Here is a 71871-nt window from a genome sequence, read left to right on the forward strand (position 1 = left end):
TAGAGGGTCACGGAGTGGGGGACACTAGGGATCGAGGGATAGAGGGTCACGGAGTGGGGGACACTATGGATCGAGGGATAGATGGTCACGGAGTGGGGGACACTAGGGATCTAGGGATAGAGGGCCACGGAGTGGGGGACACTAGGGATCTAGGGATAGAGGGCCACGGAGTGGGGGACACTAGGGATCTAGGGATAGAGGGCCACGGAGTGAGGGACACTAGGGATAGAGGGGCACGGAGTGGGGGACACTAGGGATAGAGGGCCACGGAGTGGGGGACACTAGGGATCGAGGGACACGGAGTGGGGGACACTAGGGATCGAGGGATAGAGGGCCACGGAGTGGGGGACACTAGGGATAGAGGGACACCGAGTGGGGGACACTAGGGATAGAGGGCCACGGAGTGGGGGACACTAGGGATCTAGGGATAGAGGGCCACGGAGTGAGGGACACTAGGGATAGAGGGACACGGAGTGGGGGACACTAGGGATAGAGGGCCACGGAGTGAGGGACACTAGAGATAGAGGGTCACGGAGTGGGGGACACTAGGGATCGAGGGATAGATGGCCACGGAGTGGGGGACACTAGGGATCGAGGGATAGAGGGCCACGGAGTGGGGGACACTAGGGATCGAGGGATAGAGGGCCACGGAGTGGGGGACACTAGGGGTCGAGGGATAGAGGGCCACGGAGTGGGGGACACTAGGGATCGAGGGATAGAGGGTCACGGAGTGGGGGACACTAGGGATCGAGGGATAGAGGGTCACGGAGTGGGGGACACTATGGATCGAGGGATAGATGGTCACGGAGTGGGGGACACTAGGGATCTAGGGATAGAGGGCCACGGAGTGGGGGACACTAGGGATCTAGGGATAGAGGGCCACGGAGTGGGGGACACTAGGGATCTAGGGATAGAGGGCCACGGAGTGAGGGACACTAGGGATAGAGGGGCACGGAGTGGGGGACACTAGGGATAGAGGGCCACGGAGTGGGGGACACTAGGGATCGAGGGACACGGAGTGGGGGACACTAGGGATCGAGGGATAGAGGGCCACGGAGTGGGGGACACTAGGGATAGAGGGACACCGAGTGGGGGACACTAGGGATAGAGGGCCACGGAGTGGGGGACACTAGGGATCTAGGGATAGAGGGCCACGGAGTGAGGGACACTAGGGATAGAGGGACACGGAGTGGGGGACACTAGGGATAGAGGGCCACGGAGTGAGGGACACTAGGGATCGAGGGACACGGAGTGGGGGACACTAGGGATCGAGGGATAGAGGGCCACGGAGTGGGGGACACTAGGGATCTAGGGATAGAGGGCCACGGAGTGAGGGACCCTAGGGATAGAGGGACACGGAGTGGGGGACACTAGGGATAGAGGGCCACGGAGTGGGGGACACTAGGGATCGAGGGACACTGAGTGGGGGACACTAGGGATCGAGGGATAGAGGGCCACGGAGTGGGGGACACTAGGGATAGAGGGACACCGAGTGGGGGACACTAGGGATAGAGGGCCACGGAGTGGGGGACACTAGGGATCGAGGGACACGGAGTGGGGGACACTAGGGATCGAGGGATAGAGGGCCACGGAGTGGGGGACACTAGGGATCGAGGGATAGAGGGACACGGAGTGGGGGACACTAGGGATCGAGGGATAGAGGGCCACGGAGTGGGGGACATTAGGGATCGAGGGATAGAGGGTCACGGAGTGGGGGACACTAGGGATCGAGGGATAGAGGGCCACGGAGTGGGGGACACTAGGGATAGAGGGCCACGGAGTGGGGGACACTAGGTATCGAGGGATAGAGGGTCACGGAGTGGGGGACACTAGGGATAGAGGGCCACGGAGTGGGGGACACTAGGGATAGAGGGTCATGGAGTGGGGGACACTAGGGATCGAGGGATAGAGGGACACGGAGTGGGGGACACTAGGGATCGAGGGATAGAGGGACACGGAGTGGGGGACACTAGGGATCGAGGGATAGAGGGTCACGGAGTGGAGGACACTAGGGATCGAGGGATAGAGGGCCACGGAGTGGGGGACACTAGGGATCGAGGGATAGAGGGCCACGGAGTGGGGGACACTAGGGATCGAGGGATAGAGGGCCACAGAGTGGGGGACACTAGGGATAGAGGGAGTGCTTGTTATTAGCACACCAGTTTTGTGGAACAAAGCGTCTTTAGTGTGCCTGACATTGTCTGTGTTATTACGCCAACAAGGCTACGCTTGTAATCGGTCTAAATGATTATCCCCATCAGCATAATGAAAAGGTAAATGAATCTTTGTTATTAAAGAAGAGAAAAGTGGTGTAGGAGGAGAGTAGTTATGTAATATCATGAGATGAAACCCTAACCTGAGTCTTGTGGGGGTTTGTAATAAAGGATAATAAAATGTTGATGGGCCGGTGACACACTTATAGGGGAGTCTGTGGGTTGTTAAATAATCATCTTCCTTTCTCCTCACGGATGGATCTTCTGTCAGGTTAGGACCATTTATAAAGTTATGGCACAGAGACAGAGATTTCATGATGTCATTCAAGTTAGACCCCAAACTTTATCGTGATGACCTTCTCTTGTGGCAGAGCCATGAGAGAGTTAGAGATAGAGAGAGAGATAGAGAGAGAGAGTTAGAGATAGAGTTAGAGATAGAGAGAGAGAGAGAGCGATAGAGAGAGTGAAAGAGAGAGAGATAGAGATACTCTTAATGTATTTTACGTGACAGCTTCTATTGTGCGTGTCAAGAACCTGCCTCTTGGTTCATCATTTATAAACCATAAATGCGAACCATAACTATGAATATAATTCAGTCAACCACACACCTTAAGTGGATGATTGGATTACAATGACACAGGAACAGTGAGTACTATAGTTGCTGACACTGTGGAAAATAAATGTAGGTATTGTTGTAAGTAAATACCCAATAAATACTTCAGAACCTAGTACAGTACCAAGACCATAATAAGCAGCCGCTAATTAAAACAAAACAAGATCCTCAAGTCAAGACAGGCTGCGTTCACACAGTGGAATCAGATCGCACCAACAGGCTAAATGTCTGCCAGGCTTTGTCTTTACAACCCCATCTTTAAACACAATTGCCTACAAATGATTTAGACTCTGGTGTATCTCCATCCTGAATAACGCATGATTGGGTTTGATATACAGTCAGCTATCAAACCAACAGCTGTGTAGTGAGCAAGACAACCTGATAAATACAACAGACATTGTCTGCATCCCCAATGGCATCCTATTCCATTTATAGTGCACTACTTTTATCCAGGGCCCATAGAGACCAGGGCCCACTACCTAGGGAATAGGGTGCCCTTTGGGCTGCAAACATTGCCTGTGACAACTCAGCAGATCAAAGCACAGAGCTTTGCAGTGTAAAATGAGATGAAGATCAAATGAAAGAGCTGAAACAGCAAACACAATATTCACTTACGGGCCACGTCCCAGAGGAAGGAAATGTCCTCTGTGAAAAACAAGAGTTCACACTTTAGATGTTCTACCTCTGTCAGAATATTCAAATGACAAATCATTCCAGGGTTTAGTAGTGGATAATGAATTTGTATTTTTTTATAATTTTTTTATTTAACCTTTATTTAACTAGGCAAGTCAGTTAAGAACAAATTGTTATTTACAATGACGGCCTACACTTATGTGGAACTGTTTTAGGAAGACACACACACACACGCACGCACGCACACACAACACTCACACTCACGGGTGTCAATTACTGCTGAGAAACACTATGCCTTAATAGCATAGCCACACTTCAAAAACACAGAGCACCATATCAACTTCTCTCCCCTTCCATTCTGGTATATCTCAGAGGCTACTAGAAACACACCGTTCCATCAAAAAAACACGGTGTTTTTTCCATGCATCCGGAATCAATACGCCCTATTGTGTGGATTGTGGAAACCCCAAACCAGGGCTATCTCAGGGGCTGGTTCACCATCAAGTATGGCCGGCCTGTTCTCCTCGCCCGGCTGTGCAGCAAGAAGCGTTCTGCTTGCATGAGTGAGTGTCCTGGATAATTACTCGTAGTGTGGTCTGTCTGACCGGTCGTACAGCTCCCAGGGCTCAGCTGACAGCCATCCAACTCTCCCTCCCTCCCTCTCTTTCTCCCTCCCTCCCTCTTTCTCTCGTTCTCTTGCTTAACTCTCTCCATCTCTCGCTCTTACTCTCTCTCTCCCTCTTTTTGTTCTGGATTGTATCTCTCTTCCCCCTCCCTCTCTTTCTCCCTCCCTCCCGCTTTCTCTCTTTCTTTTGCGCTTTCTCTTGCTTAACTCTCTCCATCTCTCGCTCTTTCTCTCTCCCTCTTTTTGTTCTGGATTGTATCTCTCTTCCCCCTCTCTTTCTTTCCCTCTCTCCCCCTCTACCTGTCTCTCTCCCCCTCTACCTCTCTCCCTCTCTCTCTCTCTCTCTCTCTCTCTCTCTCTCTCTCTCCGTCAGACCAGGGCCAATAGTCTTCCTCAGTCAAACACACAGACTGGACTGTGCTGCCCCCCACCCTCACCCCCCATGGGAGTTAATTCTCCCCTGTCCTCCCATACCCCTCCCCCTTTCTCCCAGGTTCAGTCCCCATCAACCCCAGTTCAACCCCAGTTCAACCCCTGTTCAACCCCAGTTCCACCCCAGTTCAACCCCAGTTCAACCCCAGTTCAACACCAGTTCAACCCCAGTTCCATGCAGGGTATTTTATTAGAGGCCATCACATTTGAATGTCACTTGATATTTAATCAGGGCCCGCTTGGCGAGACAAAACCAAACACACTTGTGCGAACAGGGGAATAATCAAGCACATGTATTTTTCTGTGTAGGAATGTAGGGGCTTGCAAATAGATGTCATGTAAAAGTAGGAGAAAGCATGAATAAAAGCACTTGGCCCAGCATGGGAAACTCAGAGGAGCTAAAAAAAGAACCCGTCAGGTTTTCTCTTCAATAGGAATTGGGGAAATCACATTCTATTACTCAGAGAGGGATAGAAAAAGAGAAGGGGAGAGTTCTCGTGGAGAGGAGGTCAAGAGACGAAGATAGGAATGCCAGTGGAAACACTTGATTTGAAACACATGCACAAGGCATTGTTACATCGCACACAGCAAATGATCCTTGATTGAACAGGGCCATTTGTGCCCAGAGGAAGTCGGGGCAAGTCTCAGCGTATGCCACTACTTCTACCTCTGTTGTGTCCCCTCTATTTACTTCCCCCCTCACAGGCAAACAGTTGTTTTTGTTCCATTAGGTGGAGAAACTGGTTCCTGCGGTCAAGAGGCAGGAGTTAAACGGGGTTGGATTGTGGTCGAGGTAATTAAGCAAACCCTCAACTGTATTAAAGGGTTGTTTTTGTGTTAGTCCAAGTGCCCCCCCCCCCCCCCACACACACACACAGTTTTTGCTTTGTCATTATGGGGTATTGTGTGTAGATTGATTTAGATTTGTATTTATTTAATCCATTTTAGAGTAAGGCTGTAACGTAACATGTGGAATAAGGGAAGAGGTCTGAATACATTATGAATGCCTGTAGGTTGATGTCAACAGCTGAATTCTCCTTCAGAGGACTTCATGTATCGAGGTTATGATTGGTCCTCTATGATGGGACAAAATTGAAAGAGAGATCGAGAAAAATGGAAAAATAAAGGAAGGGGGAAAATTATTCCATAATAAGCCACCAAAACAAACGAATCCCCTCCGGAACAAAAGCGCTATTCAATTGAAAGGACTCAGGTATTTTCTTACTTGACTTAAGCTGTTTACAGTTCATTCTTTTAGTGCGAGCAGTTGACCTTGTCATTACACAGCGGCCGTTAACATCGTATCACCAGGGGCCCAGTGCCAGTTGGAATCACACATCTGTGTGCCCAGGACGGGAGGTCTGTCTCCCCCTGTTAATGACAGGCCACTCAGCCTTATGGGTCTCTGGCTGCTGGTGTGGTGGTGCACCTGTCACCACCACCACCACCACCACCATCACCACCACCACCACCCCCCCACCATCACCACCACCGGGACAGGGTTGGACTGGGACAGGGTTGGACTGGGACAGGGTTGGACTGGGACAGTGGGACAGTGTCAAGGCTCTCATGTTGTCCCGGCAGGAGGGCATTCCTTCCCTGGCCTCTCGCTCCTCCGTTCTGCCCCAGTAACCTGTGCATCAGTAACCTGTGCATCTGTCTGTCAAGCCGGGATCTTTCACCGACCAAATGAAGACTTGAGGAAAAATGTAGCCCCTAACAGCTGCTTACCGTAACAGAGGAACAGCGGCCGTCAAGAAGGGACTCTTTGTTTTTGCGAACTTGCGACAGAGCAGCGCGGGGCGGCCCGATGTCACATCACTGACCCAGTTGATACTCTGATGTCTCCTGGATTGAGGCAATAAGATAAAGAGTCCCTTGAGAACGGCCAATATGGAAAAGGGCCAGTCCTGCGCCTCTGCGGAATGACTTCTCATTTCCTGGAATACGAGTGTTTCATTCAACGAGACCGACAACAATGCATCACTCCACAGCACGTAGGCCCTGAACTAGGCATTCTCTAGTCGTTCTGTTAGAGGGTTGAACAAGTTAAAAACAGATAAGATACACCGAGTAAGTGTGATGACTGCGTAATGACTTCCTTTCTACACAGCTGAAAGGGATAAAGTGTCGACGCCAACTAAGGGAAAGAGAGGATTGTGGTTTTCACCACCACCAACTACTATAACACTGTAGGCTACAGATTATTCTATACATTACTAGGACTACTACAACCTTTTCTACATAAACTACAATTGCATCTAGGCTTACTACTAATTGAAGTTTACACCCTACAGTGTTAAAAGATAATCAACTCTATATGTTGATTTTGCAAAACATTACTTAAAGCTGGATGGGATATGTACGGTGAAACTTCCACATCCGTATATACTGCAATTTTTATGTACTGCAATTTGTATGTAAAGCAACAAAAAACATTGCAGGATGCAGGATGCTCCTCTCCTCTGTTTCAACATCAAAACAAAAACAATAACAAACGTGCTGTGTGAGCAGTGCTGCTGTTTCCCCTTACGCAGATGTCAGCTTTAACACCTTTTATTTATTTATTTTATTTAACAACAAATTCTTATTTACAATGACGGCCTACACAACGGTAGTCAACTAATACGAGTTAAAAATGTACTCTGAGTTGATTTTGAACACTTTGCACCAGTGAATGCAACAATCAGCAGTGTTGGCCAATGTTCTACTATTTACAGAGTTAAAGAAACTAAAGGGTTGAAAAGCTAAGCTGCAACAGGACAATATAGACACTTTTAAAGTGTTGATTTAACACGTGTGGTTTCTCTGTGTACAACTGTTAGCCTATGTCTCCCTGCTACACTTCTGCCCAGGCAACGTTGTTAACTGATCTCTGCTTTGTTATTATATATTGATAAATATCCATTTGATCAAATTTCAGAGGAATTTGGCTGTCAGTTCTTTCCAAAATGGAAGCTGAACCAAAAGGGTGTTATTCCCAGGATCTAACGTGCGGCACAATAAACATACTGTATTCTCCTCCTCCTCCTCTCTGGCGTGTCGGCACCCTTCCAGGACGTAAATGGGGCCTGTTTCTAAATCACATATTGGATTTCTCCTAAAGCTTGTAATCACATTAAGTAACAGACAAAATAAAGGGGGAAATCAAGGGGGAAAAAATGCTCGGATGAAATTAATTCAAGACATCGGAGTGGCTTAGGAGACCAAAGACGAAGCACGTAATTGCAGTTCAACTTGGGATTTATTGGGAAATCAGTAATGGTATTTGTTTTATTTCATAGCTGTTACTACCTACTAGAGAAGACCCAACGGGGGAAGATTAATGGCAAAAAATAAAGATATCTGTGCCATACAGTCAGTAAATTCTGCATTGAATTGACTCTTTTATTTGTTGTTGTGGAGTAGCAGAGCATGTTAGTGAATGAATGGTCCATACGTCTCATCCTCTAAGCAAGGCACTGAATTGAGTCAAGCTTGTGGGAAGTACTAATGTATTTCAGTAAAGAGAGATACCCCGTACGGACATCTCGGCACAGTTGATCTGAAATGGCCTGGACACAGGACTGTGTTGGAGCTGCGGAGGACAGTGATTTTAGCAGCAGCTCTGAATATCTGTTATCTAAGATAGCACAATAGAACTACAAAACTGTCAGGGAGTCTGTTCTGCAGAGTGCCTCATGGAGAAAGACTCTCATGTTTTATCTCCTGGGTTTTTCCTTTTCCACAGAGGTAGAGGGAGCAAAGAGCGGAAAGAACAGTCCGAGTTACCCTACCTGAGAGGAGAAGAGAGGAGGGAAGAGAGGAGGTGAGGGAGAGAGAAGAGGGAAGAGGTGAGGAGGTGAGGAGGGAGGGAGAGAGGAGAGGGAAGAGAGGACAGGAGGGAAAGAAGAGAGGGAAGAGGTGAGGAGGGAGAGAAAAGAGGGAAGAGGGGAGAGGAGGGAAAGAAGAGAGGAGGTGAGGAGGGAGGGAGAGGGAAGAGAGGAGAGGAGGGAAAGAAGAGAGGAGGGAAAGGAGAGGAAAGAGGTGACGAGGGAGAGAGAAGAGGGAAGAGAGGAGAGGGAAAGAAGAGAGGAAAGAGGTGAGGAGGTGTGGAGGGAGGGAGAGAGGGACGAGAGGAGAGGAGGGAAAGAAGAGAGGAAAGAGGTGAGCAGGGAGAGAGAAGAGGGAAGAGAGACGAGAGTAGGGAAAGGAGAGAGCAAAGAGGTGAGGGAGAGAGAGAGGGAAGAGAGGAGAGGAGGGAAAGAAGAGAGGAAAGAGGTGAGGAGGGAGAGAGAGAGAAGAGAGAGGAGAGAGGGAAAGGAGAGAGCAAAGAGGTGAGGGAGAGAGAGAGGGAAGAGAGGAGAGGAAAGAGGTGAGGAGGGAGAGAGAACAGGAAGAAAAAAGGACATGAGATAGCAGAGGAGTGGAAAGAGGGATTAGTATTTTGTAGACATGACAAGGACACTAGGTTTTTCCTGCAGACCGTATAGGTTTCCTTACAAAGGCAGCATTGTTCCTGTTGTCTGTGGGCCTGCTTGGCTAAAGAGGGATGGCATTGTGTTATCCTGTAATGCTACCTGTGATCTGATCAACGATAGTACTCCATGTTTGGTAAAGTTAGACATAAATATATCACAAATGCTATTAGGCCACCCGCGCCAGTCAATGTTGGCCTGCGTCCTGACGCGAGAACAGCGGGGCCAAAGTAGAAACCACTTCATTTAAGACAGCATTCTGGGAGAAAAGGAGAACGAGGGAATGGGGTTATGAAGGGAGAAAAACACCCGTCGTAAAGTAAGTGATTCATGTCTCAGGAAAGAGTGCTGACAAAATGTCGAGATGTGTGATTCCAGGTGTTCCCTCTTAGAAATCTATATGCAGCTATTAGAATTTGGTTGTTTCTGATAATCTGCTTGTTGTTTTGAATGTGTGGTCAAATAGAAAGGGACCGATGATATTATAAATCTCCCCTCTTGCGTGCACACACACACGCACGCACACACACACACGCACGCACGCACGCGCACACACACCTCAATCTGAAAAGAAGCAGTAGGAAAGCCTCACCTGAAACAGGCTTAGACATGACAGACAGGGCAGAATGTTTTCCTCTTACAGCCTGGAAACAGTCAGGAAGAGATGTTGGTCATGATAGAGCAACAAACACATGATTGAGTGGACATGATCACTTCTGCCATTCAAACTATTAAACCCCCCGGCTGCAACTACGTTCTCCAATGATGTTTCATGGTGAAAATAGTTTGACAAGCTGCACTGTATAGGCATATTCTATAGTCAAAATGACAAAAGATGCTTCTATATACAAATGCACATAAAAACAAAAAATCCCCACGATGCAGAAAGTCAAGGCACAGGATTTCAAGTAGCATTAATGTGCATTTCTGGCATCTTAAAATGTGTTCCTTTTTCACAGACCCCAAAGATAAAAAACAGTATCATCAATGATATTTCACAATTAGAAAACCAGTCTATAAATGAATTTACTATCAGCTGGCTCTCTCCCATTTCGGAGACAACACAACGACTAGAATATTATGACGTTTGTTTATTCACACATTTTTACATTTACAAATCTGCATATTATGTACATTCAGTAGTTGACGTTGTGGAAGACATATCCATTAGAGAGCTACATAGGTGGGACCAGTAGTTTCTCCTGACTGGGAAGAACTCGGGGGGGCTTCAGATATCTTCCTGGTCAGATCCCATAGACCAGGGTATTCAACTGTTACCCTACGATGTCAAGAGCCTGCTGCTTTCCTGTTCTACCTGATAACTTATTGCGCCCACCTGGTGTCCCAGGTCTAAATCAGTCCCTGATTAGAGGGGAATCACCCACCTGGTGTCCCAGGTCTAAATCAGTCCCTGATTAGAGGGGAATCACCCACCTGGTGTCCCAGGTCTAAATCAGTCCCTGATTAGAGGGGAATCACCCACCTGGTGTCCCAGGTCTAAATCAGTCCCTGATTAGAGGGGAATCACCCACCTGGTGTCCCAGGTCTAAATCAGTCCCTGATTAGAGGGGAATCACCCACCTGGTGTCCCAGGTCTAAATCAGTCCCTGATTTGAAGGGAACAATGGAAAAAAAGCAATGGAACTAGCTTCGAGGTCCAGAGTTGAGTTTGAGGGCCATAGACCATGTAACCTGGCTGTGATAAACTCAGGGGCCTTGGGTATCTTCCTGGTCAGGTCCCATTGTCCAGGTAAAACTCCTAGCCCTGCAACATATTGCTCCGGGGTGATGTTTCCCCTGAGTACAGATCTAGGATCAGCTTCCCCTCTTCCAAACCTAACCGTAACCAATACTGAGAGAAATATAAAACTGACCCAAGATCAGTGACTAGGGGCAACTACACCCTACTCCCAACACAACATAAGACATGTCTGAACTGTTCCCTGACTGTAAAGACCCAGAGTCTATTGAAAACCCCCCCGAGGATTGTGGAGGCACACAATGCAGGGTGGTGTTCATTATGCACCAAACTGAAGAAAATGGACTCAAACAGGAATGGACTACTTGGACTTGTCCAATAAGAAACACACATTTTTGGTTTCTGTCAGAAATCATTTTAAAAAGCTTTCCATTGCATGCCCTAATGAACAAGACCCAGGATATTCTGTGAGTTACATACAACAATCTCTCTCTCTGCTCACTGTATATAAACAGACCGTCATACAAAATGGTTTTGTATCAAAAATCAGACAGAGGACATTAAACCACAGGAAATACAACTGAAGTGTGGTTGTGGGAGGAACAACTAGTGACAGAACTAAAAACTAACTCTTGAATTAGTCTACCTGTCAGTTTATATTCTGTGATTTGACCCAAGAGTTTTTCCTGACTACATGACTTGGCCAGGATAAACTTGGGGCCCTAGTTATGGGCTACAATATCAGGGGTGTAATCATTAGTCCAAACAGTGAAAACCAGAGTTTCTATTGGACAAATTCAGCTTGGTCCCTCTCCGTTTTGTTCCTTTTTGCAACAGAATGGGCATAATGAATACACCCCAGCCCATGGTTTTTCCTTGTCAGGCAGGCAGATGGTCAGAAAAACACTTGTCCATATCTATGATGCTGATCAATGGCAAAAGGTGTTATATATATATATATATATATATATACACACATACATACAGTACCAATCAAAAGTTTAGACACACCTACTCATTCAAGAGTTTTTCTTTATTTTTACTATTTTCTACATTGTAGAATAATAGTGAAGACATCAAAACTATGAAATAACACATGAAATCATTTAGTAACCAAAAAAAGTTAAACAAATCAAAATATATTTTACATTTGAAATTCTTCAAAGTAGCCACCCTTTGCCTTGACAGCTTTGCACACACTTGGCATTCTCTCAACCAGCTTCACCTGGAATGCTTTTCCAACAGTCTTGAAGGAGTTCCCAACTATGCTGAGCACTTGTTGGCTGCTTTTTCTTCACTCTGCGGTCCAACTCATTCCAAACCATCTCAATTGGGTTGAGGTCGGGTGATTGTGGAGGCCAGGTCATCTGATGCAGCACTCCATTACTCTCCTTGGTCAAACAGCCCTCACACAGCCTGGAGGTGAGTTGGATCATTGTCCTGTGGAAAAATAAAAATGAAAGTCCCACTAAGCGCAAACCAGATGGGATGGCGTATCGCTGCTGAATGCTGTGGTAGCCATGCTGATTAAGTGTGCCTTGAATTCTAAATAAATCAGTGTCACGAGCAAAGCACCTCCACACCATCACATAACTCTAAAGAAATGATCCTCTGCAGCAGAGGTAACTCTGGGTCTTCCTTTCCTGTGGCGGTCCTCATGAGAGCCAGTTTCATCATAACGCTTGATAGTTTTTGCCACTGCACTTGAAGAAACCTTCTGTATACCACCCCTACCTTGTCACAACACAACTGATTGGCTCAAACACATTAAGGAAATTCCACAAATGAACAAGGAAATGCATTGTTGAAATGCAATCCATGAAGCCTCATGAAGCTGGCTGAGAGAATGCGAAGTGTGCAAAGCTGTTATCAAGGCAAAGGGTGGCTACTTGGAAGAATCTCAAATATATTTAGATTTGTTTAACACTTTTCTGGTTACTACATGATTCCATGTTTCATTTCATAGTTTTGATGTCTTCACTATTATTCTACAATGTAGAAAAAAGTACAAATAAAGAAAAACCCTGGAATGAGTAGGTGTGTCCAAACTTTTGACTGGTACTATATATATATATATATATATATATATAAAATAAACTCCTTTCATTAACTAAGGATGGAGGATCAACCTGCATTTCAACATTTCTAACAGTTGGTTAAGGTAGGGGTAGGCAACTCAAACCGCGGGCTGATTTTTGTCGGAGCAGATGGTCGCAACGCCAGAACATATTTCTAATAATTTGTGCACTGCAAATTGAACACAACTAATCCCCAAAAAAGATTGTTATTTTCAAGTACAATTTCATACCTTGATTACATTGAGACACGATAATAATTTATTTATGGAAATACTTGGAACAGATTTCCTAAATTAAATTAGTTTTTAGCTGAATTCTTGTTGGAAAAAAGGAAAATCCTTTTAAAAACCCCTGTTTTAAAGTCTCTGCAACTGAATAATGTGCTGTCTAAAAGTATTCAAAGTGAATTAGAAAAGTTTGCGCTTAAAATTCAAATCTAAATCAAATCTAAGGTAGGGAGCAGAGTACTGCCGTTTGACCACAGGCCAGATGCAAATTAAACAAAACATTGCATCAGCAAGAGGAGACCTCTACCACCCCTTTATGTCTGTTCAGAATTACAACGCAGACATCATAACACTTTGAAATGTTGGGCAAAAGAAATATGCAAATACTGTCTTTGAAATCATGCAAAAATCTATGTAAACACCATTCATTAGTATCAGTGAAAATCAAAGTGATGGAAAAAAATCTGGATTAACCTTAAATTCACACAAAAGTGAACAAATATGATTTAAAAACAGCGGCATTGAAATTTAAACAAATTCACTTATTTTATTCTTAACCCAATACCCGTTCCATCTCCCACAAAGTAAAAATAATTAATGTATTTTAACTAAATATTTAGTTTTTTTTAAATACACGCGCGTGTCTTCTAAAACTCTTAAAAGACACACATACAAAAACAATACATGGGCCACATCAACAGCACACAATACCATCCAACAAATTCCAAATACATTAAGAATACAGGAGATCATCGCTTAAATAATTCTAGAAAAATATCTGCTGTACATATATGACAATTATTTACATTCGTTTTTTTTTGGGGACGATGTTTATGTCAGTACATGGTAACCATTGCAGACAGACTTCACCGAGCTATGCTGGATGACTCATCTTGTGAACACCTACTGTAAATGTAGAAAACTCAGGCCTTCCCTCTACTGAAAACCTTCCTCGGTATCGCTCACTTGTGAATCCTTTAATGAATAAATCAAGTCAAAACGGGTCTACTTTAGCCGACTCAAGCTTGAGGTAACTCAACACTGAGCTTTTGTAATACTTGAATAATTAAGGGGTTTTGATAACCTGATTATTTGAAATGCTGTATCACAAGATTGACCCATTCTGCAAGAAGTTTTCCACTCAACAAAAAACAGAATGTCGGTCTGATAATCCTTTCTCTCTCTCGCTCAACTTCCCCAGATTTACCACAGCAAAGAAATATTGGCTTCTTCATGAAAACTAATAGGAACACTTAATATCCACAAAATAATCATTGGCATGATGTGGACTGAAATGTGACATGTCACATACATTATGGGTAACATGACAGCAACGAATCAACGGTCATCTAATTTCTATCAAAACTTTATTCCACCACACGAATTAGGACTGCACCACTTCATTAACCATTCATCATGATTGAAAGAAAGCCCTACTTGAAACATTGCCACCTGTTCCCGTCCATCCAATTCAGTCGTCCATCCAAAGACGTAATGCTGCTAACGCTGTTCGAATCGCGGCCGAGAGAGAAACTCTGTCTCCGCCATCCGACAACGTGTTTAACTGAGGTTACAAAGTGACCTCTGGAGGTTGTACAGAAACCTGGTCCTCCACCTCCTCCAGGCTTCAGACAACGGAAGGTAGCACAGTGCTTGCATAGTCTGATGAAAGGAGAGAACGACGTTCTCCGTCTGCCTGGTTCGGGGGGTATATAAAAAAAACTCTTGTCCTCACACATTGTCAAACTTGTGTTTTAGGTAGTCTTTCATGACCTTGGCAATGGGCAGGTCCTCCAGAAACTTCAAGCTCTGGAGGCCTATGCGATGCCGGATGTTTATCCGACACATGTCCTGCAAAGTCCTGGGTTGTCCTGAAAAGATACAACACATCTGTTAAAAATATCAAAGCGGATCGCCCTTTCGCACAAAAGGACAGTAAGAAGTGGTCATTCTACAAATGGTGTGTATGAAATAAAAGGTTGAAGTTAAGCGAGTTTTGCACAAAAGACAGAGGATGTAAAAGGTGAACAGAAGACTGGAAGTCCCGCTGTTACAGGTGAGCCAGGGTGAGTCAGACAAGCATGTCTACTGGTGTCAATTTGCTTGTTTCACTTTGATTCATGACGTTCGACTCTGAATCAAACAAACAAGCAGCTGGTCAGTAAGCTCCTTCTCACTGTGACTTTAGATTGTTGTCCCATTTGAAGTGTGGAATAATGAGCCTTTCAAACATGTTTCCCAAATTATCAGGCAGCTCAAGGCCAAACACCCTCTTATTGGCAGTTTTAAAATGTTTAGGAAACTGGAGGAAAAATCTATTAGCATCCAGGAAGCTTGCTCTGTAGTGTCATCAGTCTAATGGGGCTAGAGAAAAATCCCTCTTCCTCACATTCCCTCTCCCAGTCTCTCGTTCTCTCTGCCATAGGAAGCAACCACAACCAAAGCCAGCTGGAAAACACACAAGGGCAGGACCGAACCCAGCTGGATGGCCTCTCCCCGTCACCACAACCACACTGTCCTCGTCTCTCCCCCCGTCACCACAACCACACTGTCCTCGTCTCTCCCCCCGTCACCACAACCACACTGTCCTCGTCTCTCCCCCCGTCACCACAACCACACTGTCCTCGTCTCTCCCCCCGTCACCACAACCACACTGTCCTCGTCTCTCCCCCCGTCACCACAACCACACTGTCCTCGTCTGTCCCCCCGTCACCACAACCACACTGTCCTCGTCTGTCCCCCCGTCACCACAACCACACTGTCCTCGTCTCTCCCCCCGTCACCACAACCACACTGTCCTCGTCTCTCCCCCCGTCACCACAACCACACTGTCCTCGTCTCTCCCCCCGTCACCACAACCACACTGTCCTCGTCTCTCCCCCCGTCACCACAACCACACTGTCCTCGTCTCTCCCCCCGTCACCACAACCACACTGTCCTCGTCTCTCCCCCCGTCACCACAACCACACTGTCCTCGTCTCTCCCCCCGTCACCACAACCACACTGTCCTCGTCTCTCCCCCCGTCACCACAACCACACTGTCCTCGTCTCTCCCCCCGTCACCACAACCACACTGTACTCGTCTCTCCCCGTCTACTGTCACCACAACCATACTGTCCTAGTCTCTCCCCGTCTACTGTCACCACAACCATACTGTCCTCGTCTCTCCCAGTCTACTGTCACCACAACCATACTGTCCTCGTCTCTCCCTGTCTACTGTCACCACAACCATACTGTCCTCGTCTCTCCCCGTCTACTGTCACCATACTGTCCTCGTCTCTCCCGTCTACTGTCACCATACTGTCCTCCTCTCCCTAGTCACCACAACCATACTGTCCATTCTCTGTCTGTCTGCAGTCTCCAGAACTAAGCTGTCCTTTCCTTTCTCCAGGTGAAACTGAACTAAAGGTTACCCCTTCATCCACATTCCACACTGTCTAAATGAAATCACACGGAAGATGAGTCGCAGTTCTCCTTTACAAACCAAAGGCTTCAAGACAATCATTTATAGACTACAGGTGAAATATCAGTGTTGGTGAACCAACTTCAGCCAAGGTATGTGTGAAATCATGTTTGGTTGCATTTCAACTTTTAAAAGACATTCTGGTTTCCATTTCATCTCTCTACATCTATCTAGTTGAGATGTCTGTGTTGGCAGCGGCAGCCCTGGATGTAGCTGGGGGGGGCCGACGCTCTGCTCCCCACCCACCTGAGAAACAACCTACGGGAAACACTGATACATCTATGGCATAATATACAATGAGCTTCATAAGAGCTGGGTGCCATTCATCCTTCAACAAGGCCCTGCTAGCCGCAGCAGATGGGTTTATCCACTGAGGTAGTCAGTGTAATCGATAAGGGGGGATATGTGATCCGGCTGATCGTTTGCTACGGTCTGAATGAATAGAGGGGTCTGACTTCACATGGTTGTCAGTATGAAATAGCACAGCAGGTCTTCGTCCCAAATGGCCACCCCATTCGCTACATAGTGCACTACTTTTGACCAGAGCCCTATGGGGAATATACAGTATAGGGGATAGGGTGCCATTTGGGAGCAGCCCAGAGCTCTTTGATATCTCCATATCAAAGTTCAGTGAGAAACACAGAGGAATGCAGCAGGGCATTGTGCCTCTCTAAAATCATTTCTGCTTCAGGTAACGTGTTCCCCCCCCAACAGAACACTGGTCATTATAAAACCATGGCAACGCTTCCTGTCCCTATGTTTCTGGAGGTTCTTTTTCTCCTCTCAACTTACAATCTCGCTCCAACACTTCCTGAACCGGATTGAAGCGTTTCCATCGCCCTGTCCTGTTTTGAATTCAGGTTTCTGTTCAGGTTCATAGAAAGTCCTCATTTACTTTACTGGTCTGATGTGTACAAATGTTTTTGATAACCAACAACGAATATGTTAAGTTGTATTGATACATAGGCAATTATATTTAACTCAACTTTGGATGTTAATTTTAGGGCGTCATCGTTCCACCTGTCTGATAAAGCAATCTAGGGGAAACGCTGAGTCCCAGTCAAGCCATGACATTATATTAAAAGCAGTGTTTATATCCACTAGCGATACGGTACTAGTACTACTAACAGCCCAGTGTCCCCAGACGGTGCCCCTCCCTGCCCAAGACTTACTGGTGACCTCCTGTAGGAAGTCCAGGCAGGGGCGGCTGATGCCCGACATGCTCGACGACACCGCCACGGGAGTCTGGCCCTCGTAGTTCCTTGTGTTGGTGTCAGCGCCGTACTTGTAAAGCATCTGGGCACACAGCACGTCGTCTCTTAGTGCTGATAGGTGCAACGGGGTCTGCCCGTCCTCAAGGCGACCCAGGTTAGTGTCCGCACCCCGCTGCAGGAACATACGACAGTAGGAATGATTCCCCTTGATGACGGCGTAGCGCAGCAGGAAGCCATTTTGAATGTCGATGTTGGCGCTGTGGTCCAGCAGGATTCTGACGCAGCTGGAGCGCTCGCGGATGATGGCGAGTTGGAGGGGCGTGGTGCCCTTGTCGCTGAGGGGATCCACCTCGGCGCGGAACTCAAGGAGGAGCCGCACGAAAGAGTCGCGGCCGTAGTGGGCGGCCACGTGCAGCGGCGTCCAGCCGTCGTTGCTCTTGGCATTGATGATGTCGCTGCGGAAGTCCGACTCCAGCATGAGGCGGGCGATGCGCGCGCGGCCGTGCATGGCGGCATAGTGGAGCGCCGTGAAGCCGCCGATGAAGTCCTTTACTGTGGGATCAGCTGCGGGGGAGATAGACAGCGGACAAGGGGGGTGAGGGGAACTGTCTTCTACAGGCTCTTTAGTACAACTAAAAATTACCCATTCAGTTAAAACACTAACAAATAACAATCAAACAGACTCAGAGAGAGGAGAAACAAGAGGATGGATGATTGAGTGACAGCAGCGTAAAACATTAAAGGGACAATCTGCAATTACTACATCCATTTCTGAACTTAAATCAATTTATGTTTCCATTGACTTTTTAAGAATATAACTTATAAATGCCTCATGAGGTCAGTTCAACTATCATACCCCATCAGAACCAATAATATAAGCTTGTTTAACTCCAATGTTTGTAAACAAAGTAAATGTAAACAATCACTACACAGCCTCAAAAAATTGTTTAAACTATACTTTGATATCATGGATGGTCAGTCCTTGCATCCATAGCTCTATCTATGAATTTGAGGGTGATTACAGTTCAACAGTCCCATCTCTCAGCTTTTTACCAAAACAGGAGCAGGGATTCCACTGTGTTATTATTTAATCTGCTGATTGCCACTTTAAAGCCTGCTGTGGTCTGAAAGGAAAGAGTGGGCCGGCAGATGCTGGAGCATTAGAACAATTAGCATCAGTGAGACAGAGTGTGAAAGCGGGGTCAGGGGTTAAAGTCCTGCTATTTCAATTAGCCAAGGCCGAGATTGCTGGTAATGACCACGTCAGTGTCAAATCCAGAGGGGAATTTTCCATTCAAACAGCCTTGTTAAAAATGACTGGCTCCCCTCTTATCCAACATAAATCCATTAGGTAGGCTATATGACTGACCAGCAAAGAGATTATTTTTAAAGTATCGTTAAGTTATTTTAGACAATTAAGTCATGGGTAACAACATACTCTCTTGCTTTGTTGGTTATGCATACATGTCAACGGTCTCAATTTATCTGCGCATAATCCAAAATAAACCACTGACTCGTCCAATGAGCTCTTCAGAGAAAAGCAGTTACTGAGAGACTTGGTCTACAGCGCCCTCTGGACTTGATGTAATGATCACTGCATCTACAGGATTTGGAATCAAAATCTGTACACATTTTAATAGCAAAAAGTTTTTAAAAAACAATAAATGGCTGCAACACTATTCCATCATAATTTCACAAAATGAACATGATTTTCACTCTGCTGAGAAGCATACTGCTATAGGGTAAAGTTTCCCCTAGGTACAGATCTAGGATCAGCTTCCCCCTCCCCAGTCTTAACCTTAACCATTAGTGGGGAAAATGTAAAACCGACCCAAAATCAGCGTCGAGGGGCAACTTCACCCTACAGCCTATATACCATGTTAGAATGACCTGGGGGGGAAGCTGTGGAGAAGATTAGCTGCTGCCATTGCCAGACTGGTTATATACTGCCATCTATAGACCAACAATTCAAAGGTGGAGTTTGATTCAGGTTGCACTGTCATGGTGCACCAATATGAAATATATCTCAAACAGCACATGTGAAAGGATAATCATTATGAACAAATATATCAGTAATCCAATCACATAAAGCCACTGAATGGATGCATGTAGCGTCATATGGCAGACCCTTGATGTGTAAAAACCATTTCCTCTGCTAGTCTCCGTTTCTTTGTGAACATGGATTCTGACAGGGGACCTCACAAATCATTTCACCGACCTTGTCACCAGGCCAATTGTGAAAAGTGTTTCCCTAGCACCCATCTCTACTAACACTTGGCCTCCATTGGTTTCAATTTAGCCGTGACTATAACCTTGGGGGGCTTTTTGAGCTCTGCCAAGGAAAAAGAAAGGCAGAACACTGCATTCAACGTGTGACAACAGCACAGGAGGCTGCTAAGGGGAGGACGGCTCATAATAATAAATAATGGCTGGAACGGAGCAAATGGAATCCAACACATGGAAACCATGTGTTTGATACAATTCCACTGATTCTGCTCCAGCCATTACTAGGGGCCCGTGCTATCCAATTAAGGTGCGCCCAACCTCCTGTGGACCAAAACACCAGACCCTCATTCACCTCCGTGCTCCAGGAAGACCCGGACACATCTCTCCTTCCCCTTGGCAGCGGAGAAGTGGAGCAGGGTCCACCCGTTGGCATCACGGATCTTCGGAGAGTAGCCTTGCTCCAGCATCTTCCTGACAGTGTACACATCCCCCGCTGCCACTGCAGCCTGGAGCAAAGACAATACAAACCAAGAGCATTAGCATTCATCTCTAGCATAAGCAGTCATTTACCAGTGGGAAATGCTAACGGTAGAGTAGACCGTCTTGGTATTAAGTGTCTTTGCCTGTATCTGCAGCTCCTCTTGAAGCTCGGGGTTCCTTCTACAGTGATGGTTCAGCATCCTGTTACATCTCGTAAGGGGAGGGGTCATCCACACCTAGTCCTCTGTCTGGAGAGTTGAGACAGTAAACACGTAAGCTGCATCACTTAATTTGGGTTATTAGTCAAAAATAGCTAGGCCTACATTTTGATAACAGTACATTGCATGGATACATTTTTGTTATTGGTATAAATCAGCTGACTATACATTAGCAGGTTTTCTAAATCCAACTGTTCCGCTGGGATCAAAAGCCGTTGCACATTCTAGTTCTAGCACATCTCATTCAACTAACCAAGGGTTTGAGGGGTGCTCGGGTGGAATAGAGGAAATCTGTTAAACAACTGGGGGTCCCCACTTCACTATACCACAGTGATCAGCTGAAACAGGTAGGCTATTTGATGCTTGGCAGGAACCAGGGTTGGTGACCACCGCAGCACCACTTCTAGGTGCGCAGAACACTTGTATAGTTTATGGACCCTATGGTATTCCATACTGAGCAGCAGCAGATGTTCACCTTTTGTCAAGCTTGATTATGTAGTTAAGACAATTTTCATGCGTCTCTTGGGCAACAGTAGGACAGACAGATAAGAACTCCACTCAAATGGATTATGGGCTAGCACTGACTCTGGAGAAGAAAAAAAAAGACAATTTAATGAGTATTCAAATTCATCAGTTTATATTATCCACTAGAAGGCATTAAAAAAAACATACTGCATTGACACAGTCATAACATTATGACAGCAACTGAGAAATGGGAATAGCTAAACATTTTACATAAATGTAATGTTAGCTATACCTGCAGCTAGCTTCTATCCAAATGGGATGGCGGTATGATTGCTATTTAACTACCTAGATAACAATGTTGAATGTAAAAACAAGTAAGCTAGTAGGCTAATTGCTTATAATACGATAGAAACAAAAGCTAGCTAGTAGTGGTTAGCTAGCTTACTTGCTAACAGTTAGATAGCTACCTGTATTGGAAGGTCGGCTGCTGCCTTTTGTCTTCCAAATTAGGGCAATGTTATAGCTATAGCGGTGTTCTTTAAAGCTAGACTAGACAATGCATTTCAGACAAAGTTGAAGTAAAAATAATTCATAGCAACCTATCTAAGTAGCCACTGGCCAGCTAATAGTTAGCTAACTATGCACTCAAACAATGGAATGTTAGCTAACGTTAACTAGCTAGCACTGCGACCCCAACTTGTTCCCACTCCTTTCTGGCTTATTTTACTTATATATCTACATGCCCACAAAGTACGGCATGATACTACGGTACATTGCGCTGATATATTGCTATATATACACACAATTCCCTTTTAAGGAAGAAATTAATCGATCAACTACTGCTGGTTAGCAATTAGCCTAAATCGTTACCCAGTTTTCAAGCTACTAGGACTGCATTGGATTTCAGAGTTTTAAAACATTTGTAACAATTTAATAGTTATGTGAACATGTGCACGACTCGAGAAGGCAACCATACTTCAACTACACAAGGTAGGTGTTAGCTAGCTTTGATGAATTAATGCATTATTCTTACTTAAAATACGAAGCTAGCAGGCTTGCTAGCCATTCTCCACCGATGCGAACCCCCAATTTCAACGGGCTTGTTTGAGCCAATCAGGCACAAGGAGCGAGGAATTTGAGCTGTCAAATCAGCATCCTTCTGCAAAACTTTATGAACGTCAGTCTGTTTAGCTCGATTTCTAACAAAGTAGGCCAACGGTTTGTATGGCTATAATTCTTCTCATTGTTGACACAATAGAATGAGTGAACTCCTTTCCAATTTTCTACTAAATGTTATCGCACGCTATACTTCCGTGTTCAGTCACGTGGTGCACTGTCTGTACACAACACAGCCAGAACTTAAAAAAGATAATACTTTAAAAAATAAAATTACAAATTGATGTTTTAAATACAATATAGACTGAATGGATCATTTTCGGTCCAGAAACGTTAGGGTGTACGACAACATTTAAAGTGATTTAACTGTACATTATAAATCGCACTACAAGTCACAGCATGCAACGCAAACCAAACAGGAAGAGATGTTAACAATTGTTTCGAGATGGTCGGCGCAAAGTCGAAGAATGCTTATTTTTCAAAAGGTAAATAAATTGAGGCGGCATAACATTTTAATATTCAGTGTTGCGTTATACAAAAGTGTACAGAAAACATGTATAATACCATCCTTGCAATTTATTTTATGCACGCTTAGTAAAGTGTAGAACGTGGTTCGCGTGGCAGAAATCTAATCAAAATCCGACAAACTCTCTGCAACTTTTTCTTTTTTCAGATTGACCACTGCCAAGACTCTCGTGATCATTGAAAACCCAAACGCTGTGTCAACATGAATGAACAATTTCATGTCCTAAATGATGCTTACAGAAGTTTATTGTCGAGAACATCACCCAGCAAAATGAGTAGCCATGAGTTGGCATCCTCCATGTTCACATGTGTATGTGAACTGACTCTTGATGCCAGTGATGATTCTCATTCTCAGCATCAGGACCAGTCCAGAGATCCCCTAACGTCCTCCAAATATTCTCCAAACCCAAATGGAACTGAACTGGCTTGTCTTGTGTTGACTCTGGTGGAGAAAATAAGCTCCAAGCTGACATCTCAACAACTGTCTCAAGAAACCAGCCTTTACTTCAAAGATGTTTCTACAGTATTATTCCAGTATATGGATTTTATGTCCAAACTTGTGAGTTTGGTTTCCTGCATATGATTGGAATATATAATTTTATTGTCCTTTGTTTGGGTTTGTTTATAGTAATAACATTTTTGTTCCCACCTCCCACAGGTTCACCTTGCCTGCTGCAAGGACAGGTTGCTGTCTCATCTAGCTGCAAAGAGTGTATCCTCCTATGTTATTTTTGAGCTGCGTTGCTTTGTGAGTTTTCTGATTGCCCTCATGTCTTGTGTGATTTATGACTATATTGTATTGCATAGTCAAGTAAGTTATATTGAATACTAGTCAAGTAACTCTTGGAGTTCTGTGTGCATCAGACAGTCTCACATTAGAGAACCCAAATCTGTCACCTGATACTGTAAAATCCTATTCACACACAGGCCTACCAGGCTTTATTTAAGCAGATTCTTACATTCAGTTCTCTCTTTTTTTTTACTAGAATACAGTCAACCAGATTTGGGAATGGAAGTGCTTGCAAGTGCTCCAGAACCGTTGCTCTGGCAACGAACTGGATGCATGCACATGGTCACTTACCACTGTCCTGAAAGCAGTTCTAAAAGAAACATCAGAATATAAACCTGGTATTGAAACACAGTTCATCCATCAATTGTACCAACATGTATCTTTTATTTTACTCCAAATAAGTTCCACTTGGTGCCAAATCCTATGTATTTACCATGTATTTACGTGGTAGTTAGGCCACATAGGGTGGAATAGTGTAACTACAGTGTGGCTATGAGTGTGTTGACATTGTAATTGTATTCTACCTACCTATGCATCTTCCATGTAAATACAATGTACATTGGTTTTAGCCACAGTGGGGCCTCTTTCTTTTCCCCTCAGGGACTTTGGAGAAACTTCTTGCCACATTCGACACAGCTCTCACTGCTGCTTACTCCCAGCTTGTCCCTGTAGAGAGTCTGGGCCATGGGAACTCTGCGTCATACCCTAGTAGTAACACGGCAGACTGGGCTACAACTCTGACTAACCTCCTAGACTTACTGGAAGTGCTCACTGCAGCCAGGTTCAAACTAAGCACCACCAGTGTCTGTCTCACCAGCTCAAGGCTCTCCTTCGTACAGGCATCGGCGCTACTGCGGATAGTCCACTCTCATGTCCACTACTTTGTGAAGAAGCAAGTGCTTCTGCTTTTAAAGAGGATTCTCCTTCAGAAGGCAGGCGAGGACATGGGTTTTGGCGAGGGGTCCTCCCTAACGCATGGAGATGATCACATGACCAGTGACATTCTTACACTGGCTGATGATGTGTTGCAGGCAGTGCACACTGATTGGTTACAGTGTGTTCCAGTGGAGTCGGTGGCCTTTTTCTTTGGAGGGACGGGACAATTGTGTGGCGGGAGCAGTGATGCGTTCGATCATGTGATGCTGAGGGCTGTTAGTCTAGTTGTGCTCAAGTCACTGGAATACAAAATCCAATCCGCTGGTGGGAAAGGTAATATAGGACTATTTGAAAATGTTATTAACCATATCTACGCTAGGCACAATGTTTATTCTACCTTAAAGGTAGACTCAGCGAAATGATGTTGCCACGAGCAGCACCGCAGATATTGAGAAGAGAGACATGCAAGAATTCTCTCTCACACAGTCATACACAGTATCTGCGCATGTGCACGTGTTTGCTTTGCTCTGTTTGAGCGTGGTAGCCACGGTACCAAAACAGCGATGTTGAGCCTCGTGGAAGTTGTTGCAGAAATTGACCCACTATGCTGTTTACTTTCTGCATCTGACATATCGCTGAGTCTAACTTTAACATGACTAGTTTCTAAAGCTCAAATAATCAGAAGGAGAAAAACATCATGATGACAGGAACGATAATTCTGACAGATTTATACAATAGGGGGCAATGTTTCCCAACACATAACAGACAAGAACAGTATTTCACTAAGTATTGTCTCTCTCAAGGCAAAAGTTCCTCAGGACCCCTAACCATAGGTCTAGAATCAGATTACCCTACCCAGATCCAAACCTTAACCATTATGGCTGTGAAAATATCTGATCTAGAATCAGTGGGTAGAGGCAACTTCTACCCACTCTGTCCATTCACTTGTCTCTGGTCCCACAGGTGTATGTAATACCATAGGCATCCATGGCTATTTAAGTGCGTTGCTGCTGTTCCTGAGCCAGCGTGGGGTCCAGCTGAAGCAGGGATCTCACTCCTGCTGCTGGGTGTCCTTGGTGTTTGGAGAGCAGGACGACGACATGATGGAAGCAGCAAAGGCTTTACTCCTACTATACCTCCATCACAGGTACCATACCACCTAATACATACCTTTCATTATTTATTTATTTCACCTTTCTTTAACCAGGTAGGCTAGTTGAGAACAAGTTCTCATTTACAACTGTAACCTGACCTGAGAAAAAGCTAAGCAGTGCGACAAAAAACAACACAGAGTTACACATAAACAAATGTACAGTCAATAACACAATACAAAAATCTACAATAAATAGGCCATAGTAGCAAAGTAATTACAATTTAGCAAATTAACACTGGAGTGATAGATGTGCAGATGATGATGTGCAAGTAGAAATGCTGGTGTGAAAAAGAGCAAAAAAAAGTATATAAAAACAATATGGGGATGAGGTGGGTAGTTGGAAGGGCTATTTACAGATGGGCTGTATACAGCTGCAGTGATCGGTCAGCTGCTCAGATAGCTGATACTTAAAGTTAGTGAGGGAGATATGTCTCCAGCTTCAGCGATTTTTGCAATTCGTTCCAGTCGTTGGTAGCAGAGAACTGGAAGGAAAGGCGGCCAAAGGAGGTGTTGGCTTTGGGGATGACCCGTGAGATATACCTGCTGGAGCACATGCTACGGTTGGGTGTTATGGTGACCAGTGAGCTGAGATAAGGCTGAGCTTTACCTAGCAAAGATGACCTGGAGCCAGTGGGTCTGGCAACGAATATGTAGCGAGGGCCAGCCAACGAGAGCATACAGGTCACAGTGGTGGGTGGTATATGGGGCTTTGGAGACAAAACGGATGGCACTGTGATAGACTGCTTCCAGTTTGTTGAGTAGGGTGTTGGAGGCTATTTTGTAAATGACATCGCCAAAGTCGAGGATCGGTAGGATAGTCAGTTCTACGAGGGTATGTTTGGAAGCGTGAGTGAAGTAGGCTTTGTTGCGAAATAGGAAGCTGATTCTAGATTTTGGAGATAATATGAGTCTGGAAGGAGAGTTTACAGTCTAGCCAGACACCTAGGTATTTGTAGTAGTCCACGTATTCTAAGTCAGAACCGTCCAGAGTAGTGATGCTAGTCGGGCGGGCCGGTGTGGGCAGCGATCGGTTGAAAAGCATGCATTTAGTTTTACTAGCGTTTTAAGAGCAGTTGGAGGCCACGGAATGAGTGTTGTATGGCATTGAAGCTCGTTTGGAGGTTAGTTAACACAGTGTCCAAGGAAAGGCCAGATGTATACAGAATGGTGTCGTCTGCGTAGAGGTCGATCAAGGAATCACCTGCAGCAAGAGCGACATCGTTGATATATACAGAAAAAAGAGTCGGCCCGAGAATTGAACCCTGTGGTATCCCCATAGAGACTGCAAGAGGTTCGGACAACATGGATGAACAGTAAGAGTAGAATGGCTGGTTTATAATAATGAAACACTGGCTGATGGACAAAAGGCAGTATTTCTGTGTGGCTTTCTTTTAGGTGAATTCTGAATTGTAGTTTTGTCAGTGGTTGGTTTGATTCTGCTTATGAAAATCTGACATTTTGACTTTGAAATCTCTGATTATCTGAGATCAGTCATCCACATAAAGGAGTAGGTTGAGGACCTGATTGGACCAATTTCCCAGACACTGGACTAAAAACAATGCTCAATGCAGATGCTGGCAAATCCAGGATTAGTCTTATTTTGTGTCTGGGAAACAAGCCTATTATGTCCTAGAGATGGCTGACTCTTCCGTCTGTCTTCCTACAGAGTGACCTCTGACCTGGATACTGATGTCTGATTCTTCTGTCTGTCTTCCTACAGAGTGTCCTCTGACCTGGAAGCTGATGCTGCGTGTGTTGTCGGCGGCAACCCCCACTGTCACTTTCTCTTCCTCCTCCGCAGCATCTCCTTCGACCACAGCATTCTCCTCGATTTCCTCATCTCAACGGAAACCTGCTTCCTCGAGTACTTTGTCCGTTACCTAAAACACCTCCGGGACGACTGGGAAGGCTTCCGAACGGTCTGTCAGAAGATAGATGGGTCGGACCGGTGTGAACTGAGCTGGAAGATTAGCCAGAAAGACGATCAACTATTGGACAACCTGAGAGAGGAACTCCAGCAGTCGTTGTGTGTCTCTCGTGGAAGCGTGTCTACTTCCAGCCATTCTGGAGGATCAGTTACCATCGTGGACCCAGAGCCAGCTCCATGTCTGCAGCCCAGCTTGTGTCTGCCTTCAGGAAGTGCAACTGCCCTGGCCTCTACTCCCCCTCTCCGTCTGGTGGACTACGGCAGCTCAGAGGAGTCTGAGACTGAGGACGGTGACCTCCCATCAGGCCTTAAACAGGAGAGGCTACACAGCGACTCTGTGGTTCACACACACAACAGCCACTCTTTTGATAGGACGGTTATGTGTCTGACAGAGCTCAGAGTGGTGGTGACTAGACTGCAGAGGAGGAGTCTGTTCCCTTACAATGCTACCTCGCTCTTGAAACTGCTGACACAGATTGAAGCGAAGAAATGACAAAATAAATGTTACATGGTGGTAAATGCATTTGGTCTCATTTGTAATATTTTAAGTGTTGTAAAATTCCTATAACTTTACCAAAATTCCCAGTTTGACAGAAATAAATTGCTTTTGGAAGATTCCTGGAATCAGGATGGAATAAGCATGAATTATGGGAATCCTTCAACAGCGGCTTCTAGATTTCTTAAATGTATATTTTAATACTTTTGAATTTTTCATGGCATCCTATTTGTGAATGGATGCTCTTTTTGGGGACCTTGTGGTTGGATGATAACTTAATTTATAATAAATAAATAAAAATGTTTATGAAGGGATGGTTATGATGACCACTTCCTTTTATTACAACTACATTTGAATCATAAAGACATTCCAAAAGCAACACGTCCTGTTTGCATGACCATCGTCAGTAAAGCAACACGTCCTGTTTGCATGACCATCGTCAGTAAAGCAACACGTCCTGTTTGCATGACCATCGTCAGTAAACACACACCTCTTTCAACTATGTATATTTTCTTTTGGCTCCCTCCCTTCAGTCCATCCAAACGTCACTTAAACAAAACAGCACTATTTTTCCCACCTGTCTCTGTTGATCCTCTCCTTACTCCTGTTTTCACCTCGCTCTATGTTTTACTAGAGGGACTATTGTGTGGAGGAGTAGCTCCTGTCTGCGTTATCTGGAGAACAATGCAAACAAGCCACAGATGATCACCTGAGGGCACCTCTGACTGCAGGTAGCGGGGCTGTTCGTGTGTGTGCCTCTCTCTGTGTGTCTGTCTGTTTATCTCTGTGTGTGTGTTTTGCGTCGTGACACTTCTCCATTATCGTCCCTCTACGACAACGTACCTGGAGGGGAAGGAAAAAACTCCTGTCCAATTGTGCCTGAACTGGGTGTGACCCTTTAAAGAATGTCAAACAAAGACAGGGAGAGGTAGCGAGAGAGAGTGAGCCTGCCTACTGAATGGAGGGACTGTCACGCCTGTTGGTTTCCCACAGTCAACATTACATCAACAGCTCTAGTGAGGACAGGACCTACCTTACCTGGTTTGCCTACTGAGGGTGAGGACAGGACATACCTTACCTGGTTTGCCTACTGAGGGTGAGGACAGGACATACTTTACCTGGTTTCCCTACTGAGGGTGAGGACAGGACATACCTTAACTGGTTTCCCTACTGAGGGTGAGGACAGGACATACCTTACCTGGTTTCCCTACTGAGGACAGGACATACTTTACCTGGTTTCCCTACTGAGGGTGAGGACAGGACATACCTTAACTGGTTTCCCTACTGAGGGTGAGGACAGGACATACCTTACCTGGTTTCCCTACTGAGGGCGAGGACAGGACATACCTTACCTGGTTTGCATATTGAGGGTGGAACGGTGGGAAGCTGAGTGGTATATTCTGTTTCCCTATGACCTTGGATTCATTGGATGGTTTCAGGGAATGTGCTGTAGTAGTGTTGTCTGGGGTCTTCTACCTGGGATGTAAATAGCTATCGCTGATTTTCTTTTGTTTTACACCTGTCCTAGTTAACGGAGGAGCGGGTTTCAACTCGAGTCTGTCCGAAGCAACCGGTGGGAGTTGTATGAGTGAGGTTGCCGTGGGATCGTGTCTTTCAGGTGAGCATGTCCCCCTGTTAGAGGAGCTAAGCTTTATCTTACATGTTAGGAATGGACTGAATAGACCCTCTGTTCTCTTAGTAGGTCAGTGAGTGTATAGAGATCCTCCACCTAAGGCTTTTCTGAACGCTCTCGAGGTTGATTGATTTATAGTTTTGTAACCGGCCTAAACTCAAACTATGAAGGATCTCTGGCACTTTAGCTGGATAGCCTACGTGAAGTCATCAGCATTTAACCAATGAAGTGTAATTACCATTTTGGTTTAAATGGAACTATAAAAAAAATATCTCCAAATGTAATCAGAGTTTTAAGATAAATCTTGACTGGTTTTACTCTACTCTAAAGATGTTTGTGTTTGGAGAGCATGTACTCATGGAAACAGATTACTTTACAGTTAACAGTGCCTGTCACAGTTCTTTTGGATATCTAGTGGTGTGTGTGTGTGTGTGTGTGTGTGTGTGTGTGTGTGTGTGTGTGTGTGTGTGTGTGTGTGTGTGTGTGTGTGTGGAATGAGGAAAACACTCTATTTATCCTCCCTTTCACCCTTTGGCCTCCTATTCTGCACTTAGTTGTACGTTTTGGACTGAACAGTCATTTTCAGGGTTAAAATCTAAAGATCATCTTTGATACATTGGAGCCATTGTTTTTCAATCATTAAAATACTATTTGAGTTGAGCATACAGTCAGTTCTAGGTTCTGTCTTAATCATGTCTGTATACACGTATAACGTCTTTCCCACTAAGTCATATTCTGCATACCTCTTTTGCGTGATGTATGTATTTTATCTCATTATGCATGTCAAAGATAAGAAATCACTCCCTAGTTCTGGTATGCTTCCCTACCGAAAAACATTTATCATGCTTGAGAAAGTTGATGAAAAAGTACGATACCAGTACAGTTGAACCCTGTGCCCATGTATGTGGGATGGAGAGAGAGAGTCAGAGGAGAGAAATAGATGGACAGATATCAGAGGGAGAGAGAGAGAGTCAGAGGAGAGAAAGAGATGGACAGATATCAGAGAGGAGAGGGAGAGAGAGTCAGAGGAGAGAAAGAGATGGACAGATATCAGAGAGAGAGAGAGAGAGAGACCAGGGAGAGAGAGAGAGAGGGAGTCAGATGAGAGAAAGAGATGGACAGATATCAGAGGGAGAGAGAGAGTCAGAGGAGAGAAAGAGATGGACAGATATCAGAGAGAGAGAGAGAGAGAGACCAGGGAGAGAGAGAGAGAGAGAGAGTCAGATGAGAGAAAGAGATGGACAGATATCAGAGAGAGAGAGAGACCAGGGAGAGAGAGAGAGTCAGATGAGAGAAAGAGATGGACAGATATCAGAGAGAGAGGAGAGGGAGAGAGAGTCAGATGAGAGAAAGAGATGGACAGATATCAGAAGGAGGGAGAAAGAAACAGAGAGAGACCAGGGAGGGAGAGGAGAAAGAGAAGGAAACATCCCCTTACAATATGCAGACAGAGTGCTTTGTCATGTTCTTCACTGACTGAATGTCTGAATCCACAGATGATCTTCAACATCAGAACGCTAACAATACAAAAGGCCTTCCTTATCGGCTGTGTTCTGGCAGTACACCGCTAATACACACTGCTCATCGCTCTATGGACCAGTCCCACGTGACTAGGTTGTCTAGCATGGCTGCTAGTATAGGATAAACTGTAATGTTCCCCCAGGTGAAAATTGTTTTAGACTCACAGTACTGCTGTATACATGATAAACACTGTACATTACATCCTCAACATAATACATACCCTACATTGAATATTACCCATGTCATACACATTGAACTCGTCTCATACAGCAACACACACAATACATATTGCACACTGCCATTCCAGAATGTTCTCTCAGTGGCATGCTAACACAGCTCAGTTGGACTTATAGCTGTTTAGTTGTTGATAGACAGGTATTTGATAGACAGGTGTTTGATAGGTAGTTTGTATCTGTTGTAGTGAAACATACAGGTACTCAGGCTAGGTAGCGCCAGTATGCAATACGCTTGGCGCCATGATATTATCTTTCAATCATAATACATATGCGCCACAGATGTGTAATCAGTGCAAGATAAGTTTAAACGCGTAGACATAGAATTACTAGAAAGGACATTGCCCATCAGACCACAGCAATTTAACTAGTATTCAATTTCTGTGGTTAAAAGGTTGTTTTGTTGTTCCATTTCGACCTGTAGATGTGTTTGGTTGGTGGTTCCATTGTATCCGCAAAGTCATTGTGATGTTGTTATGTTTTTGCAGGGCAGTGAAATGTGCTGAGTTACACACTGACTATACAGAACACTGCAGAGAGCCCCGGGATGTGCTGAGTTACACACTGACTATACAGAACACTGCAGAGAGCCCCGGGATGTGCTGAGTTACACACTGACTATACAGAACACTGCAGAGAGCCCCGGGATGTGCTGAGTTACACACTGACTATACAGAACACTGCAGAGAGCCCCGGGATGTGCTGAGTTACACACTGACTATACAGAACACTGCAGAGAGCCCCGGGATGTGCTGAGTTACACACTGACTATACAGAACACTGCACAGAGCCCCGGGATGTGATGAGTTACACACTGACTATACAGAACACTGCAGAGAGCCCTGGGATGTGCTGAGTTACACACTGACTATACAGAACACTGCAGAGAGCCCCGGGATGTGCTGAGTTACACACTGACTATACAGAACACTGCAGAGAGCCCCGGGATGTGCTGAGTTACACACTGACTATACAGAACACTGCAGAGAGCCCCGGGATGTGATGAGTTACACACTGACTATACAGAACACTGCAGAGAGCCCCGGGATGTGCTGAGTTACACACTGACTATACAGAACACTGCAGAGAGCCCCGGGATGTGCTGAGTTACACACTGACTATACAGAACACTGCAGAGAGCCCTGGGATGTGCTGACATCAGCAGTAATGTCATCACAATGGACACACAAACGTGAGCACGTCTCACACACACACACACACACACACACACACACATATCAGTGTGAAAGACTAAATGACAAGAAGAGTAAATAGTCTGCGTTTGTTTAGGGGCGTGTGTGTGTGTCATCAGAATCTGCCCAGGGTCATAGAGGCCCCCTATTGATATTGTTGACATTATTCAGTAGTAGTTTGTTTGCCCTTTACATGAATCAGTCTGTACGTTCAGGATCATCAACTAGATTCAGCCCAGGGACGATTTCTTTCTTGAGTGGATGGTCGGGGTGTAGACTGCAAATTGACCGCAAGAAGCCCAAACAGATATAATATTTGACTAAGACATAGTAATTTCAATCCTTGCTTACATTTGTATACGCCACGTCTCTCTACTATGCGTGGGAATACTTGGGAACAGATTTCCAAAATTAAAATCACTTGGAGCTGATTTCCAGGTGTTTTTACAGTCTTATGTCCAACAATAAATGAAAACTTGGGGGGCCTAATAAACCCCCCATTGGAGGAACCCTGCTGTATGTCAACCCACTGTCATCTGGGATTCAGAGAACTCCATAACTCTTTAACCATGACTTGACCACTAGGGGTTGTGATCCGTTTCAGCGTTGACCTTGGTTTAGAAAAAACTACAAAGAAAAAAGTCTAGTCCGTGATTTCCTGGGATATATGTTGCTAGACTGCAGCCCTGGATTTAATTGACTACCGCAGCCAGTGATATTTTCTCTGCTGACGTGTGTGTTGGACTAGGTGTGGGGAAGCATCTTGAGAAAAAGGTGAAGGCTGTTGTGTCAATATTTGCATTGGATATAAAGAACTGCATGTGCACTTAACTGGAGTGACCTAGGTTATACACACCCACACTATCTACACGACCTACAGCACTGGTGTCCAATGAACTCATCAACTTATGTTGTAAATCTGACTGATAGTGAATGAATGCACTCTTGAAATCCGGAACTAGTGATTTATGAGCAATATATCATGATCAATTCCTGGTTAATAAATAAAGTACATGCAAACGAAGTTGCTTCTTTACCCAATTCTAAGTTCAACCCCTTAACTGGAATCCCTATTGGTTCAACTGCCATGTCAGTTTGACAGATGAGAACAAATACGAACATTTGTTTTTCTCTTGGACATCATTGCACACGCAATAGAACAGCAGAATAGTGTACTGCAATTTTACTTTGCAACACTCCTCACCTTCGTTGACAAAACAAACAATAACAGCGGCCGTGGGGCGGACAGAGGCTCTGTTTCCTCTACTGCGGATTCCATCTTTAAGGGTCAATCTGCGATTTGGTACTTCTATTTTTGCACTTATAAATGAACTGTATATACACATTGTTTCTTGAAGAATATAACTTTTATAAATGCCTTATCAGCTTAGTTCAATTGCCTAACCCCATCAGAACCCAAAATATTAGCTTGTTTGTTTTACTCTGTTGTTTGTAAACAGTGTACTTGTAAACAAACTGTATTGCTTCAAAACATGGTTAAAGCTGCATTCTATAGCTTTGTGCGCGACCTGACAGAATTCAGATATAAATTGGAGTTATAGATCTATCATTGAAGCAATTCCATGTGCACTATTTCTATGCTTCCCCTCTTTAAGTTTCCTTTTTGCGTTTTTTTTACTTAGTGTTTCGTACACCAGGTTCAAACTGCTGAAAACACGATGTTTTCTGGTTGTTGAAAATATATTTCACAGCGGTTTAGATGGTACAATGTAAACAATGTCTTTGAGGTGCTGGATATAAATCATCTATTCAGCAAATGATTGAAAGAGACTCTGCACACTGCAATCTGTCTCCCATGTGGTTTATTAGCGACATGGTTTCCACTTTACTTTAGGTCTTCATCAGGCCTCACTTGAAAACAGTGGTGGCTGGTGGCACGTTAAATCAGAAGACGAGAGCTTAGTATGGCTGGAACGGAATAAATGGAATGGTATCAAACACTTGTTCCATGTTTTTGTAAGCATTCCATTCACACCATTTCAGCCATTACTATGAGCCGTCCTCTCCTCACCAGCCTCCTCTGTTCCATAACGTGATACCTATTGACATGTGTTTTCTAACATAACCCTCCTCTTCCACCCCTGTGTCGTCAGGATGATTGACACCTTATACGAGTGGATTTGGTGGGACCGCTTCTGGCTGCCAGTCAACCTGACCTGGGCGGACCTAGAGGACCGAGATGGGCGTGTCTACGCCAAAGCCTCTGATCTCTATGTGACGTTGCCTTACGCCATAGTCTTCCTCCTGGTCAGATACCTGTTCGAAAGGTGCGCTTGCTGAACATATAGGGGCAGTTTCCCAGACAGAGATTAAGCCTTGACTAAGAAACACGTTCTCCTGTAGTCCTGTATGGCTCAGTTAATAGAGCATGGCGCTTGCATTGCCAGGATTGACGGTTTGATTCCCAGGACCACCCATACCTAAAATGTATGCACACTTGACTGTATGTGGCTTTGGATAAAAGTCTGCTAAATGGCATGTACAGTGCAGTGAAAAGTATTTGTCTCCTTTCTGATTTTTGATACTGAATGTTATCAGATCTTCAACCAAAACCTACAATCTTCAACCAAAACCTATTTTATTTATTTAATTAACAAAGTTATCCAACACCCAATTCTCCCGTGTGAAAAGTAATTTCCCCCTTGCACTCAATAACTGGTTGAGCCACCTTTATCTGCAATAACTGCAACCAAACACTTCCTGTAGTTGTTGATCAGTCTCTCACGTCGCTGTGGAGGAATTCTGTCCCACTCTTGCATGAAGAACTGCTTTAACTCAGCGACATTTGTGGGTTTTCAAGCATGAACTGCTCGTTTCAAGTCCTGCCACAACATCTCAATTGGGATTAGGTCTGGACTTTGGCCATTCCAAAACTTAAAATGTGTTGCTTTTTAGACATTTTCATGTAGACTTGATTGTGTGTTTTGGATCATTGTCTTGCAGCATGACCCAGCTGTGCTTCAGTTTCAGCTCACAGACGGATGGCCTGACATTCTCCTGTAGAATTCTGTTACACAGAGCAGAATTCATGGCTCCTTCTATTAAGGCAAGTCGTCCTGGTCCTGACTCCTGAGGCAGCAAAGCATCCCCAAACCATCACACTACCACCACCATGCTGACCGTTGGTATGAGGTTCTTACTGTGGATTGCAGTGTTTGGTTTTCACCAGACATAATGGGACCCATCTCATCTAAACAGTTGACTCAAGTTTGCCAAGAAGCACCTGGATGATCATCAAGACTCTTGGAAGAATGTTCTATGGACAGATGAGTCAAAAGTATAACTTTTTGGACATCATGGGTCAATTAGGTTTGAGTGCCTTGCTCAAGGGCACGTTGACAGAGCCTTGTCGGCTTGGGGATTCGTACCAGCAGCCTTTAAGTTACTGGCCCAATGCTCTAACCACTAGGCTACCTGCGACACATTGCAGATAAAGGTGGCACAACCAGTTATTGAGTGTAAGGGGGCATTACCTTTTCACACAGGGGCATTGGGTGTTGCAGAACTTTGTTATGAAATAAGTATGTCATTGTTGTGTTATTTGTTCACTCAGGTTCCTTTATCTAGTATTAAGATTTGGTTGAATATCTGGTAACATTCAGTATAAACAATATGTGAAAGTAGAGAAAATTAGAAAGGGGGCAAATACTTTTTCACAACACTGTAATATATTATATTTTGTTCAATGGAGATTTTCCATTGAAATGGTTTCTAGTCCAGGACTATGCTGTGTCCAGAGAACCGGCTCATGCCCCATGCTGTTTATATACTACTAAACCATGTTTAGTTCAAACCTTTAGTTCAAACCTCTACCTCACTGTCTCCCTACACCATAGAATTCCTACTCATCAGAAACCAGTTTGAAAGGAGAGCTCGCTGAACAAAAAAAGCCCCTTTTATAGGTTGCTACAGGAAAGTAGATGTTAAGTTACAATTGAACCTGCTTTGCTACTGTGTTTGTGCGTGCGTCTGTTTCTTTATTCAAGTTCATTTAGTTTGAGGCAATGATTCTCGTTTGCTGTGTAGTTAATCTCACCTGTGGTAACTTGCATGTGCCTACAAGGTAAAAATTGTACCAGTTTTGAAAATGAAAAGATCTGAACATTCTGCCCCATTGTAAAGTCCAATATATTTAACTGCATGTGTATGTTATCCCTCAGGTTGATAGCCACGCCTCTAGCAGCCTCAGTGGGGATCCGGGAGAAGGCCAGACTGAGAGTAGCACACAACCCCATCCTCGAGCTCTACTATCTCTCTCACTCCAGAAACCCTGGCCAGGTATTAACCCTACATATTACAAAGCACACTTACACCTTTTACATATACACCTAATTATTAGTGTCAATATCAAACGTCATTGCTCTATGAGATCATAGACATTCTAATGAATAGTACGAACCCTGGCACTCTGGTCAAACCCTGACCCTCTGGCACTCTGGTCAAACCCTGCCCATCTGGCACTCTGGTCAAACCCTGCCCATCTGGCAGCCTGCCAAAACCCTGCCCATCTGGCACTCTGGTCAAACCCTGCCCATCTGGCACTTTGGTCAAACCCTGCCCATCTGGCACTCTGGTCAAACCCTGCCCATCTGGCACTCTGGTCAAACCCTGCCCATCTGGCACTCTGGTCAAACCCTGCCCATCTGGCACTCTGGTCAAACCCTGCCCATCTGGCACTCTGGTCAAACCCTGTCCATCTGGCACTCTGGTCAAACCCTGCCCATCTGGCACTCTGGTCAAACCCTGCCCATCTGGCACTCTGGTCAAACCCTGCCCATCTGGCACTCTGGTCAAACCCTGCCCATCTGGCACTCTGGTCAAACCCTGCCCATCTGGCACTCTGGTCAAACCCTGCGTATCTGGCACTCTGGTCAAACCCTGCGTATCTGGCACTCTGGTCAAACCCTGCCCATCTGGCACTCTGGTCAAACCCTGCCCATCTGGCACTCTGGTCAAACCCTGCCCATCTGGCACTCTGGTCAAACCCTGCCCATCTGGCACTCTGGTCAAACCCTGCCCATCTGGCACTCTGGTCAAACCCTGGGCACTCTGGTCAAACCCTGCCATCTGGCACTCTGGTCAAACCCTGCCATCTGGCACTCTGGTCAAACCCTGCCCATCTGGCACTCTGGTCAAACCCTGCCCATCTGGCACTCTGGTCAAACCCTGCCCATCTGGCACTCTGGTCAAACCCTGCCCATCTGGCACTCTGGTCAAACCCTGCCCATCTGGCACTCTGGTCAAACCCTGCCCATCTGGCACTCTGGTCAAACCCTGCCCATCTGGCACTCTGGTCAAACCCTGCCCATCTGGCACTCTGGTCAAACCTTGCCATCTGGCACTCTGGTCAAACCCTGCCCATCTGGCACTCTGGTCAAACCCTGCCCATCTGGCACTCTGGTCAAACCCTGCGTATCTGGCACTCTGGTCAAACCCTGCCATCTGGCACTCTGGTCAAACCCTGCGTATCTGGCACTCTGGTCAAACCCTGCCATCTGGCACTCTGGTCAAACCCTGCCTATCTGGCACTCCTAAAATCCTGGTTGGAGGATGCTGATGCTCTGACCAACTCATTGGCCATGTGGTTAGTGTGTCAGCCCTGAGATTGGAAGGTTGGGGGTTTGATCCCTGGTCTAGTCATACCAAAGACAACAAATATTTCCTGATGCTGCTCTGCTGGGGAGTCAGCATTAAGGAGCTGGATTGTAGCATATGACCCTGCGATTAAAAATTCAAGTAAATTTGGTTGGATTCAAGTTAATTCACCTGTCCAGGGGGTGTACTTGTCCAGCTGCCTCAGGCTACAGGTATAGGAGATGGGCTCAGGCCCTATGTCACCCAGATGTCCAGCTAACCAACCTCTAATGCAGATACTATGCTCCAGGACAAATGTTTTGGTCCATGACTCACCATGTGGTCATGAGGGATGTTAATGTTTATCCACATGACTTCCGCCCTTTACCCATCTCTCCACACGAGGTGTGTGTGCGCGAGCGAGTGTGTAAGTGTATGTGTGTCAATGCGTCTATGTGCGCTTGTGTGTGTGAATTTCCACGCGTCTGTGTGCGTCTGCGTGCGTGTGTGTGTGAGCCTCCTGATGTGTGTATATCATCAGACGGTCTAGACAGTCTTTGAGGGGATTAGTGAAACCTCACACCACGAGACCTCTCTCTCTGAGACCCTGATGGTTATTTTGCTGAATGGAGACGATCTCCAGTGAGAGATCATCATCAGATATCATCAGCTCCTCTATCTGCTAATAACTGTCTGCTGATGACTGCTACACAGCACTCATGGTCCAGTGTCTTACCGGAATCTCAAGTAGCCAGCGAAATGAAACAAGTAACCAGCTAGTGGGGACAAATTTGCCCTACTAAAGTGAATTTGGTGACATCTGATTTACCCCAATTTATTGAAGTCAACTTAGCATAAGGGTTAGTAGTCCTCTGTGTAGCTGGCAGCTGGCGCTAATCAAACACACTTGGTTCTGAACTTGTGTGTGTCCCAGGCAGTTAAAGATGGTCTGTCTAAGAAGAGCGGCTGGTGCGTTAGGCAGGTGGAGCGCTGGTTCAGAAAGAGAAGAAACCAGGATCGTCCCGGAGTACTGAAGAAGTTCAGAGAGGCTGGGTAAAACTGTGTGTTGTGTGTGAGAGTATGCTTATTCCACATTTTCACCTTTCACTCAGTAGTGTTATTCTTCTTCTTCTTATATTAGTGTCCCTTGTCTGTCTCGGTCTCTGTCTCTGTCTTGCAGTTGGAGGTTTGTGTTCTATCTGTTGGCGTTAATTGGAGGAGTTGTGTCCCTGTATGATGTGAGTAGTGACTCTAGTGATCCTCTGCTTCACAAACACAAGTGTTTACAAGATAGCAATTCAGCGCGTGTGGAGAGATTTCAAGATGTGGAGTGAGATTACTGTATCTTAACTCTGTTACATTCAGTACCACCAAAACACACACCGGCTACAAATTGCTAACACTTTATGATGTGTTATACATATCAAATTAACATCCTCAAAGTAGAACTTTAACAGGTTGTCCCGGGTGAAAGCAGGGAGGAGGTCAAAATGGAAGACTCAATTGCTGGATAAAAATATTATCTGAGCTGAAATGGAGAACGTCTTTTCAGTCATTCTGCCCTGAAGTGAAGGAGGAGAGAGGCGGATAAGGGGAAGAGGGAAGGAGAGGATAGAGAGAGGCGGATAAGGGGAAGAGGGGAGGAGAGGACAGAGAGAGGCGGATAAGGGGAAGAGGGGAGGAGAGGACAGAGAGAGGCGGATAAGGGGAAGAGGGGAGGAGAGGACAGAGAGAGGCGGATAAGGGGAAGAGGGGAGGAGAGGACAGAGAGAGAGGGATAAGGGGAAGAGGGGAGGAGAGGACAGAGAGAGGCGGATAAGGGGAAGAGGGGAGGAGAGGACAGAGAGATGAGCTCTATGGGAATTTGACGGTGATGGCTTCAGCAAGTGTCTGAAGGCCTCGAGGGCAATGCCAGTTGAAATTGAAAGCATCATGATGAGATTGTCCTGTAATGTTCTTTAAAGATTTCCCTGCATGTTTCTCCTTTTGTTTTGTATTTCAGAAAGAATGGTTTTATGATACGCGGGAAGTGTGGAATGGATTTCCTAAACAGGTGCGTATGTATGTGTGTGTGAGTATGGACACGTGTGTGTGTGTGTGTGTGTGTGTGTGTGTGTGTGTGTGTGTGTGTGTGTGTGTGTGTGTGTGTGTGTGTGTGTGTGTGTGTGTGTGTGTGTGTGTGTGTGTGTGTGTGTGTGTGTGTGTGTGTGTGTGTGTGTGTGTGTGTTCTAGTCATTAGGCCTAGTACTGAGAGATTAGTGCTTTTTGAGGTCAGTTCGATTATTAATAAAATTATCAGGATTTTTGGTTTCTGTATGCATTATGTGGATTGAATGCTGAAACAACACAGAATAAAACAGTGAATAACAGTGCCATGATGGTAGTGCCCAACAGTGCCCATTACTCCTTATTATTCACATTACTTGACTTTAATCAAATATATTTGGGGCTTATTTTGGACCTAAGCTTGTCACCTGCCTTCCCGCCTTTGGGACAACGACTCCCATTGTTGTGACGGAGACATGATCATCTCGTCGATATATACAGATCTCTGCCCACACCAGCCGGACAAGTAGGCATATAGAATATTGGTGGGTTGGAAACTACAACACCCTACTACATCACACAGTTCAGGCTTGATCTGATTTCTCTCTAGAGAAACTACAACACCCTACTACATCACATAGTTCAGGCTTGATCTGATTTCTCTCTAGAGAAACTACAACACCCTACTACATCACACAGTTCAGGCTTCATCTGATTTACCTCTAGAGAAACTACAACACCCTACTACATCACACAGTTCAGGCTTCATCTGATTTCTCTCTAGAGAAACTACAACACCCTACTACATCACATAGTTCAGGCTTCATCTGATTTCTCTCTCGAGAAACTACAACACCCTACTACATCACACAGTTCAGGCTTCATCTGATTTCTCTCTAGAGAAACTACAACACCCTACTACATCACACAGTTATGCTTCATCTGATTTCTCTCTAGAGAAACTACAACACCCTACTACATCACATAGTTCAGGCTTCATCTGATTTCTCTCTAGAGAAACTACAACTCCCTACTACATCACATAGTTCAGGCTTCATCTGATTTCTCTCTAGAGAAACTACAACACCCTACTACATCACACAGTTCAGGCTTGATCTGATTTCTCTCTAGAGAAACTACAACACCCTACTACATCACACAGTTCAGGCTTCATCTGATTTCTCTCTAGAGAAACTACAACACCCTACTACATCACACAGTTCAGGCTTGATCTGATTTCTCTCTAGAGAAACTACAACACCCTACTACATCACACAGTTCAGGCTTCATCTGATTTCTCTCTAGAGAAACTACAACACCCTACTACATCACACAGTTCAGGCTTGATCTGATTTCTCTCTAGAGAAACTACAACACCCTACTACATCACACAGTTCAGGCTTGATCTGATTTCTCTCTAGAGAAACTGCGCATTGAGCTCACAGAAAAAAATCAAATAATTGAACTAACGTCGGGCAATTAGTTGTTAATTTTTTTTCGGTTAGTCGCTCAGCACTACTGGTCATTTACCAGGGTGATTTTGAAGAGCTCTCACACTCTCCTTACTCTTCTCACGTGTCTCCACACTAGTATAACCAACCAGGAAGAACAACAACATATCATACTTGAACAGACGCCACTTGGCAGCATTTTCAAACTCCAGATTTAGGAGTTTGCTCACACATCAAACATATACAACTTGTTGATAATATTTATTCTCAGGTCCAAAACACACAGGTCCATATTTAGTAGTGAGACTAGTTTTAAAATGTATTTTTAACAAGTGGAGGAATGTGTGTATGGTTTAGATTGCTGTTCAGTCTTTACTGGGTGCCAGGTCCTAATCAAAGGAATGATGATGTCACACAAACTGGAGTGGCGAGGCTAGGATTATGTTTGATCCGGTTCCACACCTAACAATGTTGCTTGGGGTTTAAAGCAGCTCGAAGTATATACAGGTCACGTCCCAGATGGCACCTCCTATTGGCCCTGGTCAAACGTAGTGCACTACATCAGGACTAGAGTGCCATTTGGGATGAAGGCATAGTTTGTAGAGAGATTTTGGATGTGTTTTATGTGATCGTATTTGCAACAAAGAATTCAACACAGTTGGTAACTACTTGGTATCCAACTTGTTGGCCTACTTAGTGGTATTAGATCGACTAATTATTATGCAATTGCAATTTTAACCATGTAGTTGCTAAGAAAAAAACATGTGTAGCATAGGATAAAACACCATGTAGCTCTGGGGCCATATATATCAATCAAATTCAATCAATCAAATGTATTTATAAAGCCCTTTTTACATCAGCCGATGTCACAAAGTGCTATACAGAAACCCAACCTAAAACCCCAAACAGCAAGCAATGCACATGTAGAATCACGGTGGCTAGGAAAAACTCCCTAGAAAGGCAGGAACCTAGGAAGAAACCTAGAGAGGAACCAGGCTCTGAGGGGTGGCCAGTCCTCTTTTGGCTGTGCCGGGGGGAGATTATAACAGTGCATGGCCAAGATGTTCAAACGTTCATAGATGACCAGCAGGGTCAAATATTAATAATCACAGTGGTTGTAGAGGGTGCAACAGGTCAGCACCTCAGGAGTAAATGTCAGTAGGCTTTTCATAGCCGAGCATTCAGAGATAGAGACAGCAGGTGCGGTAGAGAGAGAGAGTCGAAAACAGCAGGTCCTGGACAAGGTGGCACGTCCGTCGTACAGGTCAGGTTTCCATAGCCGCAGGCAGAACAGTTGAAACTGGAGCAGCAGTACGACCAGGTGGACTGGGGACAGCAAGGAGTCATCAGGCCAGGTAGTCCTGAGGCATGGTCCTAGGGCTCAGGTCCTCAGAGAGAAAGAGAGAGCGAATTAGAGGGAGCATACTTAAATCATTATCTCTCTCTCTACACACATCTCATTATCTCTCTCTCTCTCTACACACATCTCATTATCTCTCTCTCTCTCTCTCTCTCTCTCTCTCTCTCTCTCTCTAGACTATGCTGGATTCTCAGTACTGGTACTACATCCTGGAGATGAGCTTCTATGGTTCTCTTCTGTTCAGAGTCACCTTTGATGTCAAGAGGAAGGTGAGAGTCGGGGATCCTAGTCCCTGCCAGCCCCTATGGGCTTTTCTCAAGCTCTGCTTTCTTTCCCATACACCTGCATTATCGTCCTCTCTGACCCGTTTACCTGCTTCTCATAAGATGGAAAAACAAGAGGTCCTGAAGCTCTGCTTTCTTTCCCATACACCTGCATTATCTTCCCCTTTCTGACCCGTTTACCTGCTTCTCATAATATGGAAAAACAAGAGGCCCTGAAGCTCTGCTTTCTTTCCCATACACCTGCATTATCTTCCCCTCTCTGACCCGTTTACCTGCTTCTCATAAGATGGAAAAACAAGAGGTCCTGAAGCTCTGCTTTCTCACATTAGTTACCTACTGCAGTCCTAATTAGATAGCGGCCTGCCTGCCACCTCTGACAGACCAGCGCATTAAATGTCTTATGGAGATGAAAAGTAGAAAGTGTGTAGAAATGACCATATCAGGAAATCAACTAAGTATTTTTTATCAAAGTAAATTGCAGTTGGCTACTCATAAGCAATTACAGTTAATGATCATTTTCACTATATGATACACACTATTAGCCATTTATTAGTTGTTCCAACATGCTCAACATTGTCCATCTGCCTGCTTAGTTATGCATGTCACACTATCAAGTGATTTTCAGGACACGTAGTAGAATAACAACAGTAGCAACAGATACAACAGCGACAGGGGAAGATGTTTGTTGTGTTGTCTCCTCTAGGACTTTAAGGAACAGATCATCCACCATTTGGCCACCCTGACGCTGCTGTCCTTCTCTTGGTGTGTCAACTACATCCGTATAGGAACCCTGGTGATGCTCATCCACGATGCCTCCGACGTCCTGCTAGAGGTCTGCTACCATGTGGAGTGTCTGTGTGTGGTGTGTTCGGTGTGGTGTGTTCTCTGTGTGTGTGGCAGACACTTTTTAGTCTTTTTTTTTTTTTTTTACCCCTTTTTCTCCCCAATTTTGTGGTATCCAATTGGTAGATAAAGTCTTGTCTCATCGCTGAAACTCCCGTACGGACTCGGGAGAGGTGAAGGTCGAGAGCCGTGCGTCCACCTGAACACAACCCAACCAAGCCGCACTGCTTCTTGACACAATGCCCACTTCACCCGGAAGCCAGCCGCACCAATGTGTCGGAGGAAACACTGTACACCTGGCCACCGTGTCAGCGTGCGCCCGGCCCGGCCCGGCCCGCCACAGGAGTTGCTAGTGCATGATGGGACAAGGACATCCCTGCCGACCAAACCCTCCCCTAACCCAGACGACGCTGGGCCAATTGTGCGCCACCCCATGGGTCTCCCGGTTCGCAGCCGGCTGCGACAGAGCCTGGACTCGAACCCAGAATCTCTAGTGGCACAGCTAGCACTGCGATGCAGTACCTTAGACCACTGAGCCACTCGGGAGGTCAAGAGTGGCAGACACTTTTATCCAGAGCAACGGTTACGTCCCAAATGGCCCCCTGGTAAACATAGGGCTCATGTTAACAGTAGTGCACTGAAGAGAAACGGGTGCATATAGAGCACCCCCATAGTGAGCTGTGTGTTCCTGGTAGCGGGGAGACTCACTGTGTGTTTCTGGTAGCGGGGAGACTCACTGTGTGTTTCTGGTAGCGGGGAGACTCACTGTGTGTTTCTGGTAGCGGGGAGACTCACTGTGTGTTTCTGGTAGCGGGGAGACTCACTGTGTGTTTCTGGTAGCGGGGAGACTCACTGTGTGTTTCTGGTAGCGGGGAGACTCACTGTGTGTTTCTGGTAGCGGGGAGACTCACTGTGTGTTTCTGGTAGCGGGGAGACTCACTGTGTGTTTCTGGTAGCGGGGAGACTCACTGTGTGTTTCTGGTAGCGGGGAGACTCACTGTGTGTTTCTGGTAGCGGGGAGACTCACTGTGTGTTTCTGGTAGCGGGGAGACTCACTGTGTGTTTCTGGTAGCGGGGAGACTCACTGTGTGTTTCTGGTAGCGGGGAGACTCACTGTGTGTTGTTCTCTCTTCTCTCTCCCCAGTCTGCCAAGTTGTTTAACTACGCCAAATGGGAGAGAACCTGCAACAGTCTTTTTGTGGTGTTTGCCATTGTGTTCATGGTAACCCGACTGATCATCTTCCCATTCTGGTAAGGCAACTGACGAACCCTAGCTGTGTGTGTGTGTGCGTGTGCGTGTGCGCGTGCGCGTGCGCGTGCGCGTGCGCGTGTGTCTCTCTCTATTGTATGTTCACCAGTTGACACACTGGAGGAGTAATTGTCAGGGGAATGTCTTTGTCTCATGAGCGCTCAGTGATACAGAAGCCAATATTTGTTGAATTATGTTCTGTCTACCTCTCCTGTGAGAAACAATCAACCATCTCATTTCACTCTGAAAGGCCAAACAAAGAGACGTTGCAAAAGCACAAAACATCATGTTCTGTTCTCTGCAGAGAAAATAAACCAGGGTCGTGTTCATTAGTGCACACCGTAGAAAAAGGTTATGCAACTGAAAGCGAAAACAAACGTTTCCTTTTTTCCCCCCACATATTTTAATTCTATATTTTTCCAGCTCTGTAGTCAGCCCAACAAAAAGCCTGAATGTTTCTTTTTGGTCAGGCTCAGGTTTTCCCTTCCTGTTTCAGTCTGGTGCCTATTGAATACCACCCAGTGTTTCTGCAACTGGTTCTTTCCTGAGTTGGACAGCATTGAATGAGCACGAAAGCTGAAAAGCTGAACAATGTCCTCTTTCTCTCATGGACATTACTTACAAATTGACAGAATAACAGATTTCTTAGCTATCATTTTTATACAGATAGTTACATAGTATTTACCTACTTATTTCTAGAATGAAAAATCCCTATAAAACAAAGAGTAGCCATTATTTTCCTCACAAAGGCTTGTGTTTAGTAGGCATGAAAAGCAAAACATTTTTTAAATAGAAAAAATTATCTTATTGAATTCTTACTGGTTATAGCGCCTCTGCTTCACGTCGTTTTCTCACGTTCCATGCACACTGAACATCCAGGACAAGTTTAAATGTTTAACAGAGCTTATCATATCTAGTAGAATGTATCATATAAATGTATATTTTAGCACTTCGGGTTTGTGAAAAAGTATCTTGCAAATAAAATGCATTACCATCATCACCATCATTGTCTGTATTGGTTCTGTCCTTCCAGGCTGATCCACTGTACGTGGGTGTACCCCACACTCCAGTACCCCCCGTTCTTTGGTTACTACTTCTTCAACGTCATGCTGGTGGTCCTCCTGTTCCTGCACATCTTCTGGGCCTACCTCATCCTGCGCATGGTCAACAAGTTCCTCTTTGGCAAAGTGAGTCATCTGTTTGGCAGTGGTTTATTTCACTCTTTCTTTTCCATTCTTCATCCATTCCCTTTATGACAGCCATCATTTGGTCACAACGTCACCACTTAAAGCAGGCCTGAATCATACCAGTCTGACACTCAAACCAGTGGTCCCCAAACCGCTCTCTGAGTACCCATAAACAGGTGGTCTTCCACTGATCTACCCCAGTACTAGCATACCTGTTTCATCTGGTCAACTAATCATCACGTTCTTGATTAGTTGGAATTAGGTTTGCTGGTTTTTCTATAAGACAAATAAGTGAAATAACCTACGGGAGGATGTCAGCTACCACTCAGCCTAGTCAATGCTCTTCTCTCTCCTGGCACCCCGATGGTGGAACCAGCCTCCGCCTGAAGCTAGGACAGCAGAGTCCCTGGCTATCTTCTGAATACACCTGAAACCCCACCTCTTCAAATAGTACCTTAAACGAATCAAGTATTTATAAGTATTTTCCGACTAGCACTGACTTTGATAACTACTTTATAGACAGAACATGATCTTGCTACGGCTGTGATGGTACAAACTGACAGAATACCAACCTGATGATGAGTTGACCAGAGGTTGATGAGGGGTTGACCAGAGGTTGATGATGAGTTGACCAGAGGTCGATGATGAGTTGACCAGAGGTTGATGAGGGGTTAACCAGAGGTTGATGAGGGGTTAACCAGAGGTTGATGAGGGGTTAACCAGAGGTCGATGATGAGTTGACCAGAGGTCGATGATGAGTTGACCAGAGGTCGATGATGAGTTGACCAGAGGTTGATGAGGGGTTGACCAGAGGTCGATGATGAGTTGACCAGAGGTCGATGAGGGGTTAACCAGAGGTCGATGATGAGTTGACCAGAGGTCGATGATGAGTTGACCAGAGATTGATGAGGGGTTAACCAGAGGTCGATGATGAGTTGACCAGAGGTCGATGATGAGTTGACCAGAGGTTGACCAGAGATTGATGAGGGGTTAACCAGAGGTCGATGATGAGTTGACCAGAGATTGATGAGGGGTTAACCAGAGGTCGATGATGAGTTGACCAGAGGTCGATGATGAGTTGACCAGAGGTCGATGATGAGTTGACCAGAGGTCGATGATGAGTTGACCAGAGGTCGATGATGAGTTGACCAGAGGTCGATGATGAGTTGACCAGAGGTCGATGATGAGTTGACCAGAGGTCGATGATGAGTTGACCAGAGGTCGATGATGAGTTGACCAGAGATTGATGAGGGGTTGACCAGAGGTTGATGAGGGGTTGACCAGAGATTGATGATGAGTTGACCAGAGGTCGATGATGAGTTGACCAGAGGTCGATGATGAGTTGACCAGAGGTCGATGATGAGTTGACCAGAGATTGATGAGGGGTTAACCAGAGGTCGATGATGAGTTGACCAGAGGTTGATGAGGGGTTGACCAGAGATTGATGAGGGGTTAACCAGAGGTTGATGAGGGGTTGACCAGAGGTTGATGAGGGGTTAACCAGAGGTTGATGAGGGGTTAACCAGAGGTTGATGAGGGGTTAACCAGAGGTCGATGATGAGTTGACCAGAGGTCGATGATGAGTTGACCAGAGGTCGATGATGAGTTGACCAGAGGTTGATGAGGGGTTGACCAGAGGTCGATGATGAGTTGACCAGAGGTCGATGAGGGGTTAACCAGAGGTCGATGATGAGTTGACCAGAGATTGATGAGGGGTTAACCAGAGGTCGATGATGAGTTGACCAGAGATTGATGAGGGGTTAACCAGAGGTCGATGATGAGTTGACCAGAGGTCGATGATGAGTTGACCAGAGGTCGATGATGAGTTGACCAGAGGTCGATGATGAGTTGACCAGAGATTGATGAGGGGTTAACCAGAGGTCGATGATGAGTTGACCAGAGATTGATGAGGGGTTAACCAGAGGTCGATGATGAGTTGACCAGAGGTCGATGATGAGTTGACCAGAGGTCGATGATGAGTTGACCAGAGGTCGATGATGAGTTGACCAGAGATCGATGAGGGGTTGACCAGAGGTCGATGATGAGTTGACCAGAGGTCGATGATGAGTTGACCAGAGGTCGATGATGAGTTGACCAGAGGTCGATGATGAGTTGACCAGAGGTCGATGATGAGTTGACCAGAGATTGATGAGGGGTTGACCAGAGGTTGATGAGGGGTTGACCAGAGATTGATGATGAGTTGACCAGAGGTCGATGATGAGTTGACCAGAGGTCGATGATGAGTTGACCAGAGGTCGATGATGAGTTGACCAGAGATTGATGAGGGGTTAACCAGAGGTCGATGATGAGTTGGCCAGAGGTTGATGAGGGGTTGACCAGAGATTGATGAGGGGTTAACCAGAGGTTGATGAGGGGTTGACCAGAGGTTGATGAGGGGTTAACCAGAGGTTGATGAGGGGTTAACCAGAGGTTGATGAGGGGTTAACCAGAGGTCGATGATGAGTTGACCAGAGGTCGATGATGAGTTGACCAGAGGTCGATGATGAGTTGACCAGAGGTTGATGAGGGGTTGACCAGAGGTCGATGATGAGTTGACCAGAGGTCGATGAGGGGTTAACCAGAGGTCGATGATGAGTTGACCAGAGATTGATGAGGGGTTAACCAGAGGTCGATGATGAGTTGACCAGAGATTGATGAGGGGTTAACCAGAGGTCGATGATGAGTTGACCAGAGGTCGATGATGAGTTGACCAGAGGTCGATGATGAGTTGACCAGAGATTGATGAGGGGTTAACCAGAGGTCGATGATGAGTTGACCAGAGATTGATGAGGGGTTAACCAGAGGTCGATGATGAGTTGACCAGAGGTCGATGATGAGTTGACCAGAGGTCGATGATGAGTTGACCAGAGATTGATGAGGGGTTAACCAGAGGTCGATGATGAGTTGACCAGAGGTCGATGATGAGTTGACCAGAGGTCGATGATGAGTTGACCAGAGGTCGATGATGAGTTGACCAGAGGTCGATGATGAGTTGACCAGAGGTCGATGATGAGTTGACCAGAGGTCGATGAGGGCTTGACCAGAGGTTGATGAGGGGTTGACCAGAGATTGATGATGAGTTGACCAGAGGTCGATGATGAGTTGACCAGAGGTCGATGATGAGTTGACCAGAGGTCGATGATGAGTTGACCAGAGATTGATGAGGGGTTAACCAGAGGTCGATGATGAGTTGACCAGAGGTCGATGATGAGTTGACCAGAGATTGATGAGGGGTTAACCAGAGGTCGATGATGAGTTGACCAGAGGTTGATGAGGGGTTGACCAGAGATTGATGAGGGGTTAACCAGAGGTTGATGATGAGTTGACCAGAGGTCGATGATGAGTTGACCAGAGGTCGATGATGAGTTGACCAGAGGTCGATGAGGGCTTGACCAGATGAAACAGTTGTACTAGTACTGCTGCACACACTTTTTCTATTCATATACTGTCCATACTGTCTCTACATATATATTATATATACAGTGGGGAGAACAAGTATTTGATACACTGCCGATTTTGCAGGTTTTCCTACTTACAAAGCATGTAGAGGTCTGTCATTTTTATCATAGGTACACTTCAACTGTGAGAGACGGAATCTAAAACAAAAATCCAGAAAATCACTTTGTATGATTTTGAAGTAATTAATTTGCATTTTATTGCATGACATAAGTATTTGATCACCTACCAACCAGTAAGAATTCCGGCTCTCACAGACCTGTTAGTTTTTCTTTAAGAAGCCCTCCTGTTCTCCACTCATTACCTGTATTAACTGCACCTGTTTGAACTCGTTACCTGTATAAAAGACACCTGTCCACACACTCAATCAAACAGACTCCAACCTCTACACAATGGCCAAGACCAGAGAGCTGTGTAAGGACATCAGGGATAAAATTGTAGACCTGCACAAGGCTGGGATGGGCTACAGGACAATAGGCAAGCAGCTTGGTGAGAAGGCAACAACTGTTGGCGCAATTATTAGAAAATGGAAGAAGTTCAAGATGACGGTCAATCACCCTCGGTCTGGGGCTCCATGCAAGATCTCACCTCGTGGGGCATCAATGATCATGAGGAAGGTGAGGGATCAGCCCAAAACTACACGGCAGGACCTGGTCAATGACCTGAAGAGAGCTGGGACCAGAGTCTCAAAGAAAACCATTAGTAACACACTACGCCGTCATGGATTAAAATCCTGCAGCGCACGCAAGGTCCCCCTGCTCAAGCCAGCACATGTCCAGGCCCGTCTGAAGTATTCCAATGACCATCTGGATGATCCAGAGGAGGAATGGGAGAAGGTCATGTGGTCTGATGAGACAAAAATAGAGCTTTTTGGTCTGAACTCCACTCGCCGTGTTTGGAGGAAGAAGAAGGATGAGTACAACCCCAAGAACACCATCCCAACCGTGAAGCATGGAGGTGGAAACATCATTCTTTGGAGATGCTTTTCTGCAAAGGGGACAGGACGACTGCACCGTATTGAGGGGAGGATGGATGGGTCCATGTATCGCGAGATCTTGGCCAAAAACCTCCTTCCCTCAGTAAGAGCATTGAAGATGGGTCGTGGCTGGGTCTTCCAGCATGACAACGACCCGAAACACACAGCCAGGGCAACTAAGGAGTGGCTCCGTAAGAAGCATCTCAAGGTCCTGGAGTGGCCTAGCCAGTCTCCAGACCTGAACCCAATAGAAAATCTTTGGAGGGAGCTGAAAGTCCGTATTGCCCAGCGACAGCCCCGAAACCTGAAGGTTCTGGAGAAGGTCTGTATGGAGGAGTGGGCCAAAATCCCTGCTGCAGTGTGTGCAAACCTGGTCAAGAACTACAGGAAACGTATGATCTCTGTAATTGCAAACAAAGGTTTCTGTACCAAATATTAAGTTCTGCTTTTCTGATGTATCAAATACTTATGTCATGCAATAAAATGCAAATTAATTTCTTAAAAATCATACAATGTGATTTTCTGGATTTTTGTTTTAGATTCCGTCTCTCACAGTTGAAGTGTACCTATGATAAAAATGACAGACCTCTACATGCTTTGTAAGTAGGAAAACCTACAAAATCGGCAGTGTATCAAATACTTGTTCTCCCCACTGTACATATATATTTATATTCTAATATTTCTAAATTCAATTATTTTTGGGATTTGCATGTATTGTTTTGTGTTGTTAGGTATTACTGCACAATTGGAGCTAGGAACATAAGCATTTCACTACACCCCTAATAACATCTGCAAAATATGTTTACTCAACCAATAAAATGTGATTTGATTTTGATTTGATATGTGGTTGTCTCACCCAGCTATGTGAAGATGAATGCACTAAAGTTGCTGAATGACTAAAATGTTAGATGTAAGTGGATCCTACTATAGGAGAGCTCTGGGAAACATTGCTCTAAACACACACAGAGCCCCAGCCTACAGCTGCTTGACTGGCCTGGCTAGATCATGCAGAGCCAACAGGTGGTCTCTTTGAAACTCAGTGCTCAGTGATGTGGGTGGAGGGTAACAGAGACCTCAGCCTCCTGCATTGACGTCCATGTGGTGTTATGGGTCAGTAGCTTCTGATTGGTGCTGTGGTGCAGATGACTACACCAGTGTCTGTTCTCTGTCAGATGACTACAGTGTCTGTTCTCTGTCAGGTGACTACACCAGTGTCTGTTCTCTGTCAGATGACTACACTAGTGTCTGTTCTCTGTCAGATGACTACAGTGTCTATTCTCTGTCAGATGACTACACCAGTGTCTGTTCTCTGTCAGATGACTACAGTGTCTGTTCTCTGTCAGGTGACTACAGTGTCTGTTCTCTGTCAGATGACTACAGTGTCTGTTCTCTGTCAGATGACTACAGTGTCTGTTCTCTGTCAGGTGACTACAGTGTCTGTTCTCTGTCAGATGACTACAGTGTCTGTTCTCTGTCAGATGACTACACCAGTGTCTGTTCTCTGTCAGATGACTACACCAGTGTCTGTTCTGTCAGATGACTACACCAGTGTCTGTTCTGTCAGATGACTACACCAGTGTCTGTTCTCTGTCAGATTACTACAGTGTCTGTTCTCTGTCAGATGACTACACCAGTGTCTGTTCTCTGTCAGATGACTACACCAGTGTCTGTTCTCTGTCAGATGACTACAGTGTCTGTTCTCTGTCAGATGACTACACCAGTGTCTGTTCTCTGTCAGATGACTACAGTGTCTGTTCTCTGTCAGATGACTACACCAGTGTCTGTTCTCTGTCAGATGACTACACCAGTGTCTGTTCTGTCAGATGACTACACCAGTGTCTGTTCTCTGTCAGATGACTACAGTGTCTGTTCTCTGTCAGATGACTACACCAGTGTCTGTTCTCTGTCAGATGACTACACCAGTGTCTGTTCTCTGTCAGATGACTACAGTGTCTGTTCTGTCAGATGACTACACCAGTGTCTGTTCTCTGTCAGATGACTACACCAGTGTCTGTTCTCTGTCAGATGACTACAGTGTATGTTCTCTGTCAGATGACTACAGTGTCTGTTCTCTGTCAGATGACTACACCAGTGTCTGTTCTTGTCAGATGACTACACCAGTGTCTGTTCTCTGTCAGATGACTACAGTGTCTGTTCTCTGTCAGATGACTACACCAGTGTCTGTTCTCTGTCAGATGACTACAGTGTCTGTTCTCTGTCAGATGACTACACCAGTGTCTGTTCTCTGTCAGATGACTACACCAGTGTCTGTTCTCTGTCAGATGACTACACCAGTGTCTGTTCTCTGTCAGATGACTACATTGTCTGTTCTCTGTCAGATGACTACAGTGTCTGTTCTCTGTCAGATGACTACACCAGTGTCTGTTCTGTCAGATGACTACACCAGTGTCTGTTTTGTCAGATGACTACACCAGTGTCTGTTCTCTGTCAGATGACTACAGTGTCTGTTCTCTGTCAGATGACTACACCAGTGTCTGTTCTCTGTCAGATGACTACAGTGTCTGTTCTCTGTCAGATGACTACACCAGTGTCTGTTCTGTCAGATGACTACACCAGTGTCTGTTCTCTGTCAGATGACTACACCAGTGTCTGTTCTGTCAGATGACTACACCAGTGTCTGTTCTCTGTCAGATGACTACAGTGTCTGTTCTCTGTCAGATGACTACACCAGTGTCTGTTCTGTCAGATGACTACACCAGTGTCTGTTCTCTGTCAGATGACTACACCAGTGTCTGTTTTGTCAGATGACTACAGTGTCTGTTCTCTGTCAGATGACTACAGTGTCTGTTCTCTGTCAGATGACTACAGTGTCTGTTCTCTGTCAGATGACTACACCAGTGTCTGTTCTCTGTCAGATGACTACACCAGTGTATGTTCTCTGTCAGATGACTACAGTGTCTGTTCTCTGTCAGATGACTACACCAGTGTCTGTTCTCTGTCAGATGACTACACCAGTGTATGTTCTCTGTCAGATGACTACACCAGTGTCTGTTCTGTCAGATGACTACACCAGTGTCTGTTCTCTGTCAGGTGACTACACCAGTGTCTGTTCTCTGTCAGATGACTACATTGTCTGTTCTCTGTCAGATGACTACAGTGTCTGTTCTCTGTCAGATGACTACACCAGTGTCTGTTCTGTCAGATGACTACACCAGTGTCTGTTTTGTCAGATGACTACACCAGTGTCTGTTCTCTGTCAGATGACTACAGTGTCTGTTCTCTGTCAGATGACTACACCAGTGTCTGTTCTCTGTCAGATGACTACAGTGTCTGTTCTCTGTCAGATGACTACACCAGTGTCTGTTCTGTCAGATGACTACACCAGTGTCTGTTCTCTGTCAGATGACTACACCAGTGTCTGTTCTGTCAGATGACTACACCAGTGTCTGTTCTCTGTCAGATGACTACAGTGTCTGTTCTCTGTCAGATGACTACACCAGTGTCTGTTCTGTCAGATGACTACACCAGTGTCTGTTCTCTGTCAGATGACTACACCAGTGTCTGTTTTGTCAGATGACTACAGTGTCTGTTCTCTGTCAGATGACTACAGTGTCTGTTCTCTGTCAGATGACTACAGTGTCTGTTCTCTGTCAGATGACTACACCAGTGTCTGTTCTCTGTCAGATGACTACACCAGTGTATGTTCTCTGTCAGATGACTACAGTGTCTGTTCTCTGTCAGATGACTACACCAGTGTCTGTTCTCTGTCAGGTGACTACACCAGTGTCTGTTCTCTGTCAGATGACTACATTGTCTGTTCTCTGTCAGATGACTACAGTGTCTGTTCTCTGTCAGATGACTACACCAGTGTCTGTTCTGTCAGATGACTACACCAGTGTCTGTTTTGTCAGATGACTACACCAGTGTCTGTTCTCTGTCAGATGACTACAGTGTCTGTTCTCTGTCAGATGACTACACCAGTGTCTGTTCTCTGTCAGATGACTACAGTGTCTGTTCTCTGTCAGATGACTACACCAGTGTCTGTTCTGTCAGATGACTACACCAGTGTCTGTTCTCTGTCAGATGACTACACCAGTGTCTGTTCTGTCAGATGACTACACCAGTGTCTGTTCTCTGTCAGATGACTACAGTGTCTGTTCTCTGTCAGATGACTACACCAGTGTCTGTTCTGTCAGATGACTACACCAGTGTCTGTTCTCTGTCAGATGACTACACCAGTGTCTGTTTTGTCAGATGACTACAGTGTCTGTTCTCTGTCAGATGACTACAGTGTCTGTTCTCTGTCAGATGACTACAGTGTCTGTTCTCTGTCAGATGACTACACCAGTGTCTGTTCTCTGTCAGATGACTACACCAGTGTCTGTTCTCTGTCAGATGACTACACCAGTGTCTGTTCTCTGTCAGATGACTACACCAGTGTATGTTCTCTGTCAGATGACTACACCAGTGTCTGTTCTGTCAGATGACTACACCAGTGTCTGTTCTCTGTCAGGTGACTACACCAGTGTCTGTTCTCTGTCAGATGACTACAGTGTCTGTTCTCTGTCAGATGACTACAGTGTCTGTTCTCTGTCAGATGACTACACCAGTGTCTGTTCTCTGTCAGATGACTACAGTGTCTGTTCTCTGTCAGATGACTACAGTGTCTGTTCTCTGTCAGATGACTACAGTGTCTGTTCTGTCAGATGACTACAGTGTCTGTTCTCTGTCAGATGACTACAGTGTCTGTTCTCTGTCAGATGACTACAGTGTCTGTTCTCTGTCAGATGACTACAGTGTCTGTTCTCTGTCAGATGACTACAGTGTCTGTTCTCTTTCAGATGACTACAGTGTCTGTTCTCTGTCAGATGACTACAGTGTCTGTTCTCTGTCAGATGACTACAGTGTCTGTTCTCTGTCAGATGACTACAGTGTCTGTTCTCTGTCAGATGACTACAGTGTCTGTTCTCTGTCAGATGACTACAGTGTCTGTTCTCTGTCAGATGACTACAGTGTCTGTTCTCTGTCAGATGACTACAGTGTCTGTTCTCTGTCAGGTGACTACAGTGTCTGTTCTCTGTCAGGTGACTACACCAGTGTCTGTTCTCTGTCAGATGACTACACCAGTGTCTGTTCTCTGTCAGATGACTACACCAGTGTCTGTTCTCTGTCAGATGACTACAGTGTCTGTTCTCTGTCAGATGACTACACCAGTGTCTGTTCTCTGTCAGATGACTACAATGTTTGTTCTCTGTCAGATGACTACAGTGTCTGTTCTCTGTCAGGTGACTACAGTGTCTGTTCTCTGTCAGATGACTACAGTGTCTGTTCTCTGTCAGATGACTACAGTGTCTGTTCTCTGTCAGGTGACTACAGTGTCTGTTCTCTGTCAGATGACTACAGTGTCTGTTCTCTGTCAGATGACTACATTTACATTTACATTTAAGTCATTTAGCAGACGCTCTTATCCAGAGCGACTTACAAATTGGTGCATTCACCTTATGATATCCAGTGGAACAACCACTTTACAATAGTGCATCTAACTCATTTAAGGGGGAGGGGGGGGGTAGGAGGAATACTTTATCCTATCCTAGGTATTCCTTAAAGAGGTGGGGTTTCAGGTGTCTCCGGAAGGTGGTGATTGACTCCGCTGACCTGGCGTCGTGAGGGAGTTTGTTCCACCATTGGGGTGCCAGAGCAGCGAACAGTTTTGACTGGGCTGAGCGGGAACTGTACTTCACCAGTGTCTGTTCTCTGTCAGATGACTACAGTGTCTGTTCTCTGTCAGATGACTACAGTGTCTGTTCTCTGTCAGATGACTACAGTGTCTGTTCTCTGTCAGATGACTACAGTGTCTGTTCTCTGTCAGGTGACTACAGTGTCTGTTCTCTGTCAGATGACTACAATGTCTGTTCTCTGTCAGATGACTACAGTGTCTGTTCTCTGTCAGATGACTACACCAGTGTCTGTTCTCTGTCAGATGACTACACCAGTGTCTGTTCTCTGTCAGATGACTACACCAGTGTCTGTTCTCTGTCAGATGACTACAATGTTTGTTCCCTGTCAGGTGACTACAGTGTCTGTTCTCTGTCAGGTGACTACAGTGTCTGTTCTCTGTCAGATGACTACAGTGTCTGTTCTCTGTCAGATGACTACACCAGTGTCTGTTCTCTGTCAGATGACTACAATGTTTGTTCCCTGTCAGATGACTACAGTGTCTGTTCTCTGTCAGGTGACTACAGTGTCTGTTCTCTGTCAGGTGACTACAGTGTCTGTTCTCTGTCAGGTGACTACAGTGTCTGTTCTCTGTCAGGTGACTACAGTGTCTGTTCTCTGTCAGGTGACTACAGTGTCTGTTCTCTGTCAGATGACTACAGTGTCTGTTCTCTGTCAGGTGACTACAGTGTCTGTTCTCTGTCAGGTGACTACAGTGTCTGTTCTCTGTCAGGTGACTACAGTGTCTGTTCTCTGTCAGGTGACTACAGTGTCTGTTCTCTGTCAGGTGACTACAGTGTCTGTTCTCTGTCAGTGTGGTCTAGAATCTAGCCTAAGACCCAACGCTCCTTTTTTTCATTGTTCTCATGTCCATGTTGACTTACTAACTGAGCAGTTAGAACAGTGCGTGTGTGTGTGTGCAATTGTGTTGGGCTTGGCAAGGTGCTTGATCCCTGTCAGCAACGGCAGAAAACAGCTAAGGTGCCAGAGGCAATTACTCAACCCCACGAGGTCACAAGGCAACAGTGGGTTGCCATTGGGACCTAATTATTGGTGATTTAGCATTGTGCCGAACATAATTCTATTTCTGGAGAACACAATGTGGCTCAGAGCGGTCAGACGGCTCAAGGAGAGAGAATAGAGTCCATTATGGGAAGTCTGAAAGACTGACCTGACCTACCACGGATTCAACTCCAGGTGTTTTTGATTGATCGAAGGCGGCCAATTGGGTTTCAGCGTTAGTTGAAATAGCTCAGGGCTGTGTGTATGTAGCGTCTCAGAGTCTGAGTGTTGATCTAGGATCAGCTATCCATGTAATCTTATTCATTGTGATCTGAAAGGCTAAACTCATCCTTGATCAGCACTCCTGCTCTGAGACGCTCAGTACACGCAGCCCCAGGTTTCAATGCTACTTTTAGGTGAATGTTTTGCTCTGAGTGACATAGGGCTACACAGAACTGTGTTGTATGTGATGCAGGAGCAGTGATTCCCAAATGGTTGGTCACAGCTGATTTCTTTTTTGACAGAGTACTGGCGTGAGACACTGGTTTTATTTTCCTGTATCACAAATAATCACTTTAGAGAGAGAACTACGGGAACTACTGTGTTAGAGATGATGATGGTCTCTGAGGTAGAATGTGGCATTATATCTCGATGTATGTTCTGAGTACATTGTTTTTCTCTCTCTCTCTCTGTCTCTCTCTCTGTCTCTCTATGTCTTTCTCTCTCTGTCTCTGTGTCTTTCTCTCTCTCTACTCCAGATGACCAGAGATGAAAGAAGTGATGATGAGGAGGATGGTGAAGAAAGCAGTCTGACTGAAGAGGAAGAAGATGAGGGCAGTTATCGTTACACCAACGGCAATGGTTCTGGACTGGGCACAAAGGAGGGCAACAATGGCTGCTTCAGACACTTATCTCTCTCGGAGAACGTCTGCCCATCAAAAACTGTCTACTGACCAAGCTCGCATCGTGATTGGCAGAGCCCTGCACCAGAGGCAGGAAGTGGTGGGCTCAAGGTCATAGGAAAAGCTGGAACAACACAAAACAGATTCCATCCCATATGGAAAAACAACAGCAAGCAGACAAACATTTAGATGAAGATTCATGACTCTAGAATTTGGAGTGTAGCCTGGCAAAAAATAAATACTTCACACACAGAAAGAGACCGTATTTCTTGGCCTGTAGTTTCTTCCACGTCCAAACTCCTCTCATCTTCAAGGAAAACAATGTTGACGATGGCACAGTTTCACATGGAACCCTCCTCAGACAGCAATGAGACAAAGACCAGAAAACCAAAACCAAAAAACCCTAAAACCCTTGTGTTTTTGTTCATCGTCATATTTAATCTGTTCAGTATTGCTGCAGAAAGGTGGTGCGCGTCCTGACACGGTGCCACACGGACGCTCCGCCTGAGCCCTTCATCCATCAAGGCCTGGCAAGGGTTTATAGTTTATGGGCTGCGTTCATTCACTAGCGGCCTACATGTTTTATTTCAACCTCTGCTGGCTATGGGGGTTAGTTATGGACAACCAGGAGATGAATGAGAGGCAATATCACAATGGACTCCTCCAGATGATATTGACACGTGTGTTTTGGAGAGTGGGGAGGGGGGGTAGGTTTGTGCCTCCAAGTCCTTCTCATCCCTCTCTCCTTCTCCCTCTCTCTGACTCCCTCTCCTTCTCATTCTCTCCTACTTCCTCTCTCCTTCTCATTCTCTCCTTCTCATTCTCTCCTACTCCCTCTTTCCTTCTCTCCTACTCCCTCACTCCTACTCCCTCTCTCCTACTCTCCTTCTCCCTCTCTCTTACTCCCTCTCTCCTACTCCCTCTCTCCTTCTCTTACTCCCTCTCTCCTTCTCCTAATCGCTCTCTCTCTCTCTCTCTCTCTCTCTCTCTCTCTCTCTCTCTCTCTCTCTCTCTCTCTCTCTCTCTCTCTCTCTCTCTCTCTCTCTTTCTCTTTCTCTCTCCTACTCTCTGTCCTCTCTTTCCTTTCATCTCTTTCCACAAGCATTTTTATTGAATACGATCAACACTTTTTCATACTTTATGTACATTTCTTCAGATAAAAAAAAAAAAAACAACAACATGCCAATATTTGGCTAATTGATTGACCCATACAGTAACTATGGTCTGTATTTTACAAGTGCATTTATTTGATGTTGTATTTAATCATATGATTGTGTGAGCCAGAGGAAAAATCCAATGTCGTTCAGAATGCTGAAGAAACATTTACGTAACAATGAAACAATGTTACACTGTTTTAATGAAGCACTGTAAAACCTTTAGGAGTCACTCACTGTGATTTGTAAAACAGATAGGTTTCTAAAAGGTATAGATTGGCATGTTGTAGTGAACATCCCACTGTAACTAGAGCTCAAAAGAAAGGCATTTCACTGTACTTGTGCACGTGGCCTTGAAACTATAACTGTCTAGTGTCCTGTGTTGTATGTACTGCAATAAACCTGTCTTTGACCAGCACTGTGTGTGTGTGACATCTTTCTACTGGTCCAAAATACATATATCCTGTTCATCTGATTTATACAACCAAACACATTTATAAGGTGTTAAGATCATATTGAAGTAGGTGCACTGTGTTAACAGGAACTGAGCTGTATACTATAGAGATTCACATGGCTGTCACGTTCTGACCTTAGTTCCTTTTTTATGTCTTTATTTTAGTTTGGTTAAGGCGTGAGTTGGGGTGGGCATTCTATGTTTTTCTATGTTTTGTTCTTGTCGTTATATTTCTATGTGTTTGGCCTAGTATGGTTCTCAATCAGAGGCAGGTGTCGATCGTTGTCTCTGATTGAGAATCATATTTAGGTAGCCTGTTTTCCCACTATGGGTTGTGGGTAGTTATTTTCTGTTTAGTGTTTTTGTTTGCGCCTTACAGAACTGTTCATTTGTCGGTTTGTTGTTTTTGTTCAGTATTCATTCTTTATTAAATTATTATGAATACGTACCACGCTGCACTTTGGTCCTCTTCTCCTTCCACCAATGACAACCGTTACAGAACTACCCACCAACCAAGGACCAAGCAGCGTGGTAAACGGGAGCAGAGGATTATGGACTCATGGACATGGGAGGAGATACTAGACGGTAAGGGACCCTGGGCACAGGCTGGGGAATATCGCCGCCCCAAGGAAGAACTGGAGGCAGCGAAAGCTGAGCGGCGGCGATAGGAGGTAGCACGGCAGCGCGACAGGCACGAGAGGCACACGGGGAGTGTGGCAGAGTCAGGTTGGAGACCTGAGCCCACTCCTTGTGCTTATCGTAAGCAGCGCGTTACTGGTCAGGCACCGTGTTATGCGGTTAAGCGCACGGTGTCGCCAGTACGCGTTCGTAGCCCGGAGCGCTATAGGCCAGCCCCCCGCAAGTGCCATGCGAAAGTGGGCATCCAGCCAGGGCGTGTTGTGCCGGCTCAGCGTGTCTGGTCTCCGGTACGCCGTTTCGGCCCAGGGTATCTGCGCCGGCTCTGCGTGCTGTGTCTCCGGGGCGCTGGGAGGGTGCAGTGCGTCCTATGCCTGCGCTCCGCTCGTGCCGGGCGAATGTGGGCATTGAGCCTATGGGAGAGGTGCGAGTGGTATGCACCAGATCTCCAGTGCTCACTCACAGCCCGGTTCAACCTGTGCCTGCACTCTGGAGGGTCCGGGCTAAAGTGGACATCCAGCCTGGAGGAGTGGTGCCAAGGCTGCGCACCAGAGCTCCAGTGCTCCCCCACAGCCCGGTCCATCCGGTGCCTCCTCTAAGCACCAGGCCTCCTGTAGGTCTCCCCAGCCTGGTGGGTCCTGTGGCTGCCCCACGCACCAGGCTGTCTCTCCGTCTCCTCTCTCCAGGTTCTCTCTCCAGGCCAGAGCCGCCTGTCTGTCCTGAGCTGCCAGAGCCGCCCGTCTGTCCTGAGCTGCCAGAGCAGCCCGTCTGTCCTGAGCTGCCAGAGCCGCCCGTCTGTCCTGAGCCGCCCGTCAGTCAGGAGCCGCCTGAGCCGCCCGTCAGTCAGGAGCCGCCTGAGCCTCCCGTCAGTCAGGAGCCGCCTGAGCCGCCCGTCAGTCAGGAGCCGCCCGTCAGTCAGGAGCTGCCTGAGCCGCCCGTCAGTCAAGAGCTGCCTGAGCCGCTCGTCAGTCAGGAGCTGCCTGAGCCGCCCCTCAGTCCAGAGGCGCCCCTCTGTCCAGTGGTGCCCTCTACTAGGGTCTCCAATCCGGGGTCAGTGGCGAGGGTCGCCATTCCTAAGGTGCCACATAAGTGGGCCGAGACTATGGTGGAGTGGGGTCCTCGTCCCGCTCCAGAGCCGCCACCGTGGTAAATGCCCACCCAGACCCTCCCCTATAGGTTCAGGTTTTGCGGCCGGAGTCCGCACCTTTGGGGGGAGGGGTACTGTCACGTTCTGACCTTAGTTCCTTTTTTATGTCTTTATTTTAGTTTGGTCAGGGCGTGAGTTGCGGTGGGCATTCTATGTTGTTTTTCTATGTTTTGTTCTAGTCGTTATATTTCTATGTGTTTGGCCTAGTATGGTTCTCAATCAGAGGCGGGTGTCGATCGTTGTCTCTGATTGAGAATCATACTTAGGTAGCCTGTTTTCCCACTATGGGTTGTGGGTAGTTATTTTCTGTTTAGTGTTTTTGTTTGCACCTTACAGAACTGTTCGTTTGTCGGTTTGTTGTTTTTGTTCAGTATTCATTCTTTATTAAATTATTATGAATACGTACCACGCTGCACTTTGGTCCTCTTCTCCTTCCACCAACGACAACCATTACAATGGCTCTGTAGGGAATATCCTGAGAGATCCTCACAAGCTATGCTATCTGATGACATCTATAGGATTTGTCCCAAATGCCTCCCCAAATCAAATGTGCCGAGTACATCAGGTGTAGACTGTAACGATTCTCCTCTTCGTCTGAGGAGGAGTAGCAAGGATCGGACCAATGTGCAGCGTGGTAAGTGTCCATAATGAGATTTTTTAATAAATCAACAGAACACTGAACAAAATAACAAAAGTACAAACAAACAACCGAAACAGTCCCGTATGGTGCAAACACTGAAACGGAAAATAATCACCCACAACACACAATGGAAAACAGGCTACCTAAGTATAGCTCCCAATCAGAGACAACGATAGACAGCTGCCTCTGATTGGGAACCACACCAGGCCAAACACAGAAATAGACAACCTAGACATACAACATAGAATTCCCACATACATCACACATAGACCTTACTGTGAAATGCTTACTGACGAGCCCTTAACCAACAATGGAGTTAAGAAGATATTTACTAAATAAGTGAAAAAAGTAACACAATAACAATAATGAGGCTATTAACAGGGGTACCCTATAGCGCAATAATGAGGCTATTAACAGGGGTACCCTATCCCCTATAGCGCAATAATGAGGCTATTAACAGGGGCACCCTATCCCCTATAGCGCAATAATGAGGCTATTAACAGGGGTACCCTATCCCCTATAGCGCAATAATGAGGCTATTAACAGGGGCACCCTATAGCGCAATAATGAGGCTATTAACAGGGGTACCCTATCCCCTATAGCGCAATAATGAGGCTATTAACAGGGGCACCCTATAGCGCAATAATGAGGCTATTAACAGGGGTACCCTATCCCCTATAGCGCAATAATGAGGCTATTAACAGGGGTACCCTATCCCCCATTGCGCAATAATGAGGCTATTAACAGGGGTACCCTATCCCCTATAGCGCAATAATGAGGCTATTAACAGGGGTACCCTATCCCCTATAGCGCAATAATGAGGCTATTAACAGGGGTACCCTATCCCCTATAGCGCAATAATGAGGCTATTAACAGGGGTACCCTATCCCCTATAGCGCAATAATGAGGCTATTAACAGGGGTACCCTATCCCCTATTGCACAATAATGAGGCTATTAACAGGGGTACCCTATCCCATATAGCGCAATAATGAGGCTATTAACAGGGGTACCCTATCCCCTATAGCGCAATAATGGGGCTATTAACAGGGGTACCATTTCCCCTATAGCGCAATAATGAGGCTATTAACAGGGGTACCCTGTACCTTATAGCGCAATAATGAGGCTATTAACAGGGGTACCCTATCCCCTATAGCGCAATAATGAGGCTATTAACAGGGGCACCCTATAGCGCAATAATGAGGCTATTAACAGGGGTACCCTGTACCTTATAGCGCAATAATGAGGCTATTAACAGGGGTAACCTATCCCCTATAGCGCAATAATGAGGCTATTAACAGAGGTACCCTATCCCCTATAGCGCAACAATGAGGCTATTAACAGGGGCACCCTATCCCCTATAGCGCAACAATGAGGCTATTAACAGGGGCACCCTATCCCCTATAGCGCAATAATGAGGCTATTAACAGGGGCACCCTATCCCCTATAGCGCAATAATGAGGCTATTAACAGGGGGTACCCTATCCCCTATAGTGCAATAATGAGGCTATTAACAGGGGTAACCTATCCCCTATAGCGCAATAATGAGGCTATTAACAGGGGTACCCTATCCCCTATAGCGCAATAATGAGGCTATTAACAGGGGGTACCCTATCCCATATAGCGCAATAATGAGGCTATTAACAGGGGTACCCTATCCCATATAGCGCAATAATGAGGCTATTAACAGGGGTACCCTATGCCCTATAGCGCAATAATGAGGCTATTAACAGGGGCACCCTATCCCCTATAGCGCAATAATGAGGCTATTAACAGGGGCACCCTATCCCCTATAGCGCAATAATGAGGCTATTAACAGGGGCACCCTATCCCCTATAGCGCAACAATGAGGCTATTAACAGGGGTACCCTATCCCCTATAGCGCAATAATGAGGCTATTAACAGGGGCACCCTATCCCCTATAGCACAACAATGAGGCTATTAACAGGGGTACCCTATCCCCTATAGCGCAACAATGAGGCTATTAACAGGGGCACCCTATCCCCTATAGCACAACAATGAGGCTATTAACAGGGGCACCCTATCCCCTATATCACAACAATGAGGCTATTAACAGGGGCACCCTATCCCCTATAGCGCAACAATGAGGCTATTAACAGGGGCACCCTATCCCCTATAGCGCAATAATGAGGCTATTAACAGGGGCACCCTATCCCCTATAGCGCAATAATGAGGCTATTAACAGGGGCACCCTATCCCCTATAGCGCAATAATGAGGCTATTAACAGGGGGTACCCTATCCCCTATAGTGCAATAATGAGGCTATTAACAGGGGTAACCTATCCCCTATAGCGCAATAATGAGGCTATTAACAGGGGTACCCTATCCCCTATAGCGCAATAATGAGGCTATTAACAGGGGGTACCCTATCCCATATAGCGCAATAATGAGGCTATTAACAGGGGTACCCTATCCCATATAGCGCAATAATGAGGCTATTAACAGGGGTACCCTATGCCCTATAGCGCAATAATGAGGCTATTAACAGGGGTACCCTATCCCCTATAGCGCAATAATGAGGCTATTAACAGGGGCACCCTATCCCCTATAGCGCAATAATGAGGCTATTAACAGGGGCACCCTATCCCCTATAGCGCAACAATGAGGCTATTAACAGGGGTACCCTATCCCCTATAGCGCAATAATGAGGCTATTAACAGGGGCACCCTATCCCCTATAGCACAACAATGAGGCTATTAACAGGGGTACCCTATCCCCTATAGCGCAACAATGAGGCTATTAACAGGGGCACCCTATCCCCTATAGCACAATAATGAGGCTATTAACAGGGGCACCCTATCCCCTATAGCACAACAATGAGGCTATTAACAGGGGTACCCTATCCCCTATAGCGCAATAATGTTGCCCTGCACCCTATGGACCCTGCTGCACTATATAAGGACTAAGGTGCAATTTTTGGACGCCGTATTTTTGATGTTTTATGTTAATTTGATATACTATCATGCCATTGTCTTTTCTGTGTCATTCATCTGTTTGAAGTACCAGTCCTGTGTTACCACAACTGGCCTCTAGAGGGAGTAGATCCCCACGGTCTCCAGTCAAACCAACTTGGAGGGAGATTGCTGCCTCTGCAGTTTTAAGAGTCGTATATCCAAGACCACTGATTCCCAGGGTAACCCATTCAGTCAAAGAGAGCCCTCTTTGAGAAGCAGAAATCATTCTCAACACATTCAGTGACTAATTTCAAACTCCACCTCCCCTGTCATGGCTTTCATACTTGGGATGAATGTTTTGCTTTTCCAAAGCTGAAAGTCTCACACACACACACACACACACACACACACACACACACACACACACACACACACACACACACACACACACACACACACACACACACACACACACACACACACACACACACACACACACACACACACACACACACACACACACACACACACACACACACTCCTGACTGACACCGAATGCTTCCAGGATTGTTCCCACCAGAGTGAGCAGGCTTGAAAACAGCAAATGCGGGCCACAACTGTACTTCACCGTGTGGAATACCGGACTCACAGACTGAGAGATGCATCTGTCTGTTTCTGTCTGCCTGCATGCACTGTGTCTGTTTGTATATGTATGTCTGTATCTGTCTGTCCGTCTCCGTCTCCGTCTGTCCATTTCCATCTGTCCATCCGTCGGCCTGTCTTACCGCCTGACTGTCTGGAGCCCAAATACGACACATACAGCCTCTGGGTCAAAGGTCATGTCCTAGCTCCCTCCTATGTGAAACTCAACTCCAAGTCTACTGTAGAGGCAAGGCAGGGATGGGGGTGGGGTGCATCCTAGTGCTAAAACACCTATATTAAATGAATTGGTGGTTGAATCAGGTGTGTTAGTGCTGGGCTGGAACACAGAATACTGTGTTGTAGGAAGAGTGCAGGACCTTTTTGGCGTAGGAGTTAGTGTGCTTCTTCTGAATGGAACTCTATGGTCATTGGTTCAAGCCAGGCTTGTTCACACTTATCTACAAGGTGGAGAGATTCTTTAACAGTTTTGAATTACACATTTTCCATTGGTGGGCAAGAGAGACGGACATCGCTGAAAGGATTGTCGATACGAGCCAGGTATAACTATGGTGAGTCACAAACCTGGATGAGATGGAGAGAATAGAAAGCTGTCTGCAGTCTGTCTGTCAGAGGTGGAGACTGTTTACCTGGGTCGTGTTCAACCAAACAGAAGAAAACTAATTGAAACAGGGAGGGACTTACCGGGTTTGTCCAATAAGACATTTGAGTTGTTCATTTCAAAAAATGTTCAGTCACGTGCACTAATGAACACACCCCTGAATTCAGCAAGAAAATGTTGGATAAAAGACTGAGAAAAAGGCTTTGTCCCAAATGGAATCGGGTTCTGGTCAATAGAAGTGCACTTTAGAGTGCACTTTATAGGGAATAGGGTGTCATTTGGGAAGCACTACTTACTGCCTGCTGTGACATAACAAGTCATTTTTCAGGGCCCTATGGCTTGGGGATTATAATGTCAAAGTGAGGTGCACAGATTGTGTGTGTATGTGTGTGTGTGTATGTGTGATCGCACAAGTATTTCGCTACACCGGCAATAACATCTGCTAAATATCTATATGTGACCAATAATTTTGATTTGATTGATGTGGAGTCATTTGAAAGCGTCAAGTTGATCACATTGCCCTCGTCTATCAGTGACGAAAATCACTTCCCAGTCACTCGACACTGCAGGGTTCCATAACTGGTGGCTCGTGGGACGAATTTGGCCCATGGGTGATTTTACTTGGCCCCCGAGTTTTTTGAGCAAACTAGTTTTATTGTTGTACATAAAGACTGTAAAAACACCTGGAAATCATCTCCAAGTGATTTTAATTTAGAAAATCTGTTTGTAAACATTCCCATGCATAGTAGACGTGATTGTATACAAATGTAGCAAGGTTTGAAATTACTAAATTTTGTCAAATGTATCTGTTTCGGCTTCTTGCGGTCAATCTGCAGTCTACAATTTATTTGTAATTACATTACGGCCCCCTGACCATCTGCTCAAGAAAAAAAATCTGCCTGCGGCTGGATCTAGTTGATGATCCCTGGGTCTGCTATAGTGGGACAGCTCTGTTTTACTGGTTGGCACAGATATGGGATCAGCTTACCCTCCCTGAATCCTATCGTTTACCATTATAAGGAAACTGTTTGACGGACTTCAGATCAGTGTTTAGGGTCAACCGTCATAGTGGCTGGCTGCTTGTCCTGGAGAGAAAGCAGAGGTCCTTGGAGGTTCCCCTAGCTTTAGAACGTTAGAAGCCCTGGAATTGGGATTAATCCACACACAAGCACGCAAACACACACAAGCCGGAGTCTATTGAGACGGACTCACTCTAGAGACTCATTCCAGAGAGTTACACACACACATACACACACAGAGGGTCTATACAGACGACAGGCTCCATAGAGGATTAGTCTAGGACCTGTTCCTTCCTTAGAAAAGACAGCTTAGCTTCCTTCAGTCCTGATACTCTGGGGCTTGTCTGTCAGGTCTCAAGCCACTCGTACAAAAGAAGAAATGTACTGTCGCCAGACTCACTACCCCACAGGCTAACCATGGTCCATGAAACGAAACCAAACTGCAATGACAAAAGATATTCAGTCAGCCAAATAGTATAGCCTTGTCCTAGATCTTTGCTGCCCTGCCAGATCCTATAGTCTGTCTGTTAGGTGTCACAATGAACGAGTTGGCAAGGCAGTACAAACAGATAGGACCAGGATAGGAAAACAGAGGTATGATAAAACAATCTCTGTGTTGATATGGATGTGGATCACAGGAGGTTGGTGTTACACCTCAATTGGGAAGGACCGGCTCGTGGTAATGGCAGGAGTGGAATTGGTGGAATGGTATCAATTACATGGTTTCCATGTGCCTGATGCCATTCCATTCGCTCCGTTCCGGGCGTTATTATGAGTCGTCCTCACCCTGCAGCCTCCTGTGATCTGAATGATGTATGGACTATTGATGGAAGAGAGAGAGTTATGAGAAAAGCTACCACTGGAATTAGATTGAACCAGGGCTACCACTGGAATTAGATTGAACCAGGGCTACCACTGGAATTAGATTGAACCACGGCTACCCCTGGAATTAGATTGAACCAGGGCTACCACTGGAATTAAATTGAACCAGGGCTACCACTGGAATTAAATTGAACCAGGGCTACCACTGGAATTAAATTGAACCACGGCTACCCCTGGAATTAGATTGAACCAGGGCTACCATTGGAATTAGATTGAACCAGGGCTACCATTGGAATTAGATTGAACCAGGGCTACCACTGGAATTAGATTGAACCAAGGCTACCACTGGAATTAGATTGAACCACGGCTACCACTGGAATTAGATTGAACCAGGGCTACCACTGGAATTAAATTGAACCAGGGCTACCACTGGAATTAGATTGAACCACGGCTACCCCTGGAATTAGATTGAACCAGGGCTACCACTGGAATTAAATTGAACCAGGGCTACCACTGGAATTAAATTGAACCAGGGCTACCACTGGAATTAGATTGAACCAAGGCTACCCCTGGAATTAGATTGAACCAGGGCTACCCCTGGAATTAGATTGAACCACGGCTACCCCTGGAATTAGATTGAACCAGGGCTACCATTGGAATTAGATTGAACCAGGGCTACCACTGGAATTAGATTGAACCAGGGCTACCACTGGAATTAAATTGAACCACGGCTAACACTGGAATTAGATTGAACCACGGCTACAACTGGAATTAGATTGAACCAGGGCTACCACTGGAATTAGATTGAACCATGGCTACCACTGGAATTAGATTGAACCACGGCTACCACTGGAATTAGATTGAACCACGGCTACCACTGGAATTAGATTGAACCACGGCTACCCCTGGAATTAGATTGAACCAGGGCTACCACTGGAATTAGATTGAACCAGGTCTACCACTGGAATTAGATTGAACCACGGCTACCACTGGAATTAGATTGAACCAAGGCTACCACTGGAATTAGATTGAACCACGGCTACCACTGGAATTAGATTGAACCAAGGCTACCACTGGAATTAGATTGAACCACGGCTACCCCTAGAATTAGATTGAACCAGGGCAACCACTGGAATTAGATTGAACCATGGCTACCACTGGAATTAGATTGAACCACGGCTACCATTGGAATTAGATTGAACCAGGGCTACCACTGGAATTAGATTGAACCAGGGCTACCATTGGAATTAGATTGAACCAGGGCTACCACTGGAATTAGATTGAACCAGGGATACCATTGGAATTAGATTGAACCAGGGCTACCACTGGAATTAGATTGAACCAAGGCTACCACTGGAATTAGATTGAACCACGGCTACCATTGGAATTAGATTGAACCAGGGCTACCACTGGAATTAGATTGAACCACGGCTACCACTGGAATTAGATTGAACCAGGGCTACCACTGGAATTAGATTGAACCAGGGCTACCACTGGAATTAGATTGAACCAGGGCTACCACTGGAATTAGATTGAACCAGGGCTACCACTGGAATTAGATTGAACCACGGCTACCATTGGAATTAGATTGAACCAGGGCTACCATTGGAATTAGATTGAACCACGGCTACCCCTGGAATTAGATTGAACCAGGGCTACCACTGGAATTAAATTGAACCAGGGCTACCACTGGAATTAAATTGAACCAGGGCTACCACTGGAATTAGATTGAACCAAGGCTACCCCTGGAATTAGATTGAACCAGGGCTACCCCTGGAATTAGATTGAACCACGGCTACCCCTGGAATTAGATTGAACCAGGGCTACCATTGGAATTAGATTGAACCAGGGCTACCACTGGAATTAGATTGAACCAGGGCTACCACTGGAATTAAATTGAACCACGGCTAACACTGGAATTAGATTGAACCACGGCTACCACTGGAATTAGATTGAACCAGGGCTACCACTGGAATTAGATTGAACCATGGCTACCACTGGAATTAGATTGAACCACGGCTACCACTGGAATTAGATTGAACCACAGCTACCACTGGAATTATATTGAACCACGGCTACCACTGGAATTAGATTGAACCACGGCTACCCCTGGAATTAGATTGAACCAGGGCTACCACTGGAATTAGATTGAACCAGGTCTACCACTGGAATTAGATTGAACCACGGCTACCACTGGAATTAGATTTAACCAAGGCTACCACTGGAATTAGATTGAACCACGGCTACCACTGGAATTAGATTGAACCAAGGCTACCACTGGAATTAGATTGAACCACGGCTACCCCTAGAATTAGATTGAACCAGGGCAACCACTGGAATTAGATTGAACCATGGCTACCACTGGAATTAGATTGAACCACGGCTACCATTGGAATTAGATTGAACCAGGGCTACCACTGGAATTAGATTGAACCAGGGCTACCATTGGAATTAGATTGAACCAGGGCTACCACTGGAATTAGATTGAACCAGGGATACCATTGGAATTAGATTGAACCAGGGCTACCACTGGAATTAGATTGAACCAAGGCTACCACTGGAATTAGATTGAACCACGGCTACCATTGGAATTAGATTGAACCAGGGCTACCACTGGAATTAGATTGAACCACGGCTACCACTGGAATTAGATTGAACCAGGGCTACCACTGGAATTAGATTGAACCAGGGCTACCACTGGAATTAGATTGAACCAGGGCTACCACTGGAATTAGATTGAACCAGGGCTACCACTGGAATTAGATTGAACCACGGCTACCATTGGAATTAGATTGAACCAGGGCTACCACTGGAATTAGATTGAACCAGGGCTACCATTGGAATTAGATTGAACCAGGGCTACCACTGGAATTAGATTGAACCAGGGCTACCATTGGAATTAGATTGAACCAGGGCTACCACTGGAATTAGATTGAACCAAGGCTACCACTGGAATTAGATTGAACCACGGCTACCATTGGAATTAGATTGAACCAGGGCTACCACTGGAATTAGATTGAACCACGGCTACCACTGGAATTAGATTGAACCAGGGCTACCACTGGAATTAGATTGAACCAGGGCTACCACTGGAATTAGATTGAACCAAGGCTACCACTGGAATTAGATTGAACCAGGGCTACCACTGGAATTAGATTGAACCAGGGCTACCACTGGAATTAGATTGAACCAAGGCTACCACTGGAATTAGATTGAACCAGGACTACCACTGGAATTAGATTGAACCACGGCTACCACTGGAATTAGATTGAACCAGGGCTACCACTGGAAT

The 71871-nt window shown here is 45.6% G+C and overlaps 3 protein-coding genes across 8 annotated transcripts; 2 read left to right on the forward strand and 1 right to left on the reverse strand.

Annotated features, from left to right (window-relative positions):
• Positions 1–10049: 10049 nt before the first annotated feature.
• Positions 10050–22374, reverse strand: asb7 (ankyrin repeat and SOCS box containing 7). Of its 2 annotated transcripts, none has more exons than XM_071400836.1 (6): positions 22077–22374; positions 21054–21164; positions 20504–20608; positions 20233–20386; positions 17613–18218; positions 10050–14848 (listed from the first exon to the last, which is right to left on the reverse strand). In XM_071400836.1, exons 3-6 carry the CDS (start codon positions 20588–20590, stop codon positions 14709–14711), a joined length of 987 nt encoding a protein of 328 aa, XP_071256937.1. In that variant the 5' UTR covers positions 20591–20608; positions 21054–21164; positions 22077–22374; the 3' UTR covers positions 10050–14708. The 2 variants fall into 2 exon arrangements, with proteins under 2 accessions (XP_071256937.1, XP_071256938.1); XM_071400837.1 differs by having other exon boundaries at positions 10050–12112; positions 22077–22373.
• Positions 22375–22490: 116 nt separating this feature from the next.
• lins1 (lines homolog 1) lies at positions 22491–27953 on the forward strand. Its single transcript, XM_071400838.1, has 7 exons — positions 22491–22644; positions 22833–23243; positions 23343–23432; positions 23671–23812; positions 24075–24683; positions 25314–25497; positions 27224–27953. Exons 2-7 carry the CDS (start codon positions 22887–22889, stop codon positions 27921–27923), a joined length of 2082 nt encoding a protein of 693 aa, XP_071256939.1. The 5' UTR covers positions 22491–22644; positions 22833–22886; the 3' UTR covers positions 27924–27953.
• A 607-nt stretch (positions 27954–28560) lies between these two features.
• cers3a (ceramide synthase 3a) lies at positions 28561–60105 on the forward strand. Of its 5 annotated transcripts, none has more exons than XM_071400840.1 (12): positions 28561–28657; positions 29455–29544; positions 34621–34794; positions 36688–36805; positions 39036–39154; positions 39282–39339; positions 40104–40154; positions 43135–43227; positions 43946–44074; positions 45230–45336; positions 46368–46521; positions 58390–60105. In XM_071400840.1, exons 3-12 carry the CDS (start codon positions 34622–34624, stop codon positions 58582–58584), a joined length of 1197 nt encoding a protein of 398 aa, XP_071256941.1. In that variant the 5' UTR covers positions 28561–28657; positions 29455–29544; position 34621; the 3' UTR covers positions 58585–60105. The 5 variants fall into 5 exon arrangements, with proteins under 5 accessions (XP_071256941.1, XP_071256940.1, XP_071256942.1 ...); XM_071400839.1 differs by lacking the exon at positions 28561–28657 and adding an exon at positions 28701–29022; XM_071400841.1 differs by lacking the exon at positions 28561–28657 and adding an exon at positions 28701–28982.
• Positions 60106–71871: the final 11766 nt, after the last annotated feature.

This window comes from Salvelinus alpinus, chromosome 5, assembly GCF_045679555.1.
Source record: "Salvelinus alpinus chromosome 5, SLU_Salpinus.1, whole genome shotgun sequence".
Taxonomy (NCBI): domain Eukaryota; kingdom Metazoa; phylum Chordata; class Actinopteri; order Salmoniformes; family Salmonidae; genus Salvelinus; species Salvelinus alpinus.

Excerpts from the sequence above, each read along its gene's own strand:
- asb7 (XM_071400836.1), bottom strand. The coding sequence starts at position 20,590 with ATGACCCCTCCCCTTACGAGATGTAACAGGATGCTGAACCATCACTGT. Across the intron at positions 20,387-20,503 it reads AAGAGGAGCTGCAGATACAG|GCTGCAGTGGCAGCGGGGGA; the intron begins GCAAAGACACTT and ends TCTTTGCTCCAG. Across the intron at positions 18,219-20,232 it reads GGTCTTCCTGGAGCACGGAG|CTGATCCCACAGTAAAGGAC; the intron begins GTGAATGAGGGT and ends TCTCCCCCGCAG.
- lins1 (XM_071400838.1), top strand. The coding sequence starts at position 22,887 with ATGAATGAACAATTTCATGTCCTAAATGATGCTTACAGAAGTTTATTG. Across the intron at positions 23,813-24,074 it reads AACATCAGAATATAAACCTG|GGACTTTGGAGAAACTTCTT; the intron begins GTATTGAAACAC and ends TTTTCCCCTCAG. Across the intron at positions 25,498-27,223 it reads CTACTATACCTCCATCACAG|AGTGTCCTCTGACCTGGAAG; the intron begins GTACCATACCAC and ends GTCTTCCTACAG.
- cers3a (XM_071400840.1), top strand. The coding sequence starts at position 34,622 with ATGATTGACACCTTATACGAGTGGATTTGGTGGGACCGCTTCTGGCTG. Across the intron at positions 44,075-45,229 it reads CCTCCGACGTCCTGCTAGAG|TCTGCCAAGTTGTTTAACTA; the intron begins GTCTGCTACCAT and ends CTCTCTCCCCAG. Across the intron at positions 46,522-58,389 it reads ACAAGTTCCTCTTTGGCAAA|ATGACCAGAGATGAAAGAAG; the intron begins GTGAGTCATCTG and ends TCTCTACTCCAG.